A 69,031-nucleotide genomic window follows, 5' to 3' on the forward strand; every position below is an offset into this window, starting at 1 on the left:
CTCCAAATGGTCCCAAATTGGCAAGGTGACAAAAGGACAAGGTGTAGGGAGATATTTGAATTTCAAGTGATGGGAGATTCTCACAACTATGGTCCTCTTTTGCTGGAGAAAAGACCCTCCATGAGTGGCAGCTCGCCGGAAAAGTTTGCCGGAAAAATCGCCGGAAAAGTCGATTTGCAATTTTCTTCCAATCTCCGTGTCTTCTTCCCCTAGCTTCAAATCTCCGCATTTCAAGCCTCAAATAGTTATTTTATTCTTCATGCAAGGTTTCCTACAAATAAAAGGAAATGGATTAAAAAGGGTAAAATAGCATGGAAGACAAATCAATTTTCATAATTATGGGGCACAATTGCATAAGTAATTTGTGACTCAACAGATGGCAAGAAAGCTTTAGTGAAAAAACAAAAAAGTCCACCATCTTGAAGCTGTGGTGGATTTTAACACTTGAATCTAGCATGCTTTCTTTGAAAAACTACACTGCAACAAATATGGGCTTTGGATACCAACAGATACCCATGTTTTAATTAAGGGTTAAATACTTGTTACTTCTCAAACTTTTGCCTGAAAAACAGTTTAATCCCTCGCCTTTCAAATTAAACTGGATAGTCTTTATTCTCTCTAATTCTCACACAACAGGTCCAAAATAGGTCTAAAATGACTATTCTACCCCCAAGATCCTTTATTTTTTCTCTCTTTTTTTAATTTCTCTGTCTCTTTTTATTTATTTTTTCTGCTTTTCTCTCCCTCCCTCTCCACAGATCAATCTTGTCCTTCTCAGTCTTCACTACTCTCTATAATTTTTCATCTTCATCTTCTTCTTCAACTCTCCAGAACCCACCACTAAATGGGTCTTCATCTTCCTCTATCAGAGTGCTGTACTCGAAGCCCGTCCGCTTCAAGCAACCCTCCACTTCGTTTCTCGCCAGACGATGAGGTTGTCGGAGACACCGGCGGGTTATTGGGGCTCCAGAGCTTGGAGGACCAGGGTTCGAGTTCCAGGTCGAGCTTCGTGGCGGTGGACCTCGTGAATTGCTGGATCAAATTGGTAAATTGGTTACCCTTCATCCTTCTGAAATCTCAACCCGACGCCTCCAATTCTGATCGACAAGGCCCAGCCTAGATTCAGAACCCGAAGACGATTTTGGTGACCGGCAACAGAGGAAGAGGATCCACGTCACCGGAAGATGATTTTGGTGACCGGATCCACATCGTCAGGGTCAACGTCGTCGTTTGGGATTGGAGAGCCCGGATGTCATTTGGGATGGTTGGTCTATTCCCTCTGGTGCTCAACCCAGGACCTCCGGCACTCAACCTCTGGTGCTTGACCCAACTCTCTGGCGCTCGACTCAGGCCAGTGGCAGATGAGAATGATAAACCGGGTGCCCAGAGCTTTTCTCTGGGTGACAAAAGCAATTATTTTCTTTCTTCTTCTTTTTTCTATTTTGGTAAAATGGGATCGGAGCTGGGTGGAGATGGTGGAATTGGTCTCTGAGGTTTGGTTGAGTTGGGCAGAGTGGTGTGACGAGGCTGTGGGAGGAAGAGACTGCCGAAGTGGGAGGAGATGTTGAGGTCGAGGGAGAGATCTCCTCTGGTCCAATGGCGCCAGGAAGTTAGTCTTGGCCTTGTTGACGCGGAGAGACCTAGCAGTGCCGCCGTAGGCGAGAGCTGCCTCCGAAGGGAGATGGAGAGAGGGAGGGAGAGAGAGAGAGAGAGAGAGAGAGAGAGAGAGAGAGAGAGAGAGAGAGAGGGGGGGAGAGAGTTAAGCAGAAAACATAAAATAAAATAAAATAAAAAAAGAGAGAAAAATAAAAATATATATATAGAAAAAGGAACTGAGGGGTATAAATGTCATTTTGGACCTGTTGTGTGAGATTTGCAAAGAATAAGGACTATTCAGTTTAATTTGAAAGGCGAGGGACTAAACTGTTTTTCAGGCAAAAGTTTGAGGAGTAACAAGTATTTAACCCTTTAATTAATGTTGAGAGCCCAGTATATATTTCACCAATCCTTCCAAAAACTACATTGATCTCAACTGTTGCAATGTCACCAAACAAGTAATAACCAATAACCTTCTCAAAAAGAAAAAAGAAAAAGTAATAACCAATAAACTATTCTTGTTAATCAATCTTATTTTATTTTGCCCCGATGCAGAATTTGAACTTGTCTCAATCACTTGATAGTTGATACCTAGAAGATCACAGTTGTTCCCCTTTTCTTAGATGATCACAGCCTTTCCCGTTTTCCTAGAACATAACACCAAAAGACTTCAAATCCACTTTCCCCTTCTCAAATCTTCCACACCATTCTAATGGTTTTCTCTCATTCACTCTCTGAAGAATAAAGAAGGACAACAATATGGATTGGGGCCCCGTTGATACTAAAAAGTATATATAATACCAACTAAAAAAAAAAATTATGTGCGCGATCATTATCATTTAATGCGTATATTTATATATTTACTTTCTTTATCTATGTGTTTGTGTGTGTAGAGAGAAAATCAAGAGATGACCTCCTTAAACTTGAAAAGTGAAGATGCTTTTATTTTTTAGCATGTATTTTAATAATCTAAATCACTCATTCTCTGGTTACCTACACACATATGATTATACAAAAAAATTAACAAAATCAGAAAACGTTTAACCATTTGATTAGTGCAATGTTTGTTCTAATTTTATCTAACATACTCCATTTCAATGACCAAATGATTCTACATTTGGTTATTTTTTGTAGACACAATTCTTGCATAGCAATGTAAACGATCAATAGTTGAAATCATTGAATTATGTCATATATTAGTGTAAAATATTAAAAATCCTCAAATTCTTAATATAAGGAAGTCATCTCTCGAACGCGCCTATAAGGAGTAACAGATTTTTTTATTAAGTTGGATAAAGAAAGTGTGTGTGCACGCGCGCGTGCGTTCACATATATAATTATATATTGTATACAAATACAATTAGCTTAATATTTTAAATTTTAGTTTGGAACATCTTTGGTCTTAAATTGATTATAATACAAAATATTTTGGAAAGGATGTTGTTATTACACACCTTAAATCTCTATTCACACACCCATTTTAGTTTTCATTCTTTAAATTCACATTTATTTTGGTAAAATGTCTTAACTAACCTTATTTTGCAATTTTCTTTCTTATTCTCTAATACAAATTCAACTGTCATGTTCTATCTTCACACCAAAATCCCTCAAATTTAGAAAACATACAATGCTATCGCACTTGATCATTTTTTTTTTTTTCAATCACTCGTTCATTTTTTATTCTACTCTAATCCTTTTACTTCAACAAAATTCGATCAATTTTTTCTAAATCGTGGATTGGTTGACAAAGAAAATGAATTTGTTGACAAACAACAAGAAGCGCTAATGGAGGTTGAGGTTCAACTTGAAGCCATAGATTTAGATAGTAATTGATCGAAATTTGTTGAAGCAAAATGGCTAAGCTAGAATAAAAAATGAACGAGTGAGTGACCAAAAATAAAAATGAACAAGTGTGATAGCATTGCATATCTTATAGATTTGAGAGATTTTGGTGTGAAGATAGAACGTGACAGTTGAATTTGTATTAAATAATGAGAAAAAAATTACAAAGAAAGTTGGTGAAGACATTTTACCAAAATAAATGTGAATTAAAGAATAAAAAATGAAAAAGATGTGCAAATAGAGATTTAAGTGTGTTAATAACAATACATTTTTGGAAAATGCAATCTATTTATTGTTGGATTTGAAATTTATAGATTTAGTTCTTGAAGATTCTTATGAGGAAAAAAAATGCATATTAGTGATACTACAATTAAAATGCCACATATGTATGAAAATCCCATATCTAACCCTAAGTGCACTATAAATGAACGTACCCGCCGGAAACGTGCTTATTGTCCTCAACAATAGGAAAAATCACCTATACACTAGGGTACCAAAATTTTAGGACTTCACTTACCAAAAAATATGTGGAGAATGTTCACGATTTCAATTACAACACAAATAAGAATGTGGATGATCCCAATAAGTGTGTTGGACTGGCTGTGTTATGGAAAACAAATGTAAACTTAGAATTGTCTGATAACATAGGAAACTATCTTAATTTTATGGTTAAGTTCGGTGATGATAATAAGAGTTGGAGGTTCATAGTATTTTAGAATTGAATGATAAGAAACTCTCATGGAAGTGGCTCGGGATGTTATCAAAAGTATCCCTAAGATCGGCACGGTTAGTTGTTGGGGATTTGAATGAGATATTAAATGAAAAAGAGAAAATTGGTGAACGCAAGGAGAATTTGAAGGATATAGAGAGGTTCAATGATTGCTTGGAAATATATGGCCTTAAAAACTTACATTATATAGGTTATAACTTAAAAGTTAACATGGACGGGCAATGGAGGAATCAAGGAGAGGCTTGATAGGGCAGTTGTGTCACGAACTTGGAAAGCTTTATTTCCTAAAATAAAAATATTAACAACTTACATTTTTTTACTTGTCAAACAAATTAGCCATGGAAGAGTTAGGGAAATATTGTTACGACATGCACACTCTACGTCCACGGATCTAGTTAGTTGAGCATCTCCAGTAGAAATGTCAAACCAATATGTCAAATTTAAATTTAACAGCTTATGTGGCAATATGTCATTTTGACTAATCTCAGCTCTAACCGATGTGTCCAAATTGAGTATTATTTTGATATATTCAATTCTTTTATCCAAAATTGAACAAAACAAATCTAGAACCGACTTGAACAAGAATGACACAGATTTGAGCTAGATGCACCGACTTGAACAAGAATGGCACATATTTGAACGAGAACGACACAGACTTGAACAAGAGCGGACAAAGCTGCTAGAACGCCGGAACGAGTATAGTGAATTGCAAAACCAAATCCAGAGAATAACTTAATCAAGTTCTTAGTGTAAGAATATTTGGACTATATCTTAAGTTCACGTTCGGGCACAACAACTTGTTATTATTTGTAGAATAAGCAATTAGAGAATCATTGAGAATCCAACTCCTAGAGACTTTATTTATATGGATTCTGAATAAATAAAGTGTAGGGAATGTAATATATGGCTTGGCTAGCTATTAAGTTAGTTAGTCAAAATGAATATGTATTAATAGAGGTTTAATTGGAATATGATTATGTTTCTTTTATGGAGGATACAAAATATCCAAGCCTCTATGTAATGCTTAGGTCCTTGTACTCTCTCATCATCGGTAATATAGTTTTCATGCCCCATAAAAGAATACTACATGAGAGAAGTGCATAAGACTTAGGCTTGAATTGAGTGGTCATTCAAGTTATGGTTTTGATCCATTTATTGAATTACAATTCTTCATTTTATGTTAATATAATTGTATCTACGTTATTTTGTGAAGTTATCTAATAATTTTGTTCAAAATAACACTTAGAGTAAATCACATATGAAAACAAGAAGCAAGATAGCAAAATTAGAGTTATACATTAACAATAGATTAAGAAATATAAGACTAGGTGAAACAAATAATCAAAAAATTGAAAATAATGAAAATTCTTAGAGAACGAGTATAGTTAATAGCAAAACTGAAAATACCAAACAGAACAATATTGTACTATAATCAATAGAATTGCTTAACAATTAAATCACTATATCAAGGAGGACACAGAAATTGCTAACGCAGTGTAAACCGCTCCACTGAGGAAACTTCACTGCGTGGCTTTTAACGTAGCCAACATGAAAGATAAATCCAATATGAATTAAATGAGTTTACAGTATACAAGTGTTGTTGTTCATGACAAACACATTCACTAAGCAATAAATGCTAACTTGATTTATAACTGATCTAACTTTTACTTAATCATCACTCTATCAACAAGAACCAATCAACCAATCTTCTTTGATCTCAACGTCTCACTGATCTTGAGAATGAATTATGAACGTGAGAGATTATGCAATAGAATACATGAAACAAGCAGCGAGAGTTTTCTGAAACTGACTTGAACAAAAACGACCAGTTCAAGAGAGGACAATGTTATGCATAAAAACCCTACATCTAACTTCAATTTCAAAACCTTTTATAAGGGAGGAAAACTCCCCCTCAATCAAATCTTTTCTTAATTATCAAATAAGATAAATATGGAAAGATGTTAAAACAGAAATCACCACTTCCTATTTATCTGCCATGCATGTCAAAATTTTTTAATGCAAATGTGTATACCAAATCAATTTAAATCATCTAGCATGATATGAAATGAATACCACTTATACTCAAGATCAGTGAGAGTGATTCACGTAGATTTCCTCTTGATGATCCGATCTTGCAGACTTCTTTGATTTTCTTTAAAACTCCGAACAAGTAGGAGAGATACTCTCCTAGTGCTTTGCATTTTCTGATTTCCTTGTGGCTTTGGGGAAGTCATGTGTTGAATGGGGATAGTCCAATGTACTTCCAAAAACCAAATCCGAAGAATAACTTAGAGAAGTCCATTTTTTCATTTTCACCATGTGAGCAAATCACATATGAAAACAAGAAGCATGTTAACAAGATTAGAGACTTAGAGTTATACATTAACTATAGATTAAGATATATAAGAGCAGGTGAAACAAATAATCAAAAAATTGGTGTCTGATTAGAATGATATTTACTTGAAGGCATGATTTAAGATATGTAAATCAAGTTTATTCACATGCATTGTCCAATTAATGCAGTGTAAGTGCAATGATTTTTTTCTTTCATTTTGTTGGTTTCTTGTTGAGTTACCACTTACCACTACATTATATTTAACTTGAGAAATATATACGTTCTTTGTTTTTGTTATTGTAAATTTATGCATGCTTTAATTTGTTTCTACAGGAAAATAGAGTTTCCTTTGGTAGAACCCTACACTGTTCCAATATGCATACAACTTGGCCAGTATTGGGGACTTCAAGTTTTTAAAGCTTCTATCATATGGGAAGAGGGCAATTTAGGTATAGTCAATAAAGGCTTATAGCTTTTGAAATCTACAGATTTTTGCTGCTTCTATTTCTCAGCTTGTATAATCTGCATAAGGAAGTTGTAACTTGAAAAATAAGTTGATTGATTCTATTTTTACCGAACAGCTCAACCTGTTTAAATTAAGAAATAATCAACTTATTCATTAAGCAAAGCTGCCCCAACCTGGACCTAAGTAGGCACTTGAGGAACAATTATTTGAGAAACTTCATATTAACAAATACTACAATCTCAATAAGTTTTGGTCGAATAGCATATAATGATTCACTATGCCAATAATGCCTTCAGACGACACACTTCAGACAACAGAATTCTTGTTTTCTGTCGTCTGAATTTTTTAAACTTCTTCAGACAACATATAAAGTAATTATGTTGTCTGAATGGCGTGAGAATCCACACTATTTCAGTTTTTTCATCTTTTTTGTAAGTTGAAAAAGTAGGACGATAGATAACTGTCGTTTGAGAAAGCTGATAAATTCTCATTAACGATTGAAAATTAGGACAACATTTATATGTTGTCTAGGTAAACGGAGGAATAGTATGACCTAGTCTGACCAAAAATAGTTTTTTGGCACAATCAAAACCTCTTCACCCCTTTTGCCCTCTAAGACCCCGTGTTTTTCCCACACTTGGTTAAATTTTTTGAAAACTATTACCTTTCTTTCCATGGCGCGCCTCTCGACCTAGCTAGCTTGTTTTTTTCTCCACACAAACTCATCAATTAATTCTTTCTTGTTAGCTAAGAGAGGGTCTTCTCCCCTAGAAGAGACAAAAGCTACAAGCACTTTCTGAGCTGGATTTTGGACAGAGAAGATCTGTTAGCTAAGTGAGAAGGATAGTTGAATCTGTTGATACTGTTCTTCGATTTGAAGAAGGAACGGGTCCAAAGAATTCATTCACTGTTGTTCATTGGTAAGCCTCTTTCAATCGCTCTCTCCTGACCTAGTGTAGCAAGAGGTAGCAAGAGCTGGCTATCAGCTTGATCGATTCATCTCCCCCAGCTAGCTTAAGCTTTCATTAGTTTCCTATTTGATTCAATTAGGAGAAATCCAATCAAAGAAGCCCCAAATCCCCAAATTGAGATTCCCAAACCCTAAAATTCCAATTTTATATCTCTCTCACAATTTTCTGTGTAGCAGTGCTTCACTTCCTTCGTGAGCTGAGGAATGGGAAGTAATGGACAACCTCCAACCTAATTACATGGAAGAAGACGAACAATCAAAAACCACCACCATCGCAATCACCGAGCTCGTTGATCCCACGACAATGAAAGAGCCCTCATACAACAACGAGCCCAATATGGAGGCCATTAATCCAGTAGCCATCGACTCGCATAATGGCAACAAAACCGAGACCGAAGCCTCCGAAGATCTATTCGAGTTCGTCAAATCCCTAGCAGCTATTTTGGTGGGTTTTTGTTGTTGACAACTGGTAATAGCTTTTAACGAACTGGTAAGGGCTGATGATGATGATTGATAGGCTGATATCAAAGTTCGAGGCTATGGTGGGTACAAGACCAGATGGGCGCTGTTCTTATTGCATCATATCTTTCCTCTGGTACGTGTTCTTCATTTGGTTATGCTAATTCAATTGGGTTTTTGGTTTCTTCAAGTAGTATGGTGACTACAATTCTCATTGTGCATTTGACATTAGAAAGTTTACATCTTTGATTTTGTATTGCCTATGCCTAGTATGTAGTTATGTACATTGCGTAATTGGTGCTGTGACATAGAGAAAGTGTTCATGAAGATCAACTTAAACTAGAGTTTGGAAGACACAATGGAAATGTTAGTTTATTTCGAGCGATTTGGTTCATCCTTTCTTTATAGCTTAGATCAATTGACTTATGGACATATAGATGTATACTATATATATTTTTGGACTTTAAAGACTAGGGTGCTCTCAGATGTTTGTTTAGTTTCTTCCAACAGCATTTGGAGATAGGAGATTGGTAATTATAAACGTGGTTTCTAAGATTCACTCAAATTGATATAAGTATTTCATACACTAACAATCTTCACCAAGTTCCATATAACAGTTAATTGATCTTCATTACTCATTGTTCATATTATTGCTCAGAGTAGATTCTCATTAGTGAAGGTAGTTGAGTGGCAGTCATGTTTTTTCTTGCTAAACTAAAAAGCAAATTCTGATCTTATTGTAGGAACTTCTTTTTATCTGGAGGTTTGATAACTTACAATAATCTGACTTCCTTTTTATCAAGTGATATATAGTTATTGATCAACTGCATGCTTTCGTACTTGATTTAATGATCTACACTATGCATATAACTTCCATATGAGTGAGATATATATATATATATATATATATATATCATATATGAGTATCCTAATAATTTGTAGTCTATACTCCATAAGTTGTTTATCCAAGAAGTCATGGATAAGTGCTAACTTCTTTGGGAATTCTGCAGAAACTGCCCTGCAGCACAGCTCTCTTTGGTATTTGTTTTACCCTCTTACTAGTCTTCAAATATCCTGAAATTTTGATAAGTTTCTATTCTGTTAGTTAATAAAGGATCTGGAAAGTTTCATCTTATTCCGAAGCAAAGTGAATTTTCGATGATTCTTCCAAATTTGGTCTGCAATTAGGAAAGCTCCAGCATTTTGAATGTATATATCCTCTGATTTTCTGTTGAGATTTGAAGTCCTATTTGAATTATTTAACCTCTGGTTTTTGTGTACACTAAACTATGCATTTGAAATGATTATTTCAAAACTGATGTCCTATTGTAGGAACTTCTTCTTATCTGGAGATTTGATAACTTACAATAATCTGACTTCCTTTCACTAGGCCAATAATTCAATCAGACGACAGTTTTCATAATCTGACTTCCTTTCACTAGGCCAATAATTCAATCAGACGACAGTGAAAACTGTCGTCTGATTATAGGGGCTATTGTTGTCTATTTCAATGTCGTCTGATACATGAATCAGACAATACCATGAAACTGTCGTCTGATAAAGTTTTACACAATAGCAGCGACTTACATGGCTGTTGTCTGAACACCAGAAAGAACAACATCGACAAGTATCTTAACTCTTGTATAAATTAATTTCATACAACATCTGCTAGAGGAGAGAAACTTGTGAAGAACAGTTAGAAAATATTGGCTTGTAAATAAACTGTTGTCTGAATGAAGCTTGTACATCATCTGACTAGCTATTTACTATTGATTGAATACAAACAAGACAACAAAAAATTGAAGAAAGCATTGTCTGTTTGTATTTGATAGTACAAGTTTCTTAAAAACTGTTGTTTGAGTTTTTATTAGACAATGATTTTGATGTAGAGTCTTGTTGTGCAGAAATGGCTCCAACAACAGGTTTTGCTATCCATTTAGTTGTGTTTAACTCCCTTGGCCAATTGTTTTTACTTAGTTGAGAGTCGTATGAAAGTGACTCTTATATTTTACTGAAAGCAACTTTGATACATATAATAAACTCCAATAGATCCAATAAAAATAATTTCATAAAGTATTAATCCATTTCATTAGCTTAACAAGCTCTCAAGATTCATAAGGTTTACATGATGATAAAGAATAATACAATTTGCTGGGTGTTCCAAGCTTGATCTCCCAATGACTGCACATTGCCTTTCATTTCCACCATCTCAATTCAAAGCCTTGAGCAATTTGATACAAAACTTCTCCTAAGTGGTTGATCTGCAAACAATAGCAAAGATGTTGAGATTAAGGAGTAACAATAAGGGAGAATGCATATACCAACTGCAAGTATATTTTAGGCAAGTGTTTCCAACATTTTGTCAGCAATCAAAGAGAATGCATATACCAAAATTGGACACTAGCACCAACATTTAATAAAGTTATCTATAACAAAATCCAATAGAGAAGTGCATAATGTTAACTTCATGGGATTTGCAAGTCTTGTTTGTGCAAGAGTCAACTCCTTACAACTGCCAAACTAGCAAAGTAGCAATACAAAATCCCTTTTGGTTTGAAGCTCTCAGTATATGAAGGAAATGCCAACATAAAAGAACAAATATTTTGTACAAGTTTATAGAAAAATGAAAAGAACAAATCCATAGTTCTATAGGCCAGTGAAGAAACTTACATTATGATAAGTTGCAGCTACACCGATTTGAAACATGAGGGCAACATATCGGCATTGGTTATTCTCACTATGTAAGAAAATCAAACAAGATGTAAAATGAAATATAATAAACAAAAAACAAAGTAACAAAAAACAAATTCAACAAGGCCAGTCATGTTAAGTAGTAAGGCATTCATGATAATTGGAAGCTTCTAAGAACACCTTCCCAAATAACTTCCGAGCTAACTACCACAAAATCAAAAATAGATAACGATACAAACAGAAATGAAAATCAAGTAGAATTCATTAATATGACTATTGTTTCTTACCAACTGATATATCTTTGCCAGAGTAAGGATACCACCACCCTAACAAAAAGAAAGGATCAATTAAATTTTAATAACAATGTAAGTTCTAGAGAACTGCATGAATCAACCATAAAGTTGTACTAAAGTTGCATTACCTTTAAAAACATTGATCGGAGCTCTACTTCCCCAACTTTTAAAGCAGTGAGGGCCTGCACCTTCCATTGACTGAGTTCTGGTTCAAGACAAGCATCTGACGACTTAGAGAATTCTAGCAAGCCCTCGAAACTTCCTGGTGATGGCCTCCAAACCCTACCAAGAATCCTGCATAAACCAATCAAATGGTCAACATGAAAACTCCATTGGAAACTATGTGACACTAGCAATTAGTTTAATGCAATTAGTTTAATTAAAATAAGAATAAATATTGAATATGATGAAATAGAATTGAAACTACTTTCTATAATCAAGACCCCTCATATACTCAAAACAGTAGCAAGCCCAAGAAATTCAAGTAACATTGACTCCAAACAAGTTGACAATGAGATGTACTTCAACACAAAATGCCTGACTGCATATAACTAGGGCCAAAAAGGATGCTTTCAATCTCATATAACTCAGAATCAGTGACAAGTTCAAGTACTAAACGGAGTTCGGGATCAAATGTACCTGGAAGCTCGCAACAACCAATTTCCGAATCAAAATCCATAATGGAAAACTACCCAAGAACCTAAAACCCATAACTATCAAATCGCTTTCTTTGTTGTGGGTTTTCTTTGGTAGAGAGTCCCAACCCCAGAACCCGCCATGGCCTCCACCTCCAAGAGCATGCATTCTCAAAATGAAACAAATATATGTGTTTATACCCACCTCCACCTCCGGTCAGTTAAGTTATTATAAACAAAACAAACAAATTGCACTAAAATTGAAATCTAATAAAGAAATGAGAGAAAAATTACCTTATGGCGAAGAGCTAAGAGCTCTCACGACGGGGTCGTCTGGTGGTCATTCGGCCTCGGTGGGTCGACAAAATTACCTTAGCATCATAGACAAGCTTTCAAGTCATCTTTCATCACTTCCAAACATCGAAACCCAAACTTAATTAAGCCCTTTTACCCAAACAAAAAAAAAAAAAAAAAACTAATCCTACACCAGCAGCTTTACGGCTTTACCCTCTCGATTCACTTTCATCTTCCGCAAATTTGACATGATTAAACCAAAGCAGTGCATTTTTCTTCTTTTTTGCTTTGAATCAAACACAATATCCCAAACAATCAATTTCAGAAACATAATTAATAAGAGACAACAATTTCAAAAAAACCAAGCAATTTGAACAGGTATCAATCAATTCAGAAGGAAAAAAGAAGAAAAAAAGAAGAAGGAAGAACTGAATCTGATTTGAGACTGTACGTTTAGAGATAGGTAGAACTACGTCGTTACTGAATCAGAGAGGAATAGTATTGGAGAGGAGTCATGATGACTTATTCGCGACCACTGGAGGTCACTGCGATGGTGGTCATCTGGTGGTCACTGCGGCGATGGTCGACTGACTGTCGCGGTGGTGGTCGACTGGCGGTCACGACGGTGGGAGAGATAGTTGAGAGTATGATCTATTTAAAAGAGAGAGAAAGAGAGGAGGTCTTAGGGCCGAGGGCTGAGGGATGAGGACTGAGGGCCGATGAGATTGAAAGTGATTTTGGGAGAGAGAGGCGGGACCTCGGGTGTTTTGGTCGAATGGAGAGGGAAATGTTTAAGAATGAGAGACTCAAGAGAGATTGATGAGAGAATTGTGTATTCAATATTGAGAATAGGAGCCCTATATATAGGAATTACAAAGTACATGTTCTAATGTTACAAGGAAACCTATTCCGAATAGGACTAGGAATTCTAGAACATTCTCTCCTTAGAATTACAATCATGGAACTAATCCTAGTTTGAATAGGCACACATAGGTCGATTTCCTTCAACACTCCCTCTTGTGCAGCTCAAACTTGGTGGTGACGCTTCATCCGTTGCCTCGTTAAAAACCTTGCTCGAGTGAAAAACCCTATGAGACAAAAACAAGCTCGAGGAGGAGAAAAAGAGTACAACACGTCCTTCACTATTTGAGATCGAACATGTAGACATCATAACTCCCCCTGATTGCTACAATCATGGGAGTTCGGATAACTTTATCAATCCGATGCTCTTCACATGTTTCTCGAATATGGATTTAGGTAACGACTTAGTGAATAAGTCTGCTACATTATCCTCTAATCAGATTTGATTCACTTCAATCTTTAGAAGTGATTCTTATTGCTGATTATAAAAGAACTTAGCGATATATGCTTGGTGTTGTCGCCTTTAATGAAACCTAGCTTCATTTGCTCAATACAAGCTGCATTATCCTCATAAATGCATGTAGGTTCATCTGTGATAGACTTCAAACCACAACTTTCTCGAATATGTCTAATTATAGACCTTAGCCATATACATTCGCGCACAGCTTCATGTAGAGCAATAATCTCTGCATGATTTGAGGAAGTAGCAATAAAGGGTCTGTTTTATAGACCTCCAAGATATCGCAGTGCTTCCCATGGTAAAGACATAACCCATTTGGGAGCGACCTTTGTGAGGGTCAGAGATGTACCCTGCATCAGCAAACCCATCAAAACATTGTTGTCATTTTGATGGAAGGAAGGAGGGGGATGCCGGCCACCTTGGACGGCGGTGGTGCCGGCGGCAAAGTCTTGGATGGCGGCAATTTGCCTCTTGGGGTCTGATCCTAATTTTCCGTCATTCCTCTTCTCTTTGTAGGGATAAAATAGGTCCATATCAATCGTACTTCTTAGGTATCGAAAAATTATCTTTACACCAATCCAATGGCTGCGTGTTAGCGTAGAGCTATGTCAAGCTAACAAGTTCACTGAGAATGAGATGTCTGGTCTTGTGCATTGATCTAAGTACAATAATGCGCCAATTGCACTTAGATAGGGCACTTTGGCCTTTAATAATTCTTCGTCCTCATCCTTTGGACAAAATGGATCTTTTTCGGGCTCAAGACTATGGCCGATCATGGGAGTACTCATAGGCTTTGCTTTATCTTCATCAAAGCGCCTTAGAATTTTCTGAGTATATGCAGACTGATGGATCAAAATCCCATCACTACAGTGCTCGAGTTCTAAACTGAGACAAAACCATGTTTTCCCAAAATCTTTCATCTCAAATTCAGATTTCAAATATTTAGCAGTTTCCTTTAACTCATCTAGAGTTCCAATTAGGTTCATGTCATCGACATAAACTGCTACGATTGAAAATATGGAACTTGTTCTTTTAATGAACACACATGGGCGTATGTCATTGTTAATATATCCCTTCCCAATTAAGTAGTCACTTAGACAGTTATACCACATCCATCCGGAGTGTTTTAATCAAATAGTGAACGTTTTAATCTTATTGAAAACATGCTCCGTGGTTTAGAGCCACTTGATTTGGGTAATTGAAGTCCATCTGGAACCTTCATATATATCTTTGAATCTAGATCCCCATAGAGATATGCTGTAACCACATCCATAAGCTGCATGTCAAGTTTTTCATAAACTACCAAACTGACAAGGTAGCGGAATGTTATAACGTCCATTACGGGAGAATATGTCTCCTCGTAGTTGATTCCAGGGCGTTGTGAGAAACTTTGTGTCACGAGGCGGGCTTCATATCTAACCACCTCATTTTTCTCATTATGCTTTCTAACAAAGACCCATTTATGGCCAACAGGTTTTACATCTGGGGGTGTCTGTGTTATAGGCCTAAATACCTGCCTCTTTGCTAGTGAATCTAATTCAGTCTGGATCCTATCTTTCCATTTAGGCCAATCAGCTCTTCGTTGGCATTCTTCGACAGAGTGAGGTTTAATATCATCATATTCTATAATTCCTTTTGCAACATGATATGCAAATGCATCATCAATAGCAATAGAATTTCTATCCATCATCTCATGTACACTAGTGTAATTCATGGAGATCTCTCTATTCTCTGGAATTGGTTCTGACATTGGAGCGTTCCCCAAAGTTGTCTCTTGGACATAACCATAATCTGGAATATCCTCATGAGATGGATTATTTACATTGATGATTAATTGATTATTTTGTGCCAAACTCGCTTTCTTTCTTGGGCGAGAATCTATTGAACCTATGGGCCTCCCACGCTTCCTTGCAGGAGTCGTGGGCCTAGCCACAACGTCACCATGGGAGGGGATGTTGGCGCCATGCTCAGGTACCCTGGAGATGGCGTCATGTCCTCTAATTTTAGGGACATCAATCCTTGCAGGCACGTTTGCAGCAGGTATATGTGATCTCGTCACTTTAGCGATATCAGAAAACGCATCATGCATCGATTCTGCTACTTTCTGAATATCGAGAATTCTCCGCACTTTAATTTCGGACTGTGCGGTTCGGGGGTCAAGGTGAGACAGAGTGGGGACAGACCACGACAATTCCTGTCGTTCCTGTTGAACATTTATGTTCTTATCTCTCCCTAACAACGGGAAGACTGTCTCATCAAAATGACAATCCGCAAATCTAGCGGTAAAGAGATCGCCTATCAAGGGTTCTAAGTAATGGACAATAGTTGGTGAATCGTATCCAACATAAATGCTTAATCGTCATTGAGGACCCATTTTGGTGCGCTGTGGCGGCGCAATGGGCGCATAAAATGCATACCCAAATATGCGTAAGTGAGAGACAGCAGGCTCATACCCAATCACCATCTAGGACGCAGAAAAAGGTTGAGTGGCAGTAGGCCTCAAACGAATAAGCACAACTGCATGCAATATTGCATATCCCCAAGCAGAAATAGGGAGATTGGTGCTCATGACTATATTTGGGTGTTAATACTACTACTTTTTTGGGATGGTCTTCATTGCTCGAGTCAGACTAGTGTTGGTGGAGTTTTAGGCATTTATTCTCACAGATTTTCTTAGTGTTTTTGGCTTCTAAATCAAATCCATCTGATTGTGAGATATGGTGTTGATACTAATATATTTTTCCTTTCCTCTTCTGAGACATATATATTTTATAGATAAATATTTGGTTATTAAGAGTTTTTTTTTTTTTTAAATAAAAATAAAGGGCAAGCCTTGATTGATGAAACTACTAAATATAAGAAAGGGATATTGAGCCTAAACTCCTGATTACAATAAGCATAGAGAGAATGTCCTAAAATGATGTCAGAAGTCTCTACAAAATTAAGTTAATAGATAAGAAGGTTGCTTGTAGCTGACTAAGAAAACCAGGAGGGGAGGATAAGTGGAAAGAAATTAAAAGAGAGAGAAAAAAAGGAAAAGAAAGAGATAGACGAGGAGACAGGGAGGAAGAAACAGAGAAAGGAGTAAGAGCAGGAAGGAAAAGAGAAGGCATCTTGAGAGAGAGTGGGAGGAGGAGGGGAGGAGGGGGGGGGGGGGGAAGAGAGAGAGAGAGTAACAAAAAGATTAAGAGGAGAACGAATAAGCATAAGGGAGGACTGTAGTTTTTTCTGAAATTGGTGGGAGTCTCTCTTGTTTCGGTAATAAGAAGAGAAATGAGAACTTGGTGAAATCAGTGCTGAGGTTCTTCTAATTTGCTTCTGCAATGGTTCTTTTTGTTTAATTTTCCTTTTTATTATGATTTTGAGATGTAAGAAGTTTTGTTAAACTGATTTTGCTTCGTAGTTTAATTCATCAGTTTTGCTTATTTGTCCTTTTGGATGATTTAAAATTGGATGTGATTGAGCTTAGGCTTAGTTTGGGATTGATTTTGGAGCTGCTTTTGGGGTTACTTCTGCTTTTGAGTTTATGGTATGGTGTTTGGTAAATTCTCTAGAAGTTGCTTTTGGTCCAAATAGCTTCTCTTAGAAGCTGAAATTGAGAAGCAACCAAGTACCAGCTTTGGAAGCTGCTTCTGAGAAAACACGGAGTGAACAATGATATATTAAATGAAATTTATGCTCTTTTCCTATTCTGTCCTCAACCTTTTCTAAGAATTAATGTTGACCCAGATAGGGTTGCTGATCATAACCATTCTCTCTTCCCAACCTCCTCTGCCGTCAAGACACATCTTCCCATCGAGAGATCTCTCTGTGTCTTCAAGACCCGAATCCGTGGCTCCTCCCTACATGTGGTGGATAAGAAGGTTGTGGATGAGGAGGAGAAGCGTGAGGACCACTGGAGTTCCGATGGAGGTGGTGGAGCATTCAAGTCGGGTTCTAGAGATGCTTTTGATGTGGCTAGAGAAATTCAGGCTCAGTTTCAGAGAGCTTTCGAGTCGGGTAACGAAATAGCAAGGATGCTGGAGGTGGGAAAGCATCCATATAATCGAAAACATGGTCGGTACAAATTGGAGTTTTGCTTGCTTTGATCTACATGAGTAGTTTATTTAGTTTTTATGAATGGAAGTTTGCTAAGTCCGTTTAGTTTGATTTTGATTGAATTGGAACTTTAGTTAGCAAAGATTTGACTTTTGACCTGTTTGTGTGGGGTTTTCAGTTACTTCCAAGATGATATCGCTAGTGTTGTTTCAGCCTTCTACTTCCAATGAGGCATCATCCTCCAAGGCCGGTCCTGCTCAGATTGGGTTTGATGAAGAATTGATGATGAGGTCTAAAAATCTGTCTTCTACATTGCACAAGCTCTATCTTTGGGAGAAGAAACTGTACAATGAAGTCAAGGTATGCTGGTTTCCTTTTGTTTCTGTTACTATCTCCATTTCAATGTTCTTTTTTTTTCTTTTCAAAATTTGGAATTTTATGCCTTTGAATCGTCCTGCCCTAGCGGAGTTTCTTGAACAATGACTTTACCAATTTCATGATAATGAATGTGTATCTTGATTATATGTATATATTTAAACCTTTGCATACTAGTGTTAAAGTGATATATTCTGAAAATATGGAGCTGCTTGAGTATCAAAATTAAGCATGCCCTGTTCTCTGTGATGCTAAGGTTTGTCAATTGATAGTTGATGATTGATGCTAAGGTTCTCTGTTCTCTGTGTATCAAATTAAGGTTTGTGCCTTTTTAATTCAGTGAAGGCAAGTGTATAATGATTGGCAGGTTTGTTTCCTAAAGGTAATAGTTTTTTCTGATTGTTATAAACTGATGTGATTCATCTCTGAAAGTAGGTGGCAATCCCTATAGGTTTAGATTTTAGTTTGTAAATTGAATATCCAAAAAACTTGATGAACAAGTGGAATTAGGCTCCCATCTTGTTACAGTTTGTCTGCATTGGCTCTAAAGATGGTGTTCAGCTGCATGTTTATTATTAATGATGGTTAGTTTGGTTCTTCAAGTTTCCTTTGCTGTGAATGATTAGTTTAGGGAGTTTGCTGCTCCAAAACCTGCCAAAATTTTGAAGTTTCAGTTTTCATCTTGCTGCTCTAGTACATATACATGCTTGTCTTGCTACAACCATTTTATATTTTGAAATTTGAAGGTTTGTAAACATTGGCAGGTTTGTTTTGTGAAGTATGGATGCTTTTGGGGTATGGAAGAAGAAATGGAGTATTTTACGTGATGTGCCTCACTTTCCTTATGAAAAACAAGTGAATATAGTTATTGCTACTATGGTTCTTCATAACTACATACGAAGATATGCTCAACGAGGTATTGATTTTGATGAAAGTGGAAATTACTCAAGTGAAGAGACTAGTGAAGAGATGGAGGATAATGGTCTGGGAAGACAAGAAATGGAGGTGTTAAGAAATGCAATTACATAAAGTCTAATGAATGCATCTACTTAGCATTTAGTTGCAAATTTTAAGTGACTTTAATTTATTTCGTGTAATGGTTCCCGTTGAACTATGGTCGGGAAATTAATCCAAATATTCTAGACTTATTTTGTGTAATAGTAAAACATAATATGCATATTAAAGAGTTTAAAGTAAATATTTTATTCGGTTCAACCATGGGTACAAGAATAATACATGAGAAATTTTTTTATTTGGTATAGCTACATAATCAAAAAATAAAATTATGTATTTTAATAGCATATCTTAGCATGTATGCCTATTTTGGTAATTATATCCACCCAAAGCACTTTTGCCTTGATACTTACCAAACACTTAGAAATTGCTTTTCGTTCTCACAGCACTTTCAAAAACAGTTTACCAAACACCTTAGTTGCTTCTTCTCACAGCAAGTTCGGAAGTGCTTCCTCTCACATTAAGTTCGGAAGTGCTTTTTCTCACAACACAACAATCCCAAACTAATCCTTAGTTTGTTTCTATGAAATTAATCTGCTTGTGTGAGGGAATTCTAATTCTACAGTTATCATTGGGTTATGGTGCTAATGAACCTTTGGATTGGGTAAAAAGGGTATGTGTGTACGTGGGTAGTGTAATTTTATTATGAAATTGAAATATTTCATATCCTGAATTTGTGCATGTATCAGAGGTGTGTTCCATATTTTGTGAACTTTTGGAAATCAGTAGTTAATGTTGTAAATAGCATTCAAACTGTTTACATAGTACGAATCTTCTAGCCAACAGAAAGGCGGTGTTGGTGTTGTGCACAATATTTATTATGTGACCTTGATTAATGACATGATTGTCGGGCTTATGTAGCCCTAAGCTTTGATAGCCAAAGACATAGGTAAATGACGTGCAATGACACTCCATTATTATTAATGCATTGGGCTTAGTAGCCCTAGGCTATGATAGCCAAGGACATAGCTAAAGGAGGTCCAGTGGTAGTCCATTATTATTAATGCATTAGGCTTATGTAGCCTAAGCTTGGTAGCCAAAGACATAGCTAAAGGACGTGCAGTTACATTCCATTAATAGTATGATAATGCAACGGGCTTAGGTAACCCTAAGTTTTGGACTTTGGTAGCCAAGACATAGTTAACGGTTGTGCCATGGTAGCCCATTATCATTACATTGTATGGTTATCTGATAGTAATTGTTGTTTTTGACAAAACATTATAATTATTAGCCTAATAGTTTGATCTTAATTTATATGGAAGTTCTATTGTCAGTAAAGAACAAGTTTTACATTTATGTTGTTATCAGTAACGTGTTTGGTTTTAATAAGAATTGTGGGCTGGATCGTTTCACTCTGCCTGAAAATTCAATAGGGCTTCAGCGGTTCAGCCACATATGCCGCCAGTATTAAAATTTCGAATCAGTTAGCCCTCACTTGGCTTACACTAACAAAACATAAACCCCTCAAAATCGGTCGATTTAATTTTGCTACATCCATCAATAGGAGAAATTTTGATCCATTACGCATATGCCATGCTAAAAATCGCCATCACCATCGCAAACCCTAACTCCACCCTTGACAAACAAACCAAAACAAACTTCAACCACCGGATTTCGACAAATTTGATTGTGTTAGTAAATCTTTTTAGAGCTCATATGGGACTTTTTTTTTTTGAGATGAGCTCATATGGGACTTTGGATTTGCTTTTGTTGAAAATTTTTAAAGAGTGCAATCAAATAAACTAAAAAAAAAAAAAAAAAAAACCTTCTGGAATTTTCTAATAAACAAAAAAGCATTTCGTGATAATATAAAAAGCCAAAAACCCTTTTACGTCTCTCTCTCTTCCTCCCCTCAACACTCCTCCCAAACCAACTGCTCTCGCGCCTCTTGAAGATCCAGCAAAACCCTAGACACCGCCAAACCTCTATCGGAGGTGAGAGAAGTCACTATCAACCACCAATCTTCTCCTCTTCTCTCACCTCGCTTCCGCCGATCCACCAACTCAGGTGTCTCCTCTCGCTCTTAAACTCTCTTCAATTTGTTCTTGAAATTTCTGCTTCCTTCAGATCTCGCTTTGTTATAGTCAAATCTGAAATCACTATTTTGACTTGTACTGAAATTCTACGCTTCTAAAGGGTTTTCCTTTTTTTTTTGTTTGTTTTTGTTTTTTTTTGAGCTGATTCAGCTAGGGAATGAGTAGAGATTTTATGTATAACAGCGTGAGATAGATGAGTGAAGTGGATTAATTTTGTGAAAAGATTTATAGTGTTTTAGTTAATCGGAGAAAAAGGTTAATTTTTTATTGAAATTCAGTTAAATTTTGTAAGAAAAACGCTCGGAAGTTTCAATTGAAAGCAGTGGAAACTTTGGGAATTGAGTTTTCTTCCTTGTACAAATTGAATGGTTGATCTTATTTTATTGGTTCGTTATGTTTAATGGTTTGTTTTGGTTTATAGAGGTTGAACAGAGATGGCGTCCCCGGCGGTGCAGCAGCAAGTAGCCCCTACTGCTGATGTGGTATGTATTGATATTAGGGCCCTTGATATTATATACAATAGTAGTCGATTTTTTTTTAATTTTTTTTTTTAAATATTTTTATAAGAGAGTTCCTTGTGGTTGCTAATTGAACTTGAATGAAACATTTGGTTAAATATAGGTTGGCAATGCATTTGTCCTTCAGTACTACCATATCTTGGAGCAGTCTCCTGAGCATGTTTACCGATTTTATCAAGATGATAGTAAGTTTGGTCGCCCCGAGGATAATGGAATGATGAAGACTGTAACCACCATGGATGTAAGCTCCTTTCGTACCCTTGGTTTCTTTTTAGTGTCACCCTTTGTGTTTATGTAAGATCACAATATATCAAAGTGTCCTGGTTGCGGCCTAGAGGTTTAAAGACGGTGTATCTTTAATGTGTATTTTGTGTACTGCTGAGCTAATACTGATATATTCTCTGGGAACTTAGAGAAATCAGAAAAGTCTGCATATAATTCTTTTGCTAATTTTGATTTAGTGGCAGTTTTAGACCACTTAGTTGTTAGAGCCAGGAGATTGTGGGTTCTTGTTACTTTTGTATATCTAAAGCTGAAAATTTGAGATTTTTCATCAACTTGATAGAACAATATGAATTATGTACTCCCAGTGGAACTTATAAACTTCTGAGAATTTGACTCCTGCGGGTTTCGATTTTATTGGGCAGATAATCAACAGGAAAATAGTTGAGAATGGGAAGCTCAGTGCAAATGTTGTAACTGTGGATGCTCAAGAATCTTTCAATAGGGGTGTATTTGTCCTTGTGACTGGGTTTATAATTGGAAAGGACAATTTGAGGAAAAAATTTACCCAGAGCTTTTTCTTGGCACCACAAGAGAAAGGTGGCTTCTATGTTTTGAATGATGTTTTCAGATATGTGGATGATTCCATTCACCAAAATACGGACCATGGTTCAGTTGCTGATGTTGAACCTCCTCTTACTTCGGAGCACGGTATGTATTATAATGATTATTATGTGAAATTTACAGCTTTTATGTGCTCTAATTGATGTTGAGAGTAATTCTGTTGCAGATCCTTCTTTTCCAGACAGTCGTGTTTCTGAGCCTGTTACTGCTGTTTCTGAAGACGTCACTGAGGAGGAAGTATATAATCCTCTTGAGAATGGGGAAGTTCCAATTGAAGTAGAGGAAATTCCAGTACCTGAAGTTGTCGATGAAATCCCAGATGATTCAGAGGTAGTGACTGAATCTGGATACTCGGCACCGGTTGTGGCCATGGTGGAATCTGAGAAACCTGCATCGGTGGTGGACGATGCTAAATACTCAGCAACTGTGGTGGCTGAAGCTGGACATTCTGCACCGGTGGTGGCAGAATCTGTACATTCGGCACCGGTGGTGGTCGGATCATCTCCTAAATCAGAAGAAGTGCCTAAGAAGTCATATGCCTCAATTGTAAGTGGCTGTTATGCAGTATATCATCCTTCAAAGTCTTTCATATTTGTGATGTTTTCTGCTTTCAGTTGCAGTTTTGGTATTCCATTTGTGGTTAATTCAGTGATAAATGTGTCCAAAAAAAGAAAAAGAAACACTCCTTTATTGTTTATCTGTCCTTTGCTGGGGTCTTATATAGTAACCACTTGTTCCAGGTTAAGGTTATGAAGGAGAGTGCTTTACCATTTTCTACTCCTGCACATGCTGCTGTGAGAGCTATCCCAAAGCCCCAAGAGCAGCGGGTCATTGCTGCTCCACAACCTGCTTCAGTTTCTGAAACAGTAGTTTCCAGCACAAATGCTAAAGAAGATGGGAACCAACCAGAGGCTGAAGGTGTGCAATTCATTCATGCTAGTTACCTTGATCTCACTTCTATTGTTTGCTGTATAATGTTATGCTTGTGTAATAATATGATTATGCTATTGTGAACAGTTGAAGGGCACTCTATCTACATCAAAGGTCTGCCTTTTAATGCCACACCTGCTCTAATAGAGAATGAATTCAAAAAATTTGGACCCATCAAGAATGGTGGTGTACAAGTTAGAACTCAAAAGGTTTGTCCATTCTTAACTTGGCTTATCTTCTGATTAATGAGATCTTTGTATAGTAACATAGGTTTATCATCCCTTCACCTTTACATTACAGGGCTTTGGTTTTGGGTTTGTGGAATTTGAGGATGCAAGTGCTGTACAAAGTGCACTAGAGGTACTTAACTAGTTTGGTGTGCTGAGTCTTTTCTTTTTTCATACTGTTATATCTTGTTATGTTTGAATAAAATGATAGTACTAATCTGTTCTGTTTTCCCTTGCTCTTAGTATTGTTGGCCATGTTTCCCTCTTCATTAAAATAGGCAAAAAGAATGTAGTTGATATTTGAATCCCTTGGTTTTGCATCTGTTCTTTTATTTTCATCTTCTAATATGAATTGTGTCTCGATATGTGTTTTAGGCTTCACCCATCATGATTAATGGACGCCAAGTTGTTGTTGAGGAAAAGAGATCTACGAGTCGAGGTGAGTGGAATTGACGTGAACATCTTTGTTTGTGACTAATGTCTCTACTAGTATAGGGATTTGAGTATGGGAACAGGGTGGTGGGTATCTCTCTCTTTTGGTAGTGCATATCTTATAGATTAGTGTACATCTTTATTGATATTGTGAGATGCATTGATACGATCACGGTCAGTTGGGCAAATCAGTCTCATGGATCATTTTACATTCTAGTTCTCTTTCTGTTTTTTATGGGTTTCATGGAGCCTGATGGGAAGTTGCTGTTCAATTTTCTGGCATGGGTGCTAATTCCAGCATTTAATAGGGAATTACTGTTTTGCAGTAGAGTTTTATTGAGATCTGCAGATATTTATAATCCTTCCACTCTTTAATTCTTGTTCTTAATGTTTCTTGTGTGTGTGTTCTTTTATTTAGGGGGGAATAGGGGAAGGTTTTCGACCGGAAGGGGGAGTGGATATAGGAATGAAGGATCTAATGGGTACAGGAATGAAGGAGCTAATGGGTACAGAAATGATGGACCTAATGCTGGATACCGAAATGACGCACCTAATGGATACCGGAGTGAGGGACCAAGAGGACGTGGAGGCTATGGAGGTGGTAGAGGTTATGGCCGCAGCGAATTCAAGTCCGAATTTGGAGGTAGGAATACAGGTAGGGGAGGATCATCGGGCCGTGGAGGTGATGGGTATCAGAGGTCTGATAATGGTGGTCGTGTGAATCGTGCTGGTGGGCAGACTGTTAATGCAACAGCCAAAAGTTCAGCCCCCCGGGTGTCCGCTTCTGCTTGAGAAAGTCTTGGCTTAAGTTGGTTAGTGGATACAAATGATTTTTTGGAAGTATTTCAATGGTGAAGTTGTTCGATAGCATGTTAAGAAAGGCCGTTTCTGATCTTTTGGGGGATGTGAACCACCTAGTATAAACCATAGGATTTTCTTTTACCATTTTTTGTTTGCGGTTTTCATACTTGAGCTGCTTTTTGGGTTTGATAGTGGCCTAGATTCCTGCAAGTACATGTTTCCTGATGAATTGCTTGTGGGTCTCTATTCTCTTTATTTCGGAAGGAAGTGAGAATTGTTTAGGTTAGTTAGCAATTCGCCTTTTTGTTTAGGTTCTGCTGTACTCTTCGTGTTGTAGGTCTCTATGATTATTTAAGTAAATCTAATGTCTGCGGATAGTGTTATCTTGTCAAGGAATTTATCAAGCCTCAAGTACTATAAGAAAATTCTGAGAATGAACAGATGGAATGAGCATGGATTTGTTTTATTCATTTCCCAAGAGTCCAGGGTTTGCAGCCCTGGCTTTGTTCCAATGTTTAGTCCCCACTTCTAATCTGTTCCCCATCTCTAAACACATTCCTACTTGATTTATACATTTTCTCTCAACTTTAATCCTCAATGGACCTAATCATGAGGCTTTACAAAATGGATCAATATCAATGAATAGGGTTTGATTAATTCTTGTTGAACTGAGTGCTTAAGCAGGAGGAGCAGCACTGCATGTTATTCTTAATGAAGTCAATTGCATTTTCTTTTATAAAAATTGTTATGACCGTACTACACTGCTGTACAAACGTGCTTATATGGACAAACTGCGGTCAGTAAATCTGGAAAGATACATAGACTGACCCAAAAAAGGAAGCAGCACATCATCAAGAATAATAACACAACACATGTTCAAGATTGGATCTGAATCGAAAAGGTTACATAGTCCGGCAAATTCATGCTAAATTTAATTCCCGATAGCTATCTAGTTAGTGTCTCCACCATCGGCACATGCTGATTGTTGTCCTAGAATAGGAACTGGAGTCACATCCATCTGTACTAGTTCTCGCTCAGTGCTCAACATCGTTTGCTTCATGTGCGCTTTTTGCAACCACTTCTTGTAGACTACTTTTTCTTGGCGCTACAGTTCCTTGTCCGTCACATTGATACCATGTGAATCAACGACCGACTGTTGAGAGTTGAAGAAAATAACAGTTTCTACTGATAAGGGAATAAATATGCATACACCAAGTTACTGCTCTCGAGCAGGGAGGTCTTCCAGCCAAAATGGTGGTAGCACTAGTACAGCTTGACTAAACCAAAATGGTTATCAACTGGATCTCATCATCTACAACACTAACTCAAGATAAGTACCATATTCGTGCTTTCTTTCAGCCTATGGAGTATATTTTTTATTTTGAAAAAAACAACCTACAAACAAAACAAAGATCCTAATACCATCAATATGGCCATAAGGCAGAAGATATACAAGAGAGATGGCACCAAACCAGGTACAATTCATTGGATATATGGTAATAACCCAGTGAAGATCCCTTCATGTATACTTGAGGTAAGAGCGACTATTCATATAGTCAGCGAGCTGTGAGGAGTAAGAACTTCCAACAATTCCCTTGTACTGCTTCCACCATCTCATAAAACTGCCCTTCTCCAAGAAAATATCAGGACACACTGCATAGTTGTCGATAACATCCCACACGTAATCCTCGAACTTTTTCAACTCCTCCTTGTATGTTACTTTCTCTACATCAGTGACCGATTCTCCATTGTTCAAAAGGTTGCACAAGATAATGGCGTCCTCAACGTGTGCCCAGAAACAAGAATCTTCATTTGAAGTAGCAGACATCTGTCTTTTGGCTTTCCCTTTTATTTCCTTCTCCAGCCATTGTTCCAATAGAATGAAATGTTTAGGCCTTTTCCCACCATTTTTGTAATTTCTCGCGCCACTTTTCTTGTAGAACTCCGCAATGTGAAGTGGTTCAATCATCCTTCGGTAGTTTGTACCCGCCCAAAGCCAACGTACTCCAAGGGGAGATCCTTCCATCTGAGGCTTATTCTCTACTTCTGTAACTGTGTCCTCCCAGAAATTCCAAAGCCTTTTCTTGTACTCACTAACATTAATATCACTCGGATTGCACTGCTTTTTGTACATGTCATAGTATCCGGTGTTCAAAAAGTTTGACTCCTTCTTGTACCACTCGAATAAGGCCAAACACGTTTTCATTTTATTCAGTTTCTTGTCTGAACCAGAATTCTTCTTCTTCTGAATTAATAACTCTGTTTCATGTTTTTTCATCCTTCGAATCTGATTCTTCATCTCTGTATCGGGTTGTTGCTATTACAACGATTAAGGTTAGAAATAACTCAGTAAGCTGCGAAAAAGAGTATAGAAAGATCATAATCATATTATCCTTTTTTATTTAAATTTTTTTAATTTTTTATATTTTTTATGTCTGACTTGTGTTCTTTAACTGTCCAAATTAACCAAATACTAAACAACGAGTAGAATGGTAATTTGTTGCAAAATGTGTGTGTATATGTGTGTATATATATATATATATATATATATATATATATAGATTCTATCCAGAGCGGAGCTCCGCTTTGAAATTAACGTGTGAAGTTCGAGTTTTGGGTCACTTTTCGGTCGTACATCCACATCTTGACCGTTCAGTTTTTAGGTACTAGTGTGTAGATCATCTCTGCAAATTTTCAGCCAAATTGATGATCGTTAAGGTATCTAACTCGCTTAAACTAATGGACGGACTGAATCTGTCAACCTGAACCGTACTAGCTTTAAGGCAATTATCAATGCCTTAACGATCATCATTTTGGCTGAAAATTTGCAGAGATGATCTATACACTAGTACCTAAAAACTGAACGGTCGAGATGTGGATATGCAACCGAAAAGTGACCCAAAACTCGAACTTCACACGTTAATTTCAAAGCGGAGCTCCGCTCTGGATTGGATCCTATATATACAGATCCTATCCAGAGCGGAGCTCCGCTTTGAAAATTAACGTGTGAAGTTCGAGTTTTGGGTCACTTTTCGGTTGCATATCCACATCTCGACCGTTCAGTTTTTAGGTACTAGTGTATAGATCGTCTCTGCAAATTTTCAGCCAAATTGATTATTGTTAAGGCATTGATAACTTCCTTAAAGCTAGTACGGTTCAGGTTGACAGATTCAGTCCGTCCATTGGTTTAAGCGAGTTAGATACCTTAACGATAATCAATTTGGCTGAAAATTTGCAGAGATGATCTATACACTAGTACCTAAAAACTGAACGGTCGAGATGTGGATATGCGACCGAAAAGTGACCAAAAACTCGAACTTCACACGTTAATTTTCAAAGCGGAGCTCCGCTCTGGATCGGATCTGTATATATATATATATATATATATATATATAAATTGATTATCGTTAAGGTATCTAACTCGCTTAAACCAATAGACGGACTGAATCTGTCAACCTAAACCGTACTAGCTTTAAGGCAGTTATCAATGCCTTAACGATCATCATTTTGGCTGAAAATTTGCAGAGACGATCTATACACTAGTACCTAAAAACTGAACGGTCGAGATGTGGATATGCGACCGAAAAGTGACCCAAAACTCGAACTTCACACGTTAATTTTCAAAGCGGAGCTCCGCTCTGGATATGATCTGTATATATATATATATATATATATATATATATATATATATATATATATAAAAGCATGAAGTTGCTATATGATCATCAAAATGCATTGAAACTCTGCTACCTGTGCGAGAACTCCAATTGCTAGTAGTTGTGTGACAATGCTTGCTTGAAGTGGATCTCTTTCCCTTTCAATAGACTGGGAACTGCTCTTACATAACGCCTTGTGCTTGAGATCTTCCAAAGCTTGACCGTAACGAAACTCTATATTAGGATCTTGGTTTTGCGCACTTTGAGAATTGGTTGTCACCAACTGTTCCAAAATGAGGTCCGGGTCCTCAGAGCAAGCACAACCGGATGAAGAGCATAATAGGAATGTCCCAAAAGGCTTATAAGCACCACTTGTATTTCGGGTTAGAAAGTGTTTAGGTGTAGGATCTTGGTTAGAGGCTACATGCAAGAAGCAAGATTTCCATGTTGTGAATTGCAACACGCATTGTCGGAGGTGTTCATCGCCAACGAGGGGTGAGCCAAAAGTAATGCAAAGGGGGCGTTTGGTTTTCAATAAATCTAGCCCTTTCAACAACCATAAGGTGAAGAGCGTAGCCACACTGCCTCCCATAGATCGTCCGGTGATGATTACTAGTGAAGTCTTGCTAAGCTCTATCAGCTGCAACATTAAACAAGGTTACTTACAAGCTAAGCTAGTCACGATGATCAGGAAGAAATAAAGCAAGTTATTAGCTCTCACTCCCAACCTTAGTTTTCTTCCGATTCAGCTCATCGTAGTTGGCGCGAAAGAGCTTGATTGCTGCTTGATTAATCGAGAAACTTTTGTTGCTTTTGGTGCCTAAAAATTCAAAGTCAGTGAAATTGTCAGCCTTGAGAGCTGACGATGAAACCAAGCCTTCTTCCTCTAGAAGAGAGCCAAGTGGAGTGCCAAAAGCTATGATGGTAAGATTTGATTCTTGGGTTACATTGCATAAAGTCGGTTCTGCATTTGGATTAATCTGTTTTTGTTTCTCAATCGCACTCCATGCCTGGTGTACCGGATCAGAGGTCACCACCAAGTTTGCCGATTCTAAACCGCTGCTAAATCTACCATCATCAAGAACAGGAGTCAAAGCATAGTAGAGAAACAAAAACTCATAAATCCTAGCAAAGAATAGGTGGAGTTTACTTACTGGTTGTGAGTCATCTTGAATGTGCTCTCCTATTTGCTTAGAAACACAGCAGAATAATATGGGCCTGGAACAGACGGTAGTTACAAAGGTCTCGAGTCTCGAAACATGTGAGGATCGGATCAGCTTCTACTTAATTTCTTTCCAATCAGGAATCCACAAGGAACTTTACCCAGATCAACAAAGGACTGCGTCTTCGTCTCTGTATATGGCTAAGTCAACGTCAACAATATATTCGAAATAATTCAAATGGTTCTCTTTCCTGCTTCTGGCATGGGTCTTTCCCAAATAATATTATAACCCTTTTGGGTTTTTATTTGATGCAGAAGAAAGAATAGGATCAAAACAATGCACCGCACACGTTTTCTAGTCATCCACATCTGCCTAAATTCACACTAGGAAATGGGATTTAGGAGTTTGGTTACATTGCATCAAATCAAGTAATTAGGATCAGCTTCTACTTAATTTCTTTCCAATCAGGAATCCACAAGGAACTTTACCCAGATCAACAAAGGACTGCGTCTTCGTCTCTGTATATGGCTAAGTCAACGTCAACAATATATTCGAAATAATTCAAATGGTTCTCTTTCCTGCTTCTGGCATGGGTCTTTTCCAAATAATATTATAACCCTTTTGGGTTTTTATTTGATGCAGAAGAAAGAATAGGATCAAAACAATGCACCGCACACGTTTTCTAGTCATCCACATCTGCCTAAATTCACACTAGGAAATGGGATTTAGGAGTTTGGTTACATTGCATCAAATCAAGTAATTAGGATCAGCTTCTACTTAATTTCTTTCCAATCAGGAATCCACAAGGAACTTTACCCAGATCAACAAAGGACTGCGTCTTCGTCTCTGTATATGGCTAAGTCAACGTCAACAATATATTCGAAATAATTCAAATGGTTCTCTTTCCTGCTTCTGGCATGGGTCTTTTCCAAATAATATTATAACCCTTTTGGGTTTTTATTTGATGCAGAAGAAAGAACAGGATCAAAACAATGCACCGCACACGTTTTCTAGTCATCCACATCGGCCTAAATTCACACTAGGAAATGGGATTTAGGAGTTTGGTTACATTGCATCAAATCAAGTAATTAGACGAGCTCAATGGAAGAAATGGATTAGCTCCAAGAATAGAAACAATTGGAGCATTGCAGAAATGTATTGAGCTTGCAATTCCGTGGCAAAGATAAAAATGCATTACCTAGTACATGCACAATTGTCTTTGACGAGTAAAAGTAGTAAAAGTGCATAATATTATGCACTACATCATTGCTTTAATGGATATGTTTGGGAATAAGAGACATAGTATGCAGTTTACTGATTATCACCAATTTGAATAATTTAGCATCCCAGGTAACCTCAAGTTATATTTCCTAATAAAGATAAACCTAAGATTGACATGGAAAACAAGTATGCTACACTTAGATTGTGCCGATCTTTGCTATACCTAATACGAACAATTGGACATGCAAGTGATACGTAAATTTATAAGCTATTGATTTTCCTCATTCACACTTAAGATTGTCAATTGTAGCAAGGGTAAATAAGGGTCTTTCCCGCAGAGGACTAAGGTTATAACTACTCAAAATAATGTCAAAAAAGTGACCACTGTTCCTAACGAACAGCAGTCGAAAATCTAATTAAAAACCTAATCTACACTACTCAGAAAATTATGAAAATTTACAGAGATGTACTAGACACACAGGGTATCGAGCATACAAAATTTCAGATTATTTGGGGATCGTTTACTATATAAAATAAATACAGAAAAACAGAGAACAGAAAGAAAAACGAAACTGAAACAGATTTGAGATTGGTTGATATCAAGATAATAAAGCTAGTTAGGGAAGATGCATCCACCCCTGACAATCGCACACAACAAACTTTGTCTAATTTACTACCAATTAACTTAGTTGAAGATGCTTAGATTGGCTCGGTACGCTTGAACACAACCTATTACCCTTTCTTACTTTGTACGCTAGGCAGGAAGTGCTCTATACCTAGACTATTCCCAAGCAATGCAACCTAAAGGTACGTTTATTAGATTAAATATGCAGAGATTATTAAGTTTGAAAAGAGTTTGAGCAATCACTAGGCATCGCAAATAACTTACTTGCTAGTGAAAACTACCAATTACTTCTCTAGATAATTTGAGAAATCCAATTATAGATCCAGGCATCAAACAATCAAAGTATTAGAAACCTAGCATGCATACTAGGTAGGCTTCCAAAGCACACAAACATAAAATTCATCAATGGGAAACACGGTAAACAAAACCTCAACTTTATTAATTAGAAAACAAATTGAATGTCAAAGCATGTTATATATGGATCATGTCTAGGGGCTTCAACTGCCCCCTAACTACTGGAAATTAAGTTACACATAATTGGAATAAAAAACACAAAATAACGAAGGGGAGGAAGAGAGAGAGAGAGAGAGAGAGAGAGAGAGAGAGAGAGAGAGCTGCTGCAGATTGATCTCCTTTTATATGCTTAGAGATTGCCTTCATCTTTCTTGTTGTGTAGGAAATCCAAAACCTAAAAGAATTAGGGTTCACGTGCTTAGGTGAAGTTTTCCTATTGGCTCTTGAACTTGATAACTTATTCCAGCCATTCACATCATGCCATTTGTCCATATAAAGCTGAAATATAAAGCACAAACTCGTTCTCGGGTTTCTTGGTGTGATTTGGGCCTCGAAACATAAATTCTCGTCCAACTTCAGATTCACGCGCAGCCTGACCCTTCTTCTAGAAAAATGATATTGACTAGCCGTAAAAAGATCTGAAAACTAGACATCCAAGGCTTTCCATCAATATAAAGATCATATTTTGGATCGTCCAGAACTGATTTTAGTGATCTGGCGAAGTTGACTGATCTGCACAAGCATATTTGCCTATTTTGCCTTTCAATCCCTCTTTTGCTTCTTTTCTCCTTCTTTGCTCCAAGATACCTATAAAATAAATAAACAAAGTAAATAACTAAAAAGTACACTAAACTAACAAAGAAAGTATAGAGATTAACGTTATTAACATTACATAAATATGCTCCAATCAGCAAGGAGCAGCAATCGAACTCGAAAGTGGATAACAGCTTACTAGCTTCAGGACTAGCATTTGCAAATCCTCTAACTAGAGCTTCAGCAACTTGAGTCATTTACATCCCAAAGTTGCAGCCCTGAACAAACTCTAGGTCATAATCAACTTGCTTTTCCCAGATTGGCTTGAACTGGTTCATGGTAATATCAAGCCAGGGTTTCATATTCTCATTGAAGTGCACCACTGCAGCATTGCGAATCTCGTCCATGCTGATACTCGGATTATAGCCAAGTCCCAGAACATGCCATGATTTGTCCAGTGGCTTTGTTGTTGAGTAAAATGTGATCAAACCTAGGGGTAAAGTCCCCAATTTCCACAGGGTACGATTCTCATTCTGCAACGAGATTAACATCGATAGTTAGTGCTACTCAATACAAGACCAAAGAAAGATTAAAAGCAATCAAAACAAAATCAACCCTAAGATATCCTGAAACAGAATAACCAAGAAAAATGACATATAGCATCAACAAGGCATAACTTCCCCCTCTGTTTCCATTACAGCTTATGATACATTCTTTATCATTCCCTTAGTAAACTAAACAGATACATTATTTTAAGGCAACAAAACCAACAAATGCACCATTATTTGCATAATCAAACAAATATGTTGCATATATACCAAGCAGATATCAAAACATTGATTAAAAATGTAAGGATTCTTGGCAAGAATTGCACTGAACAGAAAATAAGAAAATCATCACTTATCAGATTCTGCCAGTAGTGATAATCCGCTGTCAGTAGTTAGCAATTCGCCTTTTTGTTTAGGTTCTGCTGTACTCTTCGTGTTGTAGGTCTCTATGATTATTTAAGTGAAACTAATGTCTTCGGATGATGTTATCTTGTCAAGGAATTTATCAAGCTTCCAAGTACTATAAGAAAAATTCTGAGAATGAACTGATGGAATGAGCATGGATTTGTTTTATTCATTTCTCAAGTCTATAGGGATTTTGCAGGCCCTGGCTTTGTTCCAATGTTTTAGTCCCACTTCTAATATGTTCCCCCTATCTAAATAAGAAGCTCATTCCTACTTTTTTTCCTGAAGTTTACTCCTAATTGCATTTTCCTTTATTAAAATTGTTATGATCGTATTGGACTGCTGTACAAATGTGCTTATTGTTGAAGGAAGTCGACATCATGTGTGCTTCTTCAAACTAGGGTTTAGTCTTAGAGTTGTAATAGGAGAAGGTTCTAGATTTCCTAATTATGTTCGGATTCTATTACCTTTTGTGTACTCTGTAAATCCCTACATATAGGGCTCCTATTATCAATAATACTACTACAATTCTCCCATCAATTCTCTCTACAAATCATATTTTCCTTAAACACGTTATCAGCATGAGCCCTAACCCTAAAACAAATAACCAAAACCCTAAAACAAGTCGAAACCCTCAAACCCTAATTTCCTCCACCTCCCAACTAGTAGCCCCCGACCCAAGGAGTCCGGAACCGGCAGCAACACAATCAAAACCGGCCGGAAACTTACCGAACCGGCCGCCGGAAGCCCCAAACCATCCGCTGTGATCTCTCTACCGGTTCACCACCTTCCAGATACCCAATTGCCAACAAATTTTGTCAGCAGCACCATCTCTGTCCTAGGATTCAAGAACCTGAAGCGGAATGCCAAGAACCAGTCCAGAAGTCCCTGAACTGGCCATCACACCAACTCATCCTCCTGCAGAAAAACCGGCAGAAACGACTTTTTGCCCAGTTTTTCCTGTTTCAGCCAATACCAATTGCCGCAAGCTCCTAGCCCTAGCTAGCCATACCGTGCGCTGCCCCTACAGTCCCTATGCACCCATGTGCCACCTACTACCCTTGCAGTACCGCCGCATGCCCGTTGCATCCTCCTCCTCTCACCTTTCCTCTCGTTCCTGTGCATATCAGTTTGCTTTCTTGTCCCAAAACGTCTAGTTCGAGATCTCTGATCAAAATCCTTTCTTCGTCAAAGTTGTTCGTCTCTATCTGAACTCCAAATTTCAGCCATATTGGAGTCATTTTGAGACCTGTACATCATTCGAAATAGGAGCTATTCAGAAGTGAATCTGCTCTGAATTTCAACAAGTAAGTTTTTGTGATTAAAGTTCCTGCTTTCTTGTATTTTAAATTACTTTATTTGCTGTAGGATTTGCAATATACGAACATGAGTTCTATTATTTAATAAGCGGAATTGTGGGGATTCAAGCTAAACGAACTAAGAGCGTTCGTAATCAATGAACTAAGAGTGTTCATAATATTCAGACTAAGAGCATCTGCAAGCATCAAATTGTGACCATATTAAACATCAATGTTTCGGTCTAATCCAAATATTCTTAGAAATCGATTTCTTGGTAGCATAGCTCGGAAATCTTATTATTATTAGTTTTCGTGGAAGTTTAGCTCCGAAACTAATTCATTCTTGTTTCACCCTTTTTCAGGATGTTAAACTCGAACATACTCGATTTTGTTCCACTGGATTATGCAGGCAAAAGATACCTAATGTGGGCTCAAGATGTTGAGCTCCACCTTATTGCTAGTGACTTATTGCATACAATCCAAGAGCTTTGTCATAAAGGAACTGCTCCAAACCCTCAAACTGAGATCGACAATTCTAGGGCACTTGCCCTAATGATGCCTCACATGGATAGGGACCTCAGGTTTGAGTTCATGAATGAGGATAGCGCTTTAAAGCTACAGCAAGCTCTTCGTGAGCGTTATGGCAACGTTCGTGACTCCATCCCTCCGAATTTAGAAGCAGAATGGAATGATCTTCGCTTCTCTGACTTTGACACAGTCATACAATTTTATTCGGAAGCTCTCCGCATCACAGGAATGATGCACTTCTGTGGCAAGACGATCACAAAAGAACAATTGATTGAGAAACCCTCAATACCTTCCCTGTCTATGCTATGAGGTCCTGTGATTTATTTCGGACTCATATAAATGCAAGACGGATCACAAGCTTTCAACAACTTATTGAAGCTATTGAAATTGCTGAAAGGCAAGGCAACAAGCTTGTGAGAAGAAAAATTGATAGGCTTCGAGATAGCTATCCAGAGCATTGTCCCATGGCAATAGACGTCTTGATCCATATGATCGAAATGCTCATGAAGGTAGTCGCCAAAGACGACATTCATGCCACCGTAGGAGCCGTGACTTTGAGGGACGAAGCGTTGGAAACCATAGAGCCAACGTTGGCCATGGTCATAATTTTCCAACGCCTCCAGTCCTAGGGACCATGCACATTGCGCCAATGCGCCTCAATCAAGGGAGAATTCTCTTCATGGTGTCTATTTCTGATATGAAACGTCTGATCAATGGACCTAAGTTTGGAATGTACCTAAGAAGGTAGCCACCTCATGGCGATCATGACATTGAGTTCAAGAAGACTTTAAATCTGGCGATGCAAAAAAAAAATGCAGCAAATTTTTATTTAGAATAGTCTTTTATTTCCAAGAATTATGTAATGGTAGTAATGACATTTTGTATTAACTCTTTCTCTAGGCTCACCTAATTAAGTATGATGTCTAGGAAAGTAATTGAGATTAGTGGTACTTAAGAGAGACTCGCTCCACCGAGATCTCTTCCTATTTTCCTTGTCATATTTGATTGGAGTAATAAAACGGATTGAGTGACCACAATCTGTCTAAGTTTGATTTCATTTTGGATTAGACTTTGGTTAAAGAAACTTTGATGTAATCATTGGCTATTAATAAAGTGTCGATTATTTTACTTAATGTCTTGGACATACCTTAATTCGAATTTTATTATTTGAAAGATATAAGAGCCAATGGTTTTCATGTGAAAACACATTGTGAGAATGGACAAGAGTTCCTTTGCATCACCTCTAATGACTACGGACATAAATGAATATTAGAGAAACTTATGTGTCGCTCTAGTGGGTTGTATGTGGGTTGTTTGCAACCACTATTCGAGTTATTGAATCCAACCATGTCATGAGAGATGACTTATGGGATTTTGACACATATAGGCTTTGGCACGACCGTTTGAGACACCCAGGTCATGATATGATGATCCGTGATACTAAAGATTTCACACGGACATCTCTTCTTTAGAACGAAGAGAAGTAAGAATCAAAAGTCAATTCAAAAAGAGCATTGCACCGTCGCCGCGCCTTGGGGCGCCGCCGTCAAGCACTACCGGCTAGCCAACTCTGGCATCGTGATCCCCTTGTGGCAAAATCATGGCTTTGACACCATGTATGGAGACTTGGCTCCTCTCTCTACTTCTCAAAGTAAATTGTGACATTGTGGCTCAACCAAAACCGTCATTGGTTGATTATAAGGCCAATCTTTCATTCTGTAAAGCCTGTTTTTTTAAGGATCATGACCATCCTATGCAAAAGACACTAAAGAAATAATTTCATTCTTACAAAGAATCCAAGGGGATTCTGTGGATCGACTCAACCAACTTGCGGACTACTTAGATGTTTTATGCTGTTGGTTGATATGCGGACACACTGGTCATGTGTCACATTATCGTCCACTCGTAATGCTGCTTAAGATGAACTCCTAGCATAAATCATATGGCTACAGGCTCACTACCTGGATCATCCCATTCAGTCAATTAGACTTAAAAATGCTAGAGAGTTTACATCGAAAATTTTCGATGACTATTGCATATCATTGGGTATTGATATTAAGTATCATATTTCCATGCACACAACCAATTGGTCTCGCGGAAAAGCCACCATTAAACGACTACGATAGTAGCCCGGACATTGGTAATGCGCACCAATATTTCCGTTTGGGTTATGCAATATCGAATGCAGCTATGCTAATTCATCTACGACTCATAGCAGCCACTCAACTTTTATTTGCGTTACAGCTAGTGACTGGGTGCGAGTCTAATATCTTATACTTATGCATATTTGAGTGTGCGATTCATGTGCCAATTGCACCGCCATAGCGCATCAACAAGAGTCATTGCAACAAATGCATATATATATATATATATATATTTGTGTTGGACATGAGTCTCCAACTATAAGTCCGCTATGTAGAACCTTGACAGGCGATCTCTTTTTTCACTGGATTTGCAGATTGTCACTTTGATGAGACAGTCTTCCCGTCGTTAGGGGGAGATTATAAGGTCAACGTTCAACAAGAACGACAAGAATTGTCATGGTTTGTCCCCATTATGTCTCATCTTGATCCCCTAGAAGTGACGAGAGCACATATACCTGCTGCAAACATATCTGCAAGAGGATTGATATCCCCACAAGAGGACATGGTGCCACCCAAAGGAGATGGGTACGGCACCACTACCATGGATGGTGGTATGGTGACGCCACAAGGTGGCATGATGGTGTCATAGGCCATGGGTTCCGCTAGAGAGTGTAGGAGACCCATAGGTTCGATGGATTCTCGCCCTAGGAAGAGAGCGAGTTTGACACAACTTGATCTATTGATCATTGATACTCAAAATTCATCTCATGAGAATATTCTGAATTGTGGTTATGTCCAAGAGACATCGTTGGGGACGCCTCAATGTTAGAACCAATTCCTGAGAATATAGAGATCTCTACGAACTACACTAGTGTACATGAGGATGTGGAATTATTGAGACCAATGACATCGAACCTTACTCCGTTAAAGAATGTCAACGTAGAGAAAATTGGCCTAAATAGAAAGAGGTGATCCAGGTTGAATTGGATTCACTAACGAAGAGGAAGGATTTCAGGCCTGAGATGCCAACACCTCCTAATATAAAACCTGTTGACATTAATAGGTCTTCGTTAGATAGCGTGATGAGAAAAAGAGATGATAATCTCGCCTTATGGCACAAGGCTTCTCACAAAACGCCCTGGAATCGACTACTAGAAGACATATTCTCTCGTAATGGATGTCATTGCACTTCATTACCTTGTCAGTTTGGTAGTTTCCAAATAACTGAACATGCAGCTTACGAATGTAGTCACTACGTATCTCTATGGGGATCTAGATACAGAATATAATGAAGGTTCTTGTGGACTTCATTTACCCAAATCAAGTGGCTCTTGACCACGGAGCGCATTTGCAATGAGGGTGAAACGCACATTAAAGTGACTACTTGATTGGGAAGGAATATGATGAACTATGCCCCTGCGTTTTCATGACAGGTTCTGGATTTGCAATTGTCACGGTTTATGTTGATAAACATAATTGGAACCCTTGAGAGTTAAGGGAAACTGTTGAACACCTGAAATCCGAGTTTGAGATGAAGAACCTTAAGAGAACACGGTTTTGTCTAGATTTAGAACTTGTATATAGTGTCAATAAATGCTTTGCATTTTGATGAAGTCAAAGATGCACTCCCATGGTCGTCCATAGTCTTGACCCTAAGAGGGATACGTTTCGTCCTAGGGATGATGACGAAGACGTGTTAATTGGCAGAAGTGTCTTACCTAAGTGCAATAGGCGCATTATTGTACTTAACACAATACAAGACCGGAAACCTCATTTGTTATGAACTTGTTGGCTAGATGTAGCCCTGCACCAACGCAACGCCATTGGACTGGTATAAAGACAATCTTTCATTACTTAAAATGTACTATAGATATGGGCTTGTTCTATCCCTACAGAGAGAAAAGAATGATGGAAGAATGAGAATGAATCTCATTAGCCCAAGTGGCACTGTCCAAGACACCGTGATCGGCAAAGTCGCTGGCCACCCATCCTCCTCCCTTACATCATTATGATCATGATGTTTTGATGGATTTTGCTGATGTAGGGTATCTCTCTGACCCTCACAATGGTCGCTCCCAAACGAGTTATGTCTTTACCATGGGAAGCACTGCGATATCTTGGAGGTCTACAAAGAAGACCCTTGTTGCTACTTCCTCAAATCATGCAGAGATTATTGCTCTACATAAAGCCGTGCGAGAATGCATATGGCTAAGGTCTATAATTACACATATTAGAGGAACTTGTGGTTTGAAGTCTACCACAGATGAACCTACATGCATTTATGAAGATAATGAAGCTTGTATTGAGCAAATGAAATTAGGTTTCATCAAGGGCGACAACACAAAACATATATTGCGTAAGTTCTTTTACAATCAACAACAACAAGCACTTCTAAATATTGAAGTGAATCAAATCCGATCTGAGGATAATGTAGCGGACTTATTTACTAGGTCGTTACCTAAATCCACCTTCGAGAAACATGTGAAGACCATCGGATTGAGAAAGTTATCCGAACTCCCAAGATTGTAGCAATCAGGGGGAGATATTGACATCAGGGGGAGGTATGATGTCTACATGTTCGATCTCGAAGAGTGAAGGACGTGTTGTGCTCTTTTTTTCCTTCGACCAAGGTTATTTTTGTCCCATATGATTTTTGTTACCTGGCAAGGTTTTTAGTGAGGTAACGATCAAAGTGTCATCACCAAGTTTGAGTGGCACAAGGGAGAGTGTTGAAGGAAGTCGACATCATGTGTGCCTCTTCAAACTAGGATTTCGTCTTAGAGTTGTAATAGGAGAAGGTTCTAGATTTCCTAATTATGTTCGGATGCTATTACCTTTTGTGTACTCTGTAAATCCCTATATATAGGGCTCCTATTATCAATAATATTACTACAATTCTCCCATCAATTCTCTCTGCAAATCATATTTTCCTTAAACACTTATATGGACATATGACGATCTGTAAATTTGGAAACAAGCATATGCTGAAACCCAAAAACACGGCGCATCACATCCAGGAGAGTATTGGATTTGAATCAGAAAGGTTACATAGTCCAGCAAGTTCATTTTAAATTTGATTCCTGGTAGCTATCTAGTTGGTTTCTTCACCATGGGCACATGCAGCTGATTCTTATCCTAGACTAGGAACTGGAGTCACATCCATCCGTGTTAGTTCTCGTTCAATCCTCATCACGTCTGCTTCGTGTGCTCTTTTTGCAATCCATTTCTTGTGGACTGCTTTTCTTGGCGGTATAGTTTCCTTGTCTGTCGCTTTGATACTAGATGAATCAACGACTGACTGTTGTAAGAGAAGTAGAAAATAACAGTTTACTTCTGATAAGAAAATATATGCACACATCAAGTTCCTACTCAAGAGCAACAAGTTCTTCCGGCCAAAATGGTGGTGGCACTACTACAACCTTGACTAAACCAAAATGGTTATCAAGTGGATCTCATCATCTGCAACACTAACTCAAGACAAGTACTATATCTTTGCTTTCTCCTCCAGCCTATGGTTTATATATTGTGTTTTGACAGAAGCAATCTACAAACAAAACAAAAGGTCCTAATACCATCAATATGGCAAAAGGGACATCCCACCAAGAAGACAGAAAAAAGATAGATAACACCAAACTAGGTACAATTCATTGGATATATGGTAATAACCCAGTTAAGCTCCCTTCTTCATTTATACTTGAGGTAAGTGCGATTGTTCATATAGTCAGCGAGCTGTGAGGAGTAAGCACTTCCAACAATTCCCTTGTACTCCTTCCACCATCTCATAAAAGTGCCCTTCTCCAAGAAAACACGAGGAGCCACTGTATAGTTGTCGATAGCATTGCACACGTAATCCTCGAACTTTTTCAACTCCTCCTTGTATGTTACTTTCTCTGCATCGGTAACCGATTCTCCATTGTTCAAAAGGTTGCACAAGATAATGGCATCCTCAACGTGTGCCCAGAAACAAGAATCTTCATTTAAAGAAGCAGGCATCTGTCTTTTGGCTAACCCTTCTATCTCCTTTTCCAGCCATTGCTCCAATAGAATGAAATGTTTAGGCCTTTTCCCACCATTTTTGTAATTTCTCGCGCCACTTTTCTTGTAGAACTCTGCAATGTGAAGTGGTTCAATCATCCTTCTGTAGTTTGTACCCGCCCAAAGCCAACGTACTTCAAGGGGAGATCCTTCCATCTGAGGCTTATTCTCTACTTCTATAACTGTGTCCTCCCAGAAATTCAAAAGCCTTTTCTTGTACTCACTAACATTAATATCACTCGGATTGCACTGCTTTTTGTACATGTCATAGTATCCAGTGTTCAAAAAGTTTGACTCCTTCTCGTACCACTCGAATAAGGCCAAACACGTTTTCATCTTATTCAATTTCTTGTCTGAACCAGAATTCTTCTTCTTCTTCTGAATTAATAACTCTGTTTCATGTTTTTTCATCCTTTGAATCAGATTCTTCATCTCTGTATCGGGCTGTTGCTGTTACAATGATTAAGGTTAGAAATAACTCAGTAAGCTGTGAAACAGGTACAGGATGATCATAATCATATTATCCTTAATTATTTTAATTTTTTAATTTGATATAGATTTTTTTTTTTTTTTGGAGAAAATAGATAACTTCATTCATTTATCTATGGTTAGAAGACACGTACATAAAATGTTGTCTTACACCAAAATTATAAATGGTATAAGCTACCAGACAAAGGATATGTGACCCTCACTGTTAACACATTGGCTCACTTATTGAGCCTAACCATAAGAAAGAAAATATTCCCTACCAACTTCCCATGAAGTAGTAACCTAGCCGCCTAGAGACTTCAATTGGTGTACAACTAGAGAAACTAAGATGAAAGTAGTAGAAGACTCAACTTCTAGTATTAGGCAAGGAAACCTAGAAAAGCCTAAAGCTTTCCCTTGCCCTTGTCGCTAGGGCTGGGATCAATACCAGTAACTGCAGGGTAAGAGAGTCGTAAAGCAGCGACTTTCGGCTTCTTGCTAGGGCGATGATTCTTGTTCCTACTCCCAAGTAGCTTGCCCGACTTCTTCTTCAACATCACCAGAGTGACATCCATCCAGGTACAAAGGAGGTGAGCCTTGAAGGCTAAGGGTTGACCGGTCGGCAGGTCAGAGGATTTCCTATCAGAAAAGATTTGGAAGACCGACGAACAAGGCTGCCACCAATTCTCCCCAGATCAGGAGCACTACCTCCCTCTGCAAGCGCAAGGGAGGCAGCACAGCTAGTGGTGATAGCATCCATGCATGGAGGCCATGTGGTTGAGTGAGGGTTGAGGGTGAGAGACGTAGAGAAGAAAGCTAGGAGAAGAGGAGGTGAGGGCGCTGTAGAGGGCTAGGGTGAGAGAGAAAATCTCTCCTAGGGTTTTTTTTTTGGGTTGAGCATTGACAAACTCTTCTTTTTAAATTTGATATAGTTCTTTAACGGTCCAAAATAAATACTAAACAAAGAGTAAATGGTAATTTATTGCAAAATGTATATATATATATATATATATATATATATATATATATATATATATATATATATATATTAAAGCATGAAGTTGCTATATGATCATCAAAATGCAGTGAAACTCTGCTACCTGTGTGAGAACTCCAATTGCTAGTAGTTGTGTGACAAAGCTTGCTTGAAGTGGATCTCTTTCCCTTTCGATAGACGGAGAACTGCTCTTACATAACGCCTTGTGCTTGAGATCTTCCAAAACTTGACTGTAACTAAACTCTATATTAGGATCTTGGTTTTGTGCACTTAGAGAATTGGTTGTCACCAACTGTTCCAAGATGAGGTCCGGGTCCTCAGAGCAAGCACAACCGGATGAAGAGCATAATAGGAATGCCCCGAAAGGCTTATAAGCCCCACTCGTATTTCGGGTTAGAAAAAGTTTAGGTGTAGGATCTTGGTTAGAGGCTACATGCAAGAAGCAAGATTTCCATGTTGCGAACTGCGACACACATTGTCGGAGATGTTCATCGCCAACTAGGGGTGAGCCAAAAGTAATGCAAAGGGGGCGTTTGGTTTTCAATAAATCTAGCCCTTTCAACAACCATAAGGTGAAGAGCGTAGCCGCACTGCCTCCCACAGATTGTCCGGTGATGATTATTAGTGAAATCTCACTAAGCTCTATCAGCTGCAACATTAAACAAGGTTACTTACAAGCTATGCTAGTCGCAATGATCAGGAAGAAATAAGAGATCAAGCAAGTTATTAGCTCTCAGTACCAACCTCAGTTTTCTTCCGATTCAGCTCATCGTAGTTGGAGCGAAAAAGCTTGATTGCTGCTTGATTGATTGAGAAACTTTCGTTGCTTTTGGTGAATAAAAGTTCCAAGTCAATAAAATTGTCGGCCTTGAGAGTTGACGATGAAACCAAGCCGCCTTCTTCATGAAGAGAGCCAAGTGGAGTGCCGAAAGCTATGATGGTTAGATTTGATTCTTGGGTTACATTGCACAAAGTTGATTCTGCATTCGGATTAATCTGTTTTTGTTTCTCAATCGCACTCCATGCCTGGTGTACCGGATCAGAGGTCACCACCAAGTTTGCCGATTCTAAACCGCTGCTAAATCTACCATCATCAAGAGCATGAGTCAAAGCATAGTAGAAAAAGGAACTCTCAAATCCTAGCAAAGAACAGGTGGAGTTTACTTACTGGTTGTGAGTCATCCTGAGTTCTTGACTGTGCTCTCCTATTTGCTTAGAAACACAGCAGAAAAAAATAGGGCTGGAAAAGACGGTAGTTTCAAAGGTCTCGAGTCTTGACACGCTGTTTCTACTTAATTTCCTTCCAATCAGGAATCCACAGGAACTCTACCTAGATCAACAAAGAACAGCAAGTCTTCGTCTTTGTACATGGCTAAGTCAACGTCAACAATATATTCCAAATAATTCAAGTGGTTCTCTTTCCTGCTTCTGGGTCTTTCCCAAATAATATTCTAACCCTTTTGGGTTTTTATTTGATGCAGAAGAAAGAATATGATCAAAACAATGCACCGCACGCGTTTTCTAGTCATCCGCATCTGCCTAAATTCACACTAGGAAATGGGATTTAGGAGTTTGGTTACATTGCATCAAATCAAGCAATTAGACGAGCTCAATGGAAGAAATGGATTTAGCTCCAAGAACAGAAACAATGGAGCATTGCAGAAATGTATTGAGCTTGCAATTCCGTGACAAAGATAAAATGCATTAGCTAGTACAGAATTGTCTTTGACAAGTAAAAGTAGTAAAGTGCATAACATTATCCACTACATCATTGCTTTAGTGGACATTTTTGGGAATAAGAGACATAGTATGCAGATTTACATTTCGGGGTCCAAGAAACAGTTCAAAGTAGTTTACTGGTAAATATCAGCAATTTGAATAATTTAGTACCCCAGGTAAGCTGAAGTTGTATTCACTAATAAAAATAAACCTAGATTGACATGGAAAACAAGTATGCTACACTTAGATTGATGCCGATATTCTCTATACCTAATACGAACAATTGGACATGCAGGGAGCAGCAACAGAACCCGAAAGTGGATAACAGCTTACTAGCTTCAGGACTAGCATTGGCAAATCCATTAACTAGAGCTTCAGCAACTCAAGTCATTTACATCCCAAAGTTGCAGCCCTGAACAAACTCTAGATCATAATCAACGTGCTTTTCCCAGATTGGCTTGAATTGGTTCATGGCAATATCAAGCCAAGGCTTCATATTCCCATTGAAGTGCACCACTGCAGCATTGCGAATCTCATCCATGCTGATGCTTGGATTATAGCCGAGTCCCAGAACATGCCATGACTTGTCCAGTGGCTTCGTTGTTGAGTAAAATGTGATCAAACCTGGGGGTAAAGTCCCCAATTTCCACAGGGTACGATTCTCATTCTGCAACGAGATTACATCCATAGTTAGTGCTACTCAATACAGGATCAGTGAAAGATAAAAGCAATAAAAACAAAATCAACCCTAAGATATCCTGAAACAGAATAACCACGAAAAATGACATATAGCATCAACAAGGCATAACTTCCCCCTCTGTTTCCGTTACAGCTTATGATACATTCTTTATCATTCCCTTAGTAAACTAAACAGATGCATTATTGTAAGGCAACCAAACCAACAAATGCACCATAATTTGCATAATCTAACAACTATGTTGCATATATACCAAACAGATATCAAAACATTGATTTAAAATGTAAGGATTCTTGGCAAGAATTGCTCTGAACAGAAAATAAGAAAATCATCACTTACCAGATTCTGCCAGTAGTGATAATCCGCTGTGCAGTTCACCCTTCGCCAAGCATCCAGATCAAAGAAGTTCATTCCATAAGCCCAAGCGCAGGCATTCGGATTAAACTTCTCCTTGATCAATGGGTGTGAGAAATTCATGTACTGTGCATAACGATGGAAGGACCCAAAACATGTCTCAACCGCCCCATTCACCTTCCCATCCATATCAATTTTCCATAACCCAGTTAAGTCCTTCTGAACCACGATATCATCATCCAAAAACAGTATTCTGTTCAACTTCGGGTACATTTCAGGCAAATAAAACCTCAAGTGGTTCAATATAGACAAATACTTAGGGTTCCTAAACTTCATGTTTGTTGTGTCTTTGGTTGCATTCTCAAGCTTATTCTCAAAGTAAAATTGTTGCAACTTTGCATTCTCTAATTGCTTAAGCACCGGCACATACGAAGAATTCAAGAACTTGTAATCCTCCACAGCCTTCACCTCAACTCTTGCCCCATTGTAGTCCTTCAACTTGAACATAACCTGCATTGCTCCAAGATTCATCTTATCAGTCACCACATGAAACACATGCTTCCACGGCTCGTTGGCATTCTTCACCGCCGAATTCACCACCACAGATGCGGCAATCACATTATCTGAAAATATAGCATAATGGTACAGGCTCGGGTCCTCCAATTCCGGCGGCGTCGGCTTCCCTTCATCGGTATACTTCTCGGGATGCGCAATCCGCTCCTCCATCAACCGCATTGCAACACAATGCAAGCTCTTCGGGATCGACTTGGCGGCAATCAAGCTGGAGAAAGCTCCCTGCTTCTTGGCCTTGGTCAGCTGCTCATTCACTTGGAAAATGGTGTCCTTGAGCTTCTGAATCTTGAGCTGGTTATCGAAAGACTCTTTCGCCTCGGCAATCACTTGCCTGGTCACTTTGATACGCTCCTTCACTTCCTTCTCGAACTGCCGCAATACCGATTCGTCGATCGAGATCCCGTCGGACTCAAACAGAGCCCGATAGGACGGCTTGTTCATGAGATCGGAGTAGTTCCGGGAGAGATCGGCGAAGATCCTGACCAGCTTGGCGTTCTCGAGCTTCAGCTTCCGAGCATAGCTAGCGTAAGCGAGGGCTAGGGTTCGGTGATCCTCCGCTTGCTTCCGGATCTGATCCAGCCGGGGCTTTAGCGGGTCGGACTTCAGAGCCAGCACCGACCTTCTCGTGGACCCCAATCCAAAAGAACCCGAATTGAAACCCTAAATCCCCAAATCAACCACAAAAGAATCAAACTTTGAAAACCGGCAACGATTTAGATCAGGAAATGCAAATCGGAAAAATCGAAATATTCTACTAAAAACCGAATAATCTCAAACTTGAAATCCCATTACTGGAGTAAAAGACTTACCAAGGTGTCGAGATCAGAGGAGTCTCCAGTTGGGGAAGTGAAGATGAAAGTGAGGGAAAAGAAGAAGACGACGGCTGAGGCGGTAATGGCGAGGGCCAGTAATCTGAAAGAGGAGCTTCGATTGGCTGCTCCGCCTCTACTGGTGGCGCCGGAGAGTCGCGGGTTCGCCATTTTGGGTTGGGTCTGGCTTGGCTGACACGGAGACTCTCACACTGACTCAGACTCAGACATCAAAGTTTGTTTGGGGGGTTAATATCATATCATTTGATTTTGTGTATCTAAATATCTATCTATCAATTATGAACTGTAAAAACGCGGATGAGAGAGAGCGACAGAGCGGTGCTTATTATAATCCTAACGGTGGAACCCGAGTAGATAGTGTTTTGGTTGACTTCTTCACCTTGTTCGTTAGTGGTAAGTGATAGGTACTTTTTTACCATATTAATCCATGATTAAATGTCATAATTGATGTGTTGAAAAAACAATTTCTAAGTTGGAAATTTATTTTTTAATCATGCTTGGAACCTAAACTTTGGACTTTAAGGTTGGAACATGAAGAGACTCTTTAACTAATTGACGGTGAATCTCACTGTTTAGATGATAAGTTTGTTGACTAAACTCACAGCTCAGAAGGTCGATTTCTTTGTTGACTAAACTCTTTAATATGGTTAATTTATTTAGAAATATGAATTTTGATTTTCTCAAATGAAACTTGATTTTGTTCAAGTAATTCCAGAATATGTGTCTAGCTCAAACTCGAGGTTACTTGCTCTAGTTGAAATAGGGTTTATATTAGAGATATTCTCGGAGAATCTTAAGAGATATCCAATCAATGTACGATTATGTTTCCATGTACAACTCTATCTCTATGCTTGTAATCTTCCATATAAAGAAGCCCCTATTATCAATGAAAGTACGACTCAATTCTCTCCCAATTTAGTTTTCCTTAAACACGTTATTAGCATAAAGCCCTAACCCTGAAACAAATAGCCAAACCCTGATTCAAGAAGCTAAAAACCTTGAATCCGAATACAAAACCTTGAAGCCTTTTTTGCCTCCACCTCACACATTGAAGGAACTCGATTCCGGCAATCAAGAACCGGCGGTGGCACCCCAAGAACGGGCCGGAAACCTACCGAACCAGCCATCGGAAGCTCCATACAACTCGCAGCAAATATTCCACCGGTTCACCATCTTCCCGAGCTCTAATTTCCACCAAATTTTGATAACAGAAGCCCACTGATCTGAAGTTTCAGGAACAAGAAGAAAAAGTTCAAAAACCGGCCTAAAAATACGTGAACCGGCCATCTGAGCATCTGCATCTTGAACCGGCAGAAAAGAAGAAGAAAAGAAAAGAAAGGAAAAAAAAAGGGGGAAAGGAAAAGAAGCCCAGAAGCCCACTGCCACGTCAGCAGGAGGATCCACAGCCACGTCAGCACAGGGACCCACTGCCACATCAGCACTGCCATGTCAGCATCAGTGCCATGTCAGCCTTCCGGTCAACCCGGTCAACTACTTTTCCGGCCACTTTTTCCTGTCAAATTTCCGGCGACCTATTTCGAGGTATTTTTTACTAAATGTTCCCTTGTTTTTAGAGTTTTTAAATTTAATTTCTCTTCTTTTTTGGAGACTTGCAACCTCCCTTTTTCTACCTCCCTTTCTTTATCCTTGGGGAGACCAAATTAAGCCGAACTGTGGGGGTTCGTGCTCACTCCAAGCTTGGAGCTTGTAGAGTTCTCCAAACTTAGAGTTTGTTGAGATAAAACGATCGACCGCAAACATCATTGTTTCGATCTAATCCAACCCCTCTTGGAATCGAATTTTTTGGAAGCGACTATGCTCAGAAATTTTATTTGTTTTCGTGGTAGCCTTTTTCGCTCCGAAATTAACCCTAATTTCTTGTTCTCTTTCAGGATGAGTAACCTAAACAAATTGGACTTTGCTCCATTGGGAACAACTGGCTCTGAATATCACAGGTGAGTTCGTGATATCCGCCAGCATCTCAAGGCTGATGGAATCTTGGATACGATTCTCGAACTCTAACCAGGACGTGCTAACTGTTGAGCAAGCTCAAGCTTTGGAAGCAAATAGAGCAGCCTTAGAGGCAAATAAGGCGAAAGCCATCATCCTAATGACTCATCATATGGATGATTCGCTCTAGTACGAGTGTATGAATGAAGAAGACCCCAAAATGCTGTGGGTCTCACTCGAAGATAGATTTGGCAACGTCCGTGACTCTCTGCTTCCTGACCTAGAAGTGAGATGGCATAGCCTCCGCTTCTGTGATTTAAAGTCAGTTCTTGACTACAACTCGGAAGCACTTCGCATTAAATCCTTAATGGAATTATGTGGTAAAGAGATCACAAATGCGATGTTGATTGAGAAGACTCTCTCTACTTTCCCCGTTTCTACATTGATGGTTGCTAAGAACTATCGAATAGATATTACTGCAAGACGAATCATAAGGTTTCATGAGCTCATTGGAGCTATGAATGTCGCTGAAAAGCATGACAACATCCTTGTGAAGAACTATAATTCAAGATCCGTGGGAACAGAGCATATTCCGGAATCCAATTATAGTCATGCCCCTAAGAGAAGGCGCCAAGAGTGAAACCCTAACCTTAGGGATACTTCTGGACTTTCTGGTTCATATAATCGCTCTACTTGGGAAGGTAATAGCAAAAATAGGTGAACACGGAACTGAAGAGGTCAATGTGGAAAGAGAGAAGGAGGCAACGCCTCTGGCCATGTTGGTGGCGCCACAAACACTAAGAGCCATCTGAATGACGCTTTCAAAGCGCCTCAATCAATGGAATTTGAGCAAAGAGATGTATGTTCTCGATGTGGAGTGTCTGATAATTGGGCACACATTTGTAGAGCTCGTGAAGAAATCGTCACCGCCTACAAAGCATATTGTGAAGCAAGAGAAGCTCACTATATGGAACAAGAAGATCAAGAAGATGATCTAGAGTGAAGGGTTGAAGACTACAAATCTGGCTGGGATCAATAGATCGCCAATTCTGTTTAAGTCTTTATTTTTCCAAGAGATGTAATAGGCAATTGCCATATATTTTTGTAGTAAATGCCAATGGTTTAGTTTTTCTTCAAAGTAGACTCACTCAAAGTAAGTGTGATGTCTAGGAAGGTTATGAGATTAGTGGTATTTAAGCGAGCCTTGCTCCATCGACATCTCTCTACTCACTTGGTCACATTTATTTTGGAATTACCGAAAGAAGTTAGACGACTACCATTGTTTTGCATTAGCTATCATTTTGGATTAGATTTTGTTTAGTCAAAGAAACAATGATATAACTCCGTTGGCTTATGAATAAAATTTCGAGTTCTTTATGACTCCATTTTGATTCTGAGCATATGAATTTTGTGACTACGATGGCTGGGCCACCAGTATTAATTCAAGGACATGGAATAGCCTAAGTTCCACTTGCCAAATGGTACTTTAATTACTATCACATAAACTCTCTACGCTCCAAAGGCCAATCGCACCTATGAATAGCCAACGGATTCCATGCGAAAACGCATGTAGAGAACGGAAATGAGTTCCTTTGCAATACCTCTAATGATTGAGAACAAAGGCACATCTTAGAGAAGTTTATGTGTCTTTCTAGTGGATTCTATGTCACTATTCGAGCTATTAATCCAATAAAGTTATGAGAGAAGATCTCTTAGATTTAGACAGATATTAGCTCTGTCACGACAGGATAGATCATCCTAGTCATGATATGATGATCCTCTACTAAAGACTTCACATGGACATCATTCCTTTCGAGCGAAACAAAGCATGAATCAAAAGTTGATTTCAAGACTAAGTGTGACCGATGCAGCTGCCTAGGGCACCACCTCCATCCACCACCACCAGCTTAGGTATGGCGCAGTCCCTATCCATGATGCCATGGATGGCGTCCATCAGGGTGATGGTGCCCTAGGTGATGCTGCAATCACCAACTTGCTTCAAATAGCGTTTCAGACGCTCAAGCTCAACCAAAATTCTCATTGGTTGCTTCTAAAGCCTCTCGCTCGTTTTACAAAACCCGTTCCTTAGGGAAATTAGGACTGAGACCGTCCTATGCAAAGGATATGAAAATACTCATTATGTTCTTACATAGAATCCATGGGGATTCTATGGACTGATTCAACCAAATTGCGGACGTTTAAATATCTCATGATATTGGTTGATACGCAAACACGCTGGTCACGTGTTTTGCCATTGTCCACTTGTAATGCTGCTTATGCTACACTCCTAGCAAATATCATATGACAACGGGCTCACTTCCCGGATCATCCTATTTCGTCAATTGGACTTGACGATGCTAGCGAGTTTTACATTGAAGACTTTCAATGGTTATTGCATTGGGACTGATGTTGGACATCACATTCCCATGAACACACCCAAATGGTCTCTAGGAAATGTCTACGATGGTAGTCTGGACATTGGTAATGCGCACCAATCTCCTTATATCTGCTTGGGGTGATAAAATATTGCATGCAGTTATGCTAATTCATCTACGACCCACCGCCACTCAATCTACCTTTGCGTTACAGCTAGTGACTGGGTACAAGTATCATACTTATGCATTTTTGAGTGTGCCATTTATGTGCCAATTGCGCCGCACAACATTCTATGATGGGTCCGTACAGACGAATGGGCAACTACGTTGGATTTGAGACTCCAACAATCGTCCGACACTTAATGCCCTTGCAAGGCGATCTCCTTACCGCTAGATTTGCGGGTTGTCACTTTGATGAGACAGTCTTCCCGTCGTTAGGGAGAGATAAGAACACAGATGTTCAGCAGGAACGACAGGAATTGTCGTGGCCTGTCCCCACTATGTCTCATCTCGATCCCTACTAAAGTGACGAGATCACACATCTGCTGCAAATATGCCTGCAAGGAAGTACGTCCCTACAAGAGGACGTAGCGCCACCCTACACGGATGTAGGCATGGTGCCAATGCCAAAGAGAGTGGCACTCTGGCGTTACAGGCCATGGCCCCAGCTAGGATGCGTGGGAGGCCCGTGGGTTCAAAGGATGCCTTGGCACACTCCAATCCTTTGATCATCGACACTCAAAATCCATCTCATGAGAATCTTCCAGGTTATGATTATCGTTGGGGGACGCCTCAACGTCAAAACCTATTCCTGAGAATATAGAGCTTTATGAAAATTACACTAGTGTACATGAGACGTGGGATATAAACTCCATCATAATTGATGATGTAGTTGCGCATTTCGTTGTGCATGAGTTTGTTGAGTCAGATGATATCGAACCACGCTCCGTTGATGAACTAATGCCAACGTAGAGAGATTTGGCCTAAATGGAAAGATGCGATCCAGGTTAAGTTGGATTCTCTAATGAAGAGGAAGGTTTTCGAGCCAGTGATACCCACACCTCCTAACATAAAACCTATTGACTAATGGGTCTTCGTTAGAAAGCCTGATGAGAAAAAGAGATGGCAATCTCGCCTTATGGTGCAAGGCTTCTAACAAAACGCCCTAGAATCGACTATGATGAGACATATTATCTCGTAATGGATGTCATTGCACTTCACTACCTTGTCAGTTTGGTAGTTTTCGAATAACTGAACATGCAGCTTACAAATGTGGTCACTACGTATCTATATGGGGATCTAGATACGAAATATACATGAAGGTTTATGGTGAACTTCATCTACCCAAGTCAAGTGGCTCTAGACCACGGAGCGCGTTTACAATAAGATTAAAACGCTCACTAAAGTGACTACTTGATTGGGAAGGGATATGCCCATGCGTTTCTATAACAAGTTTCGGATTCTATCGCGGTTCATGTTAGACATGATCTTCATTGGAAGCTCTTGAAGAGTTAAGGGAAACCACTGAACATTTGAAATCCGAATTTGAGATGAATGATTTTGGGAGAACATGATTATGTCTCGGTTTGGAACTTGAGAATCGTGTCGATAGATGCTTAGGCATTTTGTCAAGGTCAAGCCTTCAAGCACCCCCATGATCGTCCGTAGTCTTGATCCTGAAAAGGATCCTCTTCGTCGAAAGGATGATGACGAAGATATGCTTGAGGCAGAAGTGCCTTACTTAGTACAATAGGCGCATTATTGTACTTAGCTAAATGCACAAGACCAGATATCTCATTTGCAGTAAGCTTGTTAGCTAAGATATAGCTCTGGGCCAACGCGACGCCATTAGGATTGCTGTAAAAGATATCTTTCAGTTCTTGAGATGTACGATTGATATGGGCTTGTTCTCTTCCTACAGAGAGATGATGGATTCGGACCCATCACACACCAGGAACGCCGCCAACACTGGCCTGCGTCCACTATCCCCATCCCAAAACGACATAAGTATTTTGGAAGGTTTTGTTGATGTTGGGTATCTCTCTGACCCATACAAAGGTCATTCCCAAACTGGTTAAGGCTATGTTCGGGAGGGCTTTTTTGCTCCCCCGCTTATAAGCAGAAGACCGATATGCGTTTGGTAACCAAACTTGGGAGCAGCTTTTTCCAGAAGTTGCGGTGGCTTCCGTCGAAAAGCAGAAGCCGCCTCAACCCAGCTTTTAGAAGCCAGAAACCCGGTCTTCACTGTAGCGCTGGTGACTGTAGATTACTGAAAGTTCTAAAATACCGGTCTTTACCCTTCTTGGTGGAAGCAATTACTCGATATCCCTACGCCGCATCCAATCTCTCTCCCTCATCACAGACGCTGCATCGATCTCTCTCCCTTTGACGCCGCCTCACGTATCCTCTCATCAAGATCTCAGGTTGGAAATGGAAGCCCCCCAAAGCTTGGGAATTTCATTCAGGTTCGTTTTTAAGCTATTTTAGTTTCAAAGTTTGATGATTTTGATGAATATTTGGGTTGAATTTCGTTCTGGGTTTTGAATATGAGTGGTAGAGATTGTGATTTGTAGCATACACTGGGTGCTGTGATGTGTAGCAATTGAAATTGACGAAAAGTTTATTTATCAATTCACCATTAAGCTACTCTAGAGCCTTTTATGGATGACAAAAATTTCAATCTGGGAAAAATATATGCCCTTTAACACCTGCAACCATAATGCATCTGGTTCCAGAATAATTTGATCTCCAGCACATTTTGACTAGCATAGGTATCACGGTAAAGAATTTTGTGCAGCACAGTCATCATTGGTATTCCGTAATCTTGTCCAATTATGTAAGGCGGTAGGAGTAGTTTGATTGCTGGAGATTATTGATAGGAAATGTAATCATAGTCAGCATGCACTATATTTGTATATGGGACAGCACTGATTTGATAATAACCCAAGCTTCCTTTTCTTCTGAAACAATCAACTATATGTATGTAAAATTGTAAACTAAGGATTAGCTAGATGAGAACAACTCCTCACTGATACGATCGATTTGGCCTTTTCCCCTTGATCATGGAGAGAGGTCCATCACTTCCGGGAGTCTTTCGGGGATTTGCTCAATTCTCTTTGCCTATGTCTGTCTTTGTATTTTTAACTACAACAGCTCACTTCAGCTTAAACTCTTCCATCAAGCAAAACCTCATACCAAATAGAACAGCTAAGGCTTCACTAGAGTGGGCTGAAAGGCATCCCAACATATTATGCTGAAAGGCATCCCAACATATTATGCATAAATGCCCCTTTAACTCTTCCATTCTCATCTCTGACCACCCCACCCAACCCAACTTTACTCCTCTTATGGTCAATTGCAGCATCAACATTTAGTTTGAGGAAAGGAGGCTTCGGTGGAATCCACTTGTCATTAGTAAACGAACTAGGAGTTGGAATAGAATACATAATTGAAGGAGCAGAAGACAAAATAGGTACAGACCTTGAATTTGCCCCATGAAAGTACTCTTTAGCCTGAAGGACAATTTGTTCACCAGAACTAGCTTTTCCTCAAAATCGGCATGCATCTCATTTATTCTCAGTTCACTCTTCTGAAATGTCAAAGAAAATCATCTCGACTTTCAAAACAAGTATTTGTTCTAGGTTCTTTAAGTTTTTTTTTTGGATTAATTTCAGTTTACCCCCCTGAGGTTTGGAGGTGAAATCATTTCACCCCCTCTACTTTCAATTTTGAATTTTTACCCCCTAAACTTTTCAATTTCAATCAGTCTTGTCTAATTTTTACTGTTCCGTCCAAATTGGACGTTAAGTTTGACTTTTGAGGGCTAAAATGGTCATTTCAACATAAAAAATAAAAAAAAATAAAAAAAATTAAATTTTTTTTTCTGGTTTTTAGTTTTTTTATTTTTTATTTATTTATTTATTTTTTTTGTCTTCAACCTATACACCACAAATTATAATAGGTTTATAAAAACAAAAAAATATTTTAGGTGGTTGAAAGCCGCTAACTGGTCTACGATATTTGTAATATATCTCCGATAAAGTGAAGAATTTTAGAATATATCCCCAATAAAGTGAAGAAATATCTGTAAAAAATAATTTTATACTTATCTGTAAATAAATATCTATATATCCCCAATAAAGTGAAGAAATATCTGTGTAAAATCATTTTTGGTCTGCGATATTTGTGATATATATCCAATATTTATATGTAAATAAATATCTGTGTAAAACTTCTCTTTATTGGGGATATACAGATATTTACTGGATAAAGTGTAAAATCATTTTTTACAGCTATTTCTTCACTTTATTGGGGATATATCCTAAAATTCTTCAATTTATTGGATATATATCACAAATATCGTAAACCAAAAATGATTTTACATAGATATTTCTTCACTTTATTGGGGATATACAGATATTTATTTATAGATAAAGTGTAAAATTACTTTTTACAAATATTTCTTCACTTTATTTGGGATATATCCTAAATTCTTCACTTTATCGGAGATATGTCACAAATATGGTAGACCAGCGAGCGACTTTCAACTACCTAGAGTATTTTTTTGTTTTTATAAACCTATTATAACTTGTGATGTATAGGTTGGAAATAAAATTTAAAAAAAGAAGAAGAAGAAACAGAACAAAAAAAAAAAAAAAAACTTAAAAACAGAACAAAATTTTTTTTTTTTTTTTTTTTAAATTTTTTATGTTGAAATGACCATTTTAGCCCTCAAAAGTCAAACTTAACGTCCAATTTGGACGAAACAGTAAAAATTGGACAAGACTGATTGAAATTGAAAAGTTTAGGGGGTAAAAATTCAAAATTGAAAGTAGAGGGGGTGAAATCATTTCACCCCCAAACCTCAGGGGGGTAAACTGAAATTAATCCTTTTTTTTTATAGTTTATTCTTGTACTTTGAGTTTTCCTTAGTTTTTTGTTTGTTTAATTTTCTGATTATTGGTGTGTTTGATGGGTAGTTCTTTTCGAATTAATCATAATACAGACTTCGCTGGTTAGAGAAAGATGAGTATTATGGCCCAATTGTTTTGTTTTCAGCATTGTACAAATTACAATCTTGTCACATTATAGAATACCCTTTGATAAAATCCTCTGTCGCCACCTTACAAGTAGTCCATCTTTATTATCTTCTTTGAAAATTTTTGACAAACAACTACTATGTTTTTCTAAAACTACATCATTTCACGTAAGCTGTTCAAATGAATTGTTGTATTATGCAAGACCATTTCTTTTAATCTGTTAATTCTTTGTTGATTATACTTGGAGTTGGTCATCTTGTCAATATTTGTTGGATGCTGAAACTGGTTTCCATAGTTGAGTTTGGTGGGTTTGTTACATGGCTTCTATAAGCCATTCCAAAAGAATAATGGATTACTGCTTCATTTGTTGTGATATATACATGTTCGATGCAGAAAGCCATAAATGTATGGCTTGTAAAATAAACGGCTTGTAGTAATTAACTGTTACAGTTCTTCAGGTGTGCATGCTGAAGATTCATACATTTAATTCTAGTGGAAAAACCAAAACAAGAAAATGATCTGGGACATAATCTCAAACATGAAAGCTATTATCCATTAGGTTGATACTAGATGCACTGAAGAATGGAAATTTCTTTGATGAACTATAAGCTATTTCAATTGTTATTCTTGTTATTATGTTTAGCTTGGTTCTTGTCTAAATTGGTTTAAGCTTCTGCAAGTTAGTAACCTAAATGATTTTCAAACAGAATGCAAGCATAGAAACAGATTAAGATGATAAGAAACTTGGCTTTCTAAAGGTGGGTGTCCTAAGTAAAATGAGAGTTTATCTTATACTTTAAACAAAGCTGTAACTATCAAAATGAGTAATAAGAAAAACAATAAAAACGATGTTGTGATATTCTTTCTTGTCAACTTTAAAGTGACCTTCCTCCCTAATGGTTGGATTAAAAAAGATAGAAAAGGTTCTGTAGAATAGAGTATTGTTCCGAAGTGGACCATCTGTTATCTAAGGTCTAAACTTTGTTTGATATTCCTAGTTGAGATTGTGTATTTATTGTGTTTATGTATTATAGTGCATCCTGTGGCCAGCAGATCCTGCATAGTTATCATATCATTTGTGGATATTTACTGATCATTTGTTTCTGGGTGCAGTCCTTACTTTCTAGAGCTGATGCTAAAGTGAAGGAGTTGCGACATTCAATTGACGTTCTAAAGCCTAAAGTGAATGTGCATGTCTTCATAATTATATACGGCGACGTGCACATCGTGATAGACATTTTGTCTGCAGTGAATAAAGAGAAGGTGATGGGTCAAATGGTAGGATAGAGATGGATGATGACGTAGAAGAAGAATATCATGGTCATGGTGCACAAAGGAAACAATAAGAAATAACATTACTCAAAGTTTGATGAGTGCGCGTAATAACGTGAACATTTGAATATTTTATGATATTTTTTGTGGTTACTTGATGCGAACAATAAACAAATTGTTATTAATGTTACTAATATATTTGTATAAGTTATTTTTAAAATTGTCTAATATTAATCATATGGTTATCATGATTTATAAAAATTGAAAGTTGACAAAAATTAATAAGGACATAATAAAGATTAAAAATAATAACAAAAGCATTCGAACAACATTTTATTATTAAACAATCAAGGAAAAATAATCTCTTATGTCCAATTTGGTCATTCCACAAGCAAAAAGCACAAGCTAGTTTGAATTTACCAAACACTTTACCACTGCTTTTGCCACTGACAACTCATATAAAAAGCCAGTTTACCAAACACTCAGCTACTTTTCTTTCAGCCACTTATTCTCAGAAATAAGCAGAAGCCAGCTTTTCTAAAAAGCCCAGCCATACCAAACATAGCCTAAGTGTTCACCATGGGAAAAGACTGTGATATCTTGGAGGTCTACAGAACATACTTTAGTCGCTATATCTTCGAATAATGCAGAGATTCTTGCTCTTCACGAAGTGGTTTGTGAATGTATATGGATTGGATCCATAATTACGCATGTTCGAACAATTGTGGTTTGAAGTTTACCACAGATGAGCCTACGAGCATATAGGATAATGCTGCTTGTTTTGAAGCAAGGCTACATCAAAAGCGACCATACCACGTATAATCAGCAACAACAAACTCTCCTCAAGATCAAAGTGAACTAGGTTCCATCTGAGGACAGTGCGGCAGGCTTGCTCACTAAGTCATTGCCTAAATTCCACTTTCGAGAAACATGTTGGTAGCATTGTTTGCGGAAGTTATCCGAACTCCAATAACCGTAGTCGTCAGGTGGAGATGCAGACATTAGGGGGAGGTGTCTGCATGTATGGTCTCGAAACGTGAAGGGTGTGTTGTGCTCTTTTTCCCCTTCAACTGAGGTTATTTTTGTCCCACTGGGTTTTTGTTACTCGGCAAGGTTTTTAATGAGGCAACGAGATGAGCACCACGTTTGGGCTACACAAGGGGGAGTGTTCAAGTAAATCCAGAATATGTGTCTGGCCCAAACTTGAGATTACTTGCTCTACTTGAAATAGGGTTTATATTAGAGATACTCTCGGAGAATCTTAGGAGATATCCAATCAATGTACGATTATGTTTCCATGTACAACTCTATCTCTATGCTTATAATCCTCTATATAAAGAGGCCCCTATTATCAATGAAAGTACGACTCAATTCTTTCTCAATTCAGTTTTCCTTAAACAAATTTTTCTTTTTCTTTCTCTGCTTCGGTGATATCGATGATGTCACTATTTTGGCGCCTAAGAGTTTCGCCGTATCGGATTTCAATTCAACTATTAGGTTTAATTAAAGATGTATTATTAAAATTGAATCTGTTTATTCTGAGCTTTTTAGTGATGTTGGTGAATTGGTTCATTAAGTTCCCGGTTACAAAATTGTTTAGGATGAGTTTTGAATGTTTTTAAGTTTGAATTATACGGTGGTTATCACTTATCATAATCATTTTGATCTTATCATCATAATCAAATTGTCTAAAAGGAATGAAGAATGCTAGAAACTAGGAATTGGCCTTATTTTTGTATTTTTGTAATTTTTTTTTCATTTGGAGAAGAGAAGAGAAGAGAAAGAAATTATAAAACAAAGCCTTGAGAGTAACCAATACTAAACTGATCTAAATTAAAAGCATTGAGCACATAAAAGGGGATTTTGTTAGTCCAAAGTTGGGGAGAAATGAGGTAACAACATCTGCAACAAAGTTGGCTTCTCAGTACACTGTACACATGACAGATGAAAATGTCTTCAAACTTGGAGGACAATTCCTTGACAATGAGAGATCTAAGACGCAAAGGAATATCACAATAGCCATTAATACAATTGATAGCTTGGAATCTCCTTCTACTGGACGCGATTGAAGTTCTTGCCAAGAGCTTGAGAAAGGCCATCCTTAAGGGCTCTGCACTCGGCAATAGGGATGTTTGAGAAGCTAAAATTGCTAGCACCAAGAAGAATGGGAGTACCAGAGTAGTCTCTTATGATGAACCCCACAACAACATCTCTATCATTATAACAGAACCATTGAATTTATCTCAACATAAATGGAACACAAATGGAAGAGAGTATTGATATCTTCCAGACCTAAGTTTAATAGAAGTTAACTAAATTAGTGTGAGATCCCCACTACTAGCAAAATAGTAATACACATTGATTAGAATCGCAGGTACAGATATCTATGAAATTAAAACTAGCAAATAAAGTATATTTTTATTATTACTCACAAATATCCGTGTATAAAACCTTTATCACAAATGTTTGTTAGTACAAAATTATTTAATAAATGATTATTTTATTATTATCCATAATTATCTGTGTGTAAAACCATAGTTACAAATATAACTAAATACTTGTTACTCCTCAAACTTTTCCCTGAAAAACAGTTTAGTCCCTCATCTTTTAAATTAAGGTTTTGTCCATTTACCCCATTTCTAGGGATTTTTTTCCCACTTACCTCATTAAGTTTTTTTAATTCTCACTTACCCAAAACACTTTAAGGAGGTGTTCCCTAATACCCCATTAAGATTTTTTTTTTGTTTTTAATTTTTTTTAATACCATTTTACCCTCACCCTTTGTTATTTAGAGAGAGATAGAGAAAATGGAAGAGAGAGAAACCATAGGAGACTTCGCCGGAGCCGGTCACCGGCCGCTACCAATAGAGGGCAATAGACCTCTATTGCCCCCTAATAGAGTCTATTGCCCCCCAATAGACGCCTATTGCCCCCCAATAGATGGGCAATAAAGATCTATTACCCCCCCAATAGAGGGGTCTATTGCCCCTCAATAGAAGTATACTACCTCCCAGAATTATGATAAGAACAAATGAACCAAACAAATTGCTACAAAGTGAACCAAACTTGCTACTAAGCTAGCTAGTTGGACTATCAGAAATAGCAAACGATGTTCGAAGTATCAAATTCGAAATCAAATAAGCAGATTGATGAAGAAACATAACTTCATATTATTAGCAACAAATTCAAATGCTACATGGAAGAACCATAAAGTTTTGCCAGCAGGAATAGATGTAGTCATCATGATCATCAGGGAAATGTTCAACATCATGGTCCAGCTCCTGATTCGGCTCCCAATTGCTGGAATTCAACAACACTTCCCATTCTCATCCTCATCAGACTCGGATCTAAACCCAACGAGCCTCACCTAGCTCTCAAACGGCTCCATCCTACCTACAGAAGACGTCGCCTCATCGGATTCCGACCCTGAAACCCTCCTTCCCACAAAGAAGTCATCTTCATCAGGATCATCAAAACAATTCCTAAAATCTAACCCTAACCCTAACCCTAAACTCAAATCCAGATCCAACCCATCATCCATGTCACAATTCCCCCCTACAACCCCAAAATCGGAGTCGCCGGAGACCAAAACGAGCCGTTACTTGAGACTGCTCGACGCGCTGCTGGAACAGATCCATGAAGAAATTGACCTAGTTCTCGCTGTCCGACGACAAGTCGTCTGTGTTGGAAATGGAATTGGGCTCCGAAACTACGTCGTCGCGGTTCCGCTCGGCGTGGATTGTGGAATGGTACTGGGAAAAGATGTCGTCTTTGCCGTTAAAGTCTTCATCGTCTTCTTCGTGGACTGTGACGAATTGGGCCGGCAAGAAATCAGGATCGGAGGAGATTAGAGGTCGGAGTCGTTAGAGGACCAATAGGGGAGGGATTCGAAGGCTTGTTTATATGGTTGTCCCCGTCGGCGAGAGAGAGAGAGAGGGAGTGTGTTGCTCATGCCGGAGAGAGAGAGGAGAGATAGAGGAGCATGGCATCGATGTCTTTTTCCAATTAGGCTGAGGGCAAAAATGTCATTTTACTTCAAATATGGTAAGTGAGAATAAAAATCTCTTGCTGGGGTACGTGGGATAACTTTGGTTCATTTTGAGGCTTTTGGTTAAGGACCCTTAAATTAAACTGAATAGTACTTGTTTTTTGCAAATCTCACACAACATGTCCAAAATGACATTTATACTCCTCACTTCCTTTTTCTATATTATTTTTTTTTTTTTTTTTTTTTTTACTCTCTCTCTCTCTCTCTCGCTCACCAACGGTGACCCGCTTCTTCTTCCTCTTCTCTTCCACAGCGACGGCCCCGCCCCATTCTCTGATGGGCCACTCCACCCAAAACGACGCCGCACTCCTCTCCAACCTCGGCATCGGACCCCACTCCACCCAAAACGACGCATTCCTCACCTCCCAGCCCCCGCCCAATTACGTCGCCGGGCTCAGATTTTGATTTGTCCAGGCTCTGATTGAAGTCGATTAGGTTGATTGAGGTCCAAGGCTCCGAGAACCGCGAGTTTGGGATCGAAGCTAGGAATGGAGCTCGGTAGATGTACACTTGTTGGAAATGGGATCGGAGATGGTGGAATTGGTCTCTAAGGTTTGGCTGAGTTCGGCAGAGTGGTGTGACGAGGCTGTACTGCGTGCACACGTGCCTGTTGTGCGCAGGGTTGCTATGCTTGTCTGGCTGCTACGTTGGGCTCACATGGTTGCCGCGCTCCTACGCTAGGCAAACTACGTCGTTCAAGACGCCGGTGTGGAGAAACTCAACCAAACGGCCGAAGTGGGCGGATGAGATGTTGAGATCGAGGGAGAGATCTCCTCTGGTCCAACAACGCTAGGAAGTTGGTCTTGGCCTTGTCGTCGCGGAGAGACCTAGCAGCGCCGTAGTAGACGAGAGCTGCCTCCTCCAGAGGGAGATGGAGAGAGAGAGAGAGAGAGTTAAGCAGAAAACGTAAAATAAAATAAAAAAGAGAGAAAAATAAAAAATATATACAAAAAAAGGAAGTGAGGGGTATAATAGTTATTTTGAACCTATTGTGTGAGATTTGCAAAGAATAAGGACTATCCAGTTTAATTTAAAATGCGAGAGACTAAACTGTTTTTCAGGGAAAAGTTTGAGGAGTAACAAGTATTTAGTCCTTACAAATATCTATGAGTTTAAAATTAATAAAATAAACTATATTTTTATTAGTACTCATAAATATCCGTAAAAAGCTTTCTAACAGATGTCTGTGAGCCCAAAATTATTTAATAAATGATATTTTTATTATTACCAACAATTACCTGTGTGTAAAACCATAGTTACAGATATCTATGAGTTTAAAATTAATAAATAAATTATATTTTTATTATCACTCACAAATATCCGTGTGCAAAACCTTTCTCACAAATGTCTGTGAGTTTAAAATTAATAAATAAATTATATTTTTATTATCACTCACAAATATCCGTGTGCAAAACCTTTCTCACAGATGTCTGTAAGTATAAAATTATTTAATAAATGATATTTTTATTACTACCCTCCGTTATCCGTGTGTAAAACATTTCTCACAGATATTAGTATCGGATAAATATGTAGGACACACAGACATATGTGAGAAATTTTATGTCACGCTGATTTTAGTAGGCAATAGTATGAACATTGCTTATGTAGGGTCCAGTTGATCAATTCACACTGATATTTGTATCTAAAAATCAAATCCTACTGATATTTAATTAGTGTGAATGTCAGTGTGGGTTGCTGTTTTTGCTAGTAGTGCCCACATCGCCTCGTGGGAAAGGAGGTGATGTTTGTTAGTGAGTAGATAGTGTTTTTCTTAACTTCTTCACTTGTTTGTTAGTGGTAACTGAGAGGTACTTTTTACCATTTTAATCCATGATTAAATATAATAATTGATGTGTTGAAAAAAATAATTTCAAGTTTGGAAAATGTTTTTAATCATGCTAGAAGCCTAAACATTGGACTTTAAGGTTAAAATATGAAAAGTCTCTTTATCTAATTGAGAGTGAATCTCACTGTTTTGATGATAAATTTGTTGACCAAACTTAGCAAATGCATCTATCACAACTCTCAAGGTCAATTTCTTTATAAATATCAATTTTGATTTTCTCAAATGAAACATGATTATTTTTGTCTCTTTGCTTTAGTGATATCGATGATGTCACTATTTTAGTGCCTAAGAGTTTCGCCGTATCGGATTTCAATTCAATCATTAGGTTCAATTGAAGATGTATTATTTAAATTAGATCTATCCGTTTGTTCTAAGGTTTTTAGCCATGCTAGTGTTGGTATATTAGGTTCCAGTTACGAAATTGTTAAATATGAGTTTTGAATGTTGTTGAGCTTGAATCAATGTTTTAAAAAACGCGTAAGGCTCACCTTAAAATGAGTCAGTTTTGATGCTAAGACGATGAGGCGCAAAAAGCGCAAAACAAAGCGTAAAAAGAGCTGCCTAAGGCTCACTCCTAGAGAAATTTTTTGGATTAATTTCAGTTTACCCCCCTGAGGTTTGGGGGTGTCATCATTTCACCCCCTCTACTTTCAATTTTGAATTTTTACCCCATAAACTTTCCAATTTCAATCAGCCGTGTCCAATTTATACTATTCCGTCCAAATTGGACGTTAAGTTTGACTTTTGAGAGCTAAAATGGTCATTTCAACATAAAAAATAAAAAATATAAATTTTTTTCTTTTGTTTTTTATTTCTTTTTTTTGGTTTCTTCGTTTTTTTTTTTTTTTTTGTTTCTTCGTTTTTATTTTTATTTTTATTTTTGGTTTTTTTGTTTTTATTTTTTTATTTTGTCTTCAATCTATACACCACAAGTTATAATAGGTTTATAAAAATAAAAAAAATACTCTAGGTAGTTGAAAGCCGATTACTGGTCTATGATATTTGTGACATATCTCCGATAAAGTGAAGAATTTAGGATATATCGCTAATAAAGTGAAGAAATATCTGTAAAAAATAATTTTACAATTTATCTGTAAATAAATATCTGTAAAAAATGATTTTACACAGATATTTCTTCACTTTATTGGGGATATATCATAAAATTCTTCAATTTATTGGAGATATATCACAAATATCGTAGACCAAAAATGATTTTACACAGATATTTCTTCACTTTATTTGGGGTATACAGATATTTATTTACAAATAAAGTGTAAAATTATTTTTTACAAATATTTCTTCACTTTATTGGGGATATATCCTAAAATTCTTCACTTTATCAGAGATATATCACAAATATCATAGATCAGCGAGCGGCTTTCAACCACGTAGAGTATTTTTTTTATTTTTATAAACCTATTATAACTTGTGGTGTATAGGTTGAACACAAAATAAAAAAAAAAACTAAAAAACAGAAATTTTTTATTTTATTTTTTTATGTTGAAATGACCATTTTAGCCCTCAAAAGTCAAACTTAACGTCCAATTTGGACGGAATAGTAGAAATTGGACACGGCTGATTGAAATTGGAAAGTTTAGGGGGTAAAAATTCAAAATTGAAAGTAGAGTGGGTGAAATGATGACACCTCCAAACCTCGGGGGGGGGGGGGGGGGGGGTAAACTAAAATTAATCCAAATTTTTATTTCTTTTTCAAAACTCAAAACGACGTCATTTGAAATTTCAACTTCGAATCTTTAATTTCATTTTATGTTTAGTAATTTTGTTAAATCATATGGTTCTAGTACTTTACTTATTATGAATAAATGAAAATTAATAATTTTTTTGTTTACTCTTAATATTCTATGTACAAGAATTATGATTACATAAGTATAGATCGTTTATAACATAAAGTTTACGCCTTATTGAGGCTCTCCTGAAAACTCCTCGAGCTACGCTTCAGTGTTTTAAAACATTAGCTTGAATTATACAGTGGTTATCAAAATGATTTTGATCTTATCATCATAATCAAATTGCCTAAAAGGAATGAAGAATGCTAGAAACTAAGAATTGGCCTTATTTATGTGTTTTATTTTTATTAATTTAATAGATTTTTTTTTTTCCATAAGAGAAAGAAATTCCAAAACAAAGCCTCTAGGGCAATCAAAACTAAACTGATCTAAATTGAAAGCATTGAGTAGAGAAATAGGGAGTCTGTTGGTCCAAAGTTGTGGAGAATTGGAATTGTGGTCCAAAGAGGTAACAAAAACCGTAAGAAAGTTGGCTTCTCATTACACCCTACACATGACAAAAGAAAATGTCTTCAAACTTGGAGGACAACTCCTTGATGTCTCTAATAAGATATCAAAGACGCCAAGGAATATCACAAAAGCAATTAATACAATTGATGATCAACTTGGAATCTCCTTCTACTTAGACGTGATTGAAGTTCTTGCCAAGGGTTTGAGAAATGCCATCCTTAAGGACACTGCACTCGGCAATAAGGACGTTTGAGAAGCCAAGATTGCAAGCACCAGCAAGGATGGGGGCACTAGAGTAGTATCTTATGATGAACCCAATAGCAGCATGCATCTCTATTGTTTATAACAAAACCATCAAAATTTATCTTGACATAGTCTTAAGAGGGAGGGGGCCATCTGATGGGATTATGGGAATTCTGAATGTTAGGGTCTCCTTAGGGGATCCGGCTCCTCTAAAGTGAGGAGGGTGTGAATTTACTTCAATTTCATAAAATCTAGATGCTCCATATAATCTAAAGGCTCTAATAGGTGACACATCACTCTACCACAAAATTTTTGGGATTTTAGTCTAAACAATGTTAACTTAGCGTTAGCTCCAAAAAAAAAAAAAAAAAATTTGACGTGATCTTCCTATGTATCACTAGTGCGTTTGCTATTTCTCTATGCTTCTATGGAAACAAACTCGTCAATAGTTGAAGAAAAAAATCTCTGAAAAATCATTGATGTGCAGATATTATAGAATTGTAATAATAAATTCGATCGAGGTATAGTTTGATAACTTTGAATTCTCTCATTCATATTACAATTTAAGAAGAATACTAAATCGATCTTGGTTAATGGTTTTTGGCTTTTTTCTTTATCTAAAATATCCAGAATTTCTAAAGGCTGTTTTTGATTGAATCCAATTGTACAGAAAAGTGAAATTCATAAGCAAAATTGGTTGTTCGCGACCTTTGGTGCTTTCGTTCAAATTCGCTATTTGGTATTACACCAATCAGAACCAGGTATTTCACCAATCTGATTTGGTATTGATTGAAACACTTTTGTTTGTTTCAAGTTATTGATGGCATTGTGAATTGGCAAACTGAGAAATCATATTTTGTGCTGCTAAACTATATATGAGATATAAGAGTACATGAATAGTTCTAGGGTTTATGGGTCTAGGGATGGATATAACAAAATACCAGTTCTACATACTGGCTTTATTTTTCTTACGTTATAGGCTTGATTGTGTTCTCTATATCATTATATCCAAGTAACGGAAGCAACTGAAGGCATAGTTGTGAGCCCTATTTGTTCACGCGACCACAAGGATGGAAAGTACATGAGTTATCAACTATGGACGAGTTTCCATGGAAGAAAGTCTAAACGCAGCAGTGATACACAGGAGAAAGATCACGTTAAATTTTTTTATTTTTTATTTTTCAATTTTTTTTTGGGAGTTAACAGCAAGTTAACATTGTTTAGACTAAAATCCCAAAAATTTGTGGTGGAGTGATGTGTCATCTATTAGAGCCTTTAGATTATATGGAGCATCTAGATTTTATGAAATTGAAGTAAATTCACACCCTCCTCACTTTAGAGGAGCCGGATCCCTCCTTAGGGTTGTGATGCTTGTAGTCACCACCGATAGTAGCAGCAACATAGGCAATGACATTATGAGAGGGAGGAGATCGAATATCTGGGAATGAGGTTATTCCTGGCCTCCCTAACCTTTCAACAGATTAGGAGACAATCTATAATTATATCAGGAAAACTTGTAGAGAAAATAAACTAGGTTCAGTCAAAGAACGAGGAAAATTTTAAAAGGCTTAGGAAGGTTAAAGGTTAAGCTCTAGACTTCCTTGGTAAAGGAACACGAATGGAAGAGATGATTATATCTTCCGGACTTGAGTTTAAAAGATGTTAACAAAGTTTTTGTTAACTATATAGGCACGTGTCACAATAATGTGAAGTGACTGTGTAGGGACTATGGACTACGATATTCAGAGACAAATGATCCTGACTCGTTGTTAAGAAATTTGAAATAATTAATTTGATCGTTGGAAAAATGACATAACTAATGCAAGAAATGATGTAGCCTGCGTATTTTTTTTTTTAAAAAAAAGAGGATCAAAGTATTAATGCAAGGAAATAGTGAGGAAAAATAAATCCTTTAGAAGCATGAAATGAACTATTTCCCCCCACATTTTTCACTCTTTCAATGAAGTGATTCATTTTCTTTTGCATTACCAACACAATAAAAGATTGAGTTTCATTTCCTAAAATTTTCAAATTAATACCTTGAAGGATTCAGATCCTCTCCTAACCTCATTTCTCTCCTAACCTACCTAAGCTTCTAACCAGATGAAGACATGTGGAAAATTTTACATCCAATGGTTAAAAGATTCTTAAATTCTAATTTTACAATACTACCCTTTCCACAATTTTTGTCCTATTCTTAACTCTTCACTCCTTTCTCCCTATCTCTTATCTCCTTCTTCTTCCATTTTCCCGTCACTCCAACTCTGTTCTTCTTTATCCATGGCTTAACAATTCAACCCCAACCCCGCTTCTCAATCGATCGAAGCTCTTTGCTGATGGAAAAATGCGATTGATTGTCAGAAGCTTCGTGCCCAGAAACTCAAACTCGTATAGATTACCCCTAGTTTCTCTATTTCTTTCTCTTTTAGAAATTTATAGATTTTGTGCATTTCTTACAATTCGCTCTCACATAGATCATGGTCTCCTCTAAGCCCTTATCAATCTTCTTCTCTCTGTCTCCAACTCTTTTTCATGTTAATTCTACAAAAATGGTCTGTAATGGAACTCTGGGATTGGAACTTGAGATTTGTGTTTTTGCACCCTTATTTTTTGGGGGCAAAATTTAAGGTTGCAATTCAATTGATTGGTTTGATTTGGAGCTGGGTGTTCCATTGATGTTCTTCTCTGTAAAATTTCATTGTCTAATTAAACTGTTCAAGCATTGCAGGATCAACTACTTTGGTTTTTTTCTTTTATTTCTAGAAAATCAAAACATTTTTCGTATCAAATTTCATTGAAACCCACTTGATTAGTTGTTGTTTGTAATGTTGCCGAGTGAAGATGAAAAAGAACTTAAAGGAGAGAGCGAGAGAGAGAGAGAGAGAGAGGCACATCGGCAGGCA

The 69,031-nt window shown here is 37.9% G+C and overlaps 4 protein-coding genes and 1 long non-coding RNA gene across 7 annotated transcripts; 2 read left to right on the forward strand and 3 right to left on the reverse strand.

Moving 5' to 3' along the window:
- The first annotated feature begins 20,881 nt into the window (after positions 1-20,881).
- Positions 20,882-25,319, forward strand: LOC112171873 (nuclear transport factor 2). 2 transcript variants are annotated; one of them, XM_024309000.2, is made up of 10 exons: positions 20,882-21,066; positions 21,517-21,577; positions 21,717-21,854; positions 22,261-22,546; positions 22,626-23,005; positions 23,200-23,377; positions 23,477-23,598; positions 23,690-23,749; positions 23,992-24,055; positions 24,467-25,319. In XM_024309000.2, exons 2-10 carry the CDS (start codon positions 21,530-21,532, stop codon positions 24,838-24,840), a joined length of 1,650 nt encoding a protein of 549 aa, XP_024164768.1. In that variant the 5' UTR covers positions 20,882-21,066; positions 21,517-21,529; the 3' UTR covers positions 24,841-25,319. The 2 variants fall into 2 exon arrangements, with proteins under 2 accessions (XP_024164768.1, XP_040364246.1); XM_040508312.1 differs by having other exon boundaries at positions 22,641-23,005.
- Positions 25,320-26,249: 930 nt separating this feature from the next.
- On the reverse strand, positions 26,250-29,952 carry LOC112172905 (senescence-associated carboxylesterase 101). Its single transcript, XM_024310409.2, has 4 exons — positions 29,660-29,952; positions 29,234-29,573; positions 28,600-29,145; positions 26,250-27,166 (listed from the first exon to the last, which is right to left on the reverse strand). Exons 1-4 carry the CDS (start codon positions 29,671-29,673, stop codon positions 26,369-26,371), a joined length of 1,698 nt encoding a protein of 565 aa, XP_024166177.1. The 5' UTR covers positions 29,674-29,952; the 3' UTR covers positions 26,250-26,368.
- A 10,782-nt stretch (positions 29,953-40,734) lies between these two features.
- Positions 40,735-44,488, reverse strand: LOC112169952 (senescence-associated carboxylesterase 101). 2 transcript variants are annotated; one of them, XM_040508139.1, is made up of 4 exons: positions 44,093-44,488; positions 43,669-44,008; positions 43,028-43,573; positions 40,735-41,903 (listed from the first exon to the last, which is right to left on the reverse strand). In XM_040508139.1, the coding sequence occupies exons 1-4, from the start codon at positions 44,104-44,106 to the stop codon at positions 41,109-41,111; spliced, it is 1,695 nt and encodes a 564-aa protein (XP_040364073.1). In that variant the 5' UTR covers positions 44,107-44,488; the 3' UTR covers positions 40,735-41,108. The 2 variants fall into 2 exon arrangements, with proteins under 2 accessions (XP_040364073.1, XP_024162841.1); XM_024307073.2 differs by having other exon boundaries at positions 40,735-41,909.
- A 175-nt stretch (positions 44,489-44,663) lies between these two features.
- Positions 44,664-47,377, reverse strand: LOC112169953 (galacturonosyltransferase 8). The gene is made up of 3 exons (XM_024307074.2): positions 47,077-47,377; positions 45,680-46,927; positions 44,664-45,310 (listed from the first exon to the last, which is right to left on the reverse strand). The coding sequence occupies exons 1-3, from the start codon at positions 47,245-47,247 to the stop codon at positions 45,035-45,037; spliced, it is 1,695 nt and encodes a 564-aa protein (XP_024162842.1). The 5' UTR covers positions 47,248-47,377; the 3' UTR covers positions 44,664-45,034.
- Positions 47,378-53,868: 6,491 nt separating this feature from the next.
- On the forward strand, positions 53,869-57,774 carry LOC121049674. Its single transcript, XR_005801029.1, has 3 exons — positions 53,869-53,887; positions 54,784-54,894; positions 57,575-57,774. It is a non-coding gene; the product is annotated as an uncharacterized LOC121049674 (long non-coding RNA).
- Positions 57,775-69,031: the final 11,257 nt, after the last annotated feature.

Source organism: Rosa chinensis, chromosome 6, assembly GCF_002994745.2.
Source record: "Rosa chinensis cultivar Old Blush chromosome 6, RchiOBHm-V2, whole genome shotgun sequence".
NCBI lineage: Eukaryota > Viridiplantae > Streptophyta > Magnoliopsida > Rosales > Rosaceae > Rosa > Rosa chinensis.

Bases quoted from the DNA above. Each gene is read 5' to 3' on its own strand.
- LOC112171873 (XM_024309000.2), top strand. From the start codon at position 21,530: ATGGCGTCCCCGGCGGTGCAGCAGCAAGTAGCCCCTACTGCTGATGTG. The intron at 22,547-22,625 runs GTATGTATTATA...ATTCTGTTGCAG, and splicing joins TCCTCTTACTTCGGAGCACG to ATCCTTCTTTTCCAGACAGT. The intron at 23,378-23,476 runs GTGTGCAATTCA...TATTGTGAACAG, and splicing joins GAACCAACCAGAGGCTGAAG to TTGAAGGGCACTCTATCTAC.
- LOC112172905 (XM_024310409.2), bottom strand. The intron at 29,146-29,233 runs GTTGGGAGTGAG...TTAATGTTGCAG, and splicing joins TGAATCGGAAGAAAACTAAG to CTGATAGAGCTTAGCAAGAC. The intron at 27,167-28,599 runs GTAGCAGAGTTT...TCGTTGTAATAG, and splicing joins CAATTGGAGTTCTCGCACAG to CAACAACCCGATACAGAGAT.
- LOC112169952 (XM_024307073.2), bottom strand. The intron at 43,574-43,668 runs GTTGGTACTGAG...TTAATGTTGCAG, and splicing joins TGAATCGGAAGAAAACTGAG to CTGATAGAGCTTAGTGAGAT. The intron at 41,910-43,027 runs GTAGCAGAGTTT...TCATTGTAACAG, and splicing joins CAATTGGAGTTCTCACACAG to CAACAGCCCGATACAGAGAT.
- LOC112169953 (XM_024307074.2), bottom strand. From the start codon at position 47,247: ATGGCGAACCCGCGACTCTCCGGCGCCACCAGTAGAGGCGGAGCAGCC. The intron at 46,928-47,076 runs GTAAGTCTTTTA...TTGGGGATTTAG, and splicing joins CCTCTGATCTCGACACCTTG to GGTTTCAATTCGGGTTCTTT. The intron at 45,311-45,679 runs GTAAGTGATGAT...ATCTCGTTGCAG, and splicing joins ATCACTACTGGCAGAATCTG to AATGAGAATCGTACCCTGTG.